Source organism: Phyllostomus discolor, chromosome 12, assembly GCF_004126475.2.
Source record: "Phyllostomus discolor isolate MPI-MPIP mPhyDis1 chromosome 12, mPhyDis1.pri.v3, whole genome shotgun sequence".
NCBI lineage: Eukaryota > Metazoa > Chordata > Mammalia > Chiroptera > Phyllostomidae > Phyllostomus > Phyllostomus discolor.
In genome coordinates, this window is record NC_040914.2 from 61,127,301 (window position 1) to 61,198,898 (window position 71,598).

The 71,598-nt window shown below is 44.6% G+C and overlaps 2 protein-coding genes and 1 non-coding gene across 8 annotated transcripts; all 3 read left to right on the forward strand.

The window, feature by feature from the left end:
• The first annotated feature begins 19,357 nt into the window (after nucleotides 1-19,357).
• On the forward strand, nucleotides 19,358-38,506 carry ZFP90 (ZFP90 zinc finger protein). Of its 6 annotated transcripts, none has more exons than XM_036012071.1 (5): nucleotides 19,358-19,659; nucleotides 19,826-19,887; nucleotides 30,511-30,637; nucleotides 30,991-31,086; nucleotides 34,041-34,417. In XM_036012071.1, exons 2-5 carry the CDS (start codon nucleotides 19,861-19,863, stop codon nucleotides 34,190-34,192), a joined length of 402 nt encoding a protein of 133 aa, XP_035867964.1. In that variant the 5' UTR covers nucleotides 19,358-19,659; nucleotides 19,826-19,860; the 3' UTR covers nucleotides 34,193-34,417. The 6 variants fall into 6 exon arrangements, with proteins under 6 accessions (XP_035867964.1, XP_035867965.1, XP_028357584.1 ...); XM_036012072.1 differs by lacking the exon at nucleotides 34,041-34,417 and adding an exon at nucleotides 38,439-38,506 and having other exon boundaries at nucleotides 19,359-19,659; XM_028501783.2 differs by having other exon boundaries at nucleotides 19,362-19,659; nucleotides 34,275-38,407.
• On the forward strand, nucleotides 24,519-24,581 carry LOC114488475. Its single transcript, XR_003683791.1, has one exon. It is a non-coding gene; the product is annotated as a U7 small nuclear RNA (small nuclear RNA).
• LOC114488380 (60S ribosomal protein L28-like) lies at nucleotides 36,387-54,397 on the forward strand. The gene is given in 4 exon segments (XM_036012073.1): nucleotides 36,387-36,546; nucleotides 38,439-38,506; nucleotides 53,933-54,096; nucleotides 54,099-54,397. Coding segments are annotated over 4 exon segments (498 nt in total). The 5' UTR covers nucleotides 36,387-36,420; the 3' UTR covers nucleotides 54,239-54,397.
• Nucleotides 54,398-71,598: the final 17,201 nt, after the last annotated feature.

Sequence of the window (71,598 nt, forward strand, 5' to 3'; positions counted from 1 at the left end):
ATTTTCTCTATGGGTTAGGAAAGCAATTACCATCAAACAACCTACTTGTGCCTCTATTCTGATAGAATGTTCCCTCTAATGGGGCCGACATGCCAAGCAGTGGGCCTTTTAAAGCACTTAATGCTTCCGCAAGCGTTCTCACGTGTGGGACTCCTCCGCGTGCACTGAGCGCCCCGACTGGCTCTCTCTCTGAGGCCCTGTCACGGCACAGGGCATTCTTAACAGGAGATGGGTCCCTGGAAGCAGCGGCCGAGTGAGGTCTCTACTGCCCTTGGGGCCTGTCCAGCCTTCCACCCTCATACCCTGTCCTTGGTCACCCCATCCTGTCCTTCCATCCTGTCCTTCCATCCTCTGAAGTCTCCTAGCATGCCCCCTCCCCATCTGCAGTCCTCCTCCTGGTAAAACAGGCCATCTTCCATCAACACCTGTGCAGCCTCTCCTTCCATCCCCTGCTTTGAACCTGACCCCTCCCACCACAGCTTCTCTCTAGCCACTGGGTCCCCCCTGCTCCTTCTCCAGACCCTGACCCAGTGCCCCTGAGACCAGGGCTCCTGTGCCCCCTGAACACACACCCTCAGGCTCTGAGACTCCTGCATGCTGTCCTTCCCAGCCCTTGCTCTGGGACCCGGCTCACTGCTTCTCACCTCAAAGACCTTCATCTTGGGAAACATTTACAGGGTATGAATGACCCATCCCACCATTTCAGGTCACAAGCTTCCTTAACGCCCCTCCAGTTCCTGCCATTCCCAGCCCCGACCCTGCAGTCTTGGCCATCTCGATCAAGGCTGAGCACCCTCAGCTTTGTATCTTCCCCACCCTCTGCCCGGTGGAGACCTCTGGCCCACAGACCAGAGGATTTTGTGCTCCTTCATACCGGGCCGCGACGCTGTGGCCATCCCTCTGTCCCTGTCTTGGGCCCAAGTCCCATTGTCCCTCTCCCTGGGGTGCCCCTTCCTGGGTGGGGAGCTGCTGCCTAGTGACGGTACTAGCCAACTGCAGCGGGAATCCCGACCTGAGGTCTCCCTCTCCCCCACCCGACCTGGGCTTCTGTCCCCAGTTCCTAGGGTCAGAGCGAAACGCTGGTGAAGACGTGTTAATGTGCAAAGTTCTTCTAAGTACAATAAGCAGGACTTTGTTCTCCATCCCCCACCCCCTGCGAATTGTGGGCAGCCGGCAGGGGGCGTCCTCCGAGACTCTCCGGTTAGCAGCCTGGCTTACTTCCGCGGGGTCGCCGTGGGCGTGGCGGGCGGTGGCACCATCCAACCGCGGTTCTGAAGCTCCGGGTGGAAGGAAGGTGCAGTCCTTAGACGACGTGTCCAGCCACCCGCACTGGACCCCTCACCATCCTTGAGTGGGGAACAGAGATAGGATCTGGACAAGTGGGACAAACGGGACAAACGGGACAAACGCAGGTGGACCCGGGTCCTGGCTCAGGTCGGAGTTCCCTGTCCGGAAGCCCACGAGCCGCTGGTCCTGGCAGCGCGGGCCCCGGGCGCCCCCTGGAGGCCGTGCGGGCTGTGTTCGCGCAGCACGGGAGCTCCCGTCAACTTCCTGCCCATCAACTAGAAAAATAACCTATAAAAATGGGCAAAGGATAGGTACAAACATTTGAAATGAAATACAAATGCCAGTGAAACGTAAAGCTGATGTTTACATGAGCAGGATCTGTTGCAAGCCTCTCGACTTTAAATCTCTTCACAATGCTACTCACGGGGGAGCAAAGCATTGGCATTCTACTGGTGAGTTAACTGAGGCCCAGGGGGCTGAGGGACCTGCTCAGGCCCACACAGGAATGGCAGAGGAATGGCCTGGCTCACCACACTAGACTGATGCTCAACATATGAAAAATGTACACTCTGGCTAAATACCAAAGTACAAATTAAAAGAATTCGTTCAATAATTTACTCCACAAGTACTTATCAGATGCTACTTACTGTGAGCCAGGTCCTATTCTAGGTGCAGGGGAACAAATACTGATACACAAAGCTTACAGTCCAGTGGAGAGAGGCAGACAATAAACACATAACCATATTCCATGACAGGTGGTAAAGGGCAGTTGAAGGTGTCATTTGAGTGGGGACCTAAAGAATGAGGGATGGGGCCTTGTGGTTAGTTGCAGGAAGAGCATTCCAGGCAAAGGGTGAAGTCCCTGAGGCCAGTACAGGAGGTGGTGGGCTCTTGTCCAGCTACTAATGATCCTTTGCCTGTGCCCAGGGCCATGCCAAGTATTCGGGAAGGACAGATTTGTCTGCTAACCATTAAGTGGTGATCACACTTGCCTTTGCCCTGGGCATTCGCTCACTTCCCTGCAACTTGCCCCAGGTGACAACTGTCCCCACGAGTCTCAGGAGAGGATGGGATGATCTGGGGAAGTGGAAAGGAAAGCCCCACTGATATTTGGGTTAGGATAACTGATCCAGATTCCTGGCCTCTGGGCTGAGACAACAGCAAAATTAGCCCTATCAAATGCACTGAGAGAGGTTTCATTATTGGGGAAACCATCGTAAACCTACATCCTCGTCTCTGAAAGGGCAGCCTGCACAGACGCCCGAGGGAGTTCTGGGTGAGAGCATTTGCAGCCACTGATGGGGCCTGGGGATCCTGGGTCTCCAGGTCTCTGCGGTCTCTCTGCATGGTGAGATCTGAAAGGCACCTAGAATTCATAGTGAACTTCCCTTCAGTGATTTCCCTGACTGCTGACCTGGGGTCGGAGGGCCAGGCCATGACTGTGGTCTGCACAGCCTCCTTTTCCCCAGAGACAGAAGCCCAGAGTAAGGGCAGAGGGATATCAGGTGGCCAGAGAGGAGGCGAACCCGACTCTTTCCCAGTGCCTACCACCTTCTTGCTGTAACCAGAAAGCCACTGCCTTCCCCCACTGTTTTGATCTCATTGCATCCGTTTGAAATTGGATGAATCACTCTCTAAAACCTGCTTATGCTTCATGGTAAACTGCCCTTTTGTTCAGTACTGAAAAACTTTTATTGATTTTTGTGTCCTCTGGGGCTCTTCTGAGTCCTGCTTAGACCCCCTTAAGAAGGGGTGAACTTGTTTTCAAGATGAGCGAAAAACCAGGACAGCACCTGGAACAAAAGGCAGGTGGGAGTCAGGGCCACCCTGGGGGCCAGCCGGCATCTCTCTCTCTCTCTCTCTCTCTCTCTCTCTCTCTCTCTGTCTCTCCCCGGGTCACAGGGTCTGTCTCCCAGCTTGCTCTCTTCTTTGTTCCCCCTTCACTCTGAACTTCCTTTCCCTTTCTCCTACCTTCTGTTTCCTGACAATTTCCGCCTCCTCACCTCTGAATGTACTGCTGATTAGAACATCTCTTGACCCTCCCTTTCCTCCTTTCATTGTCTGCCCCACTGCTCACTGCCTCATTGCTGCAGTTCTTCATTCATGTCCCCAACCCGGCTCATCTCACTTATGGTGGGGCCCATCATATATCTCTGGATTGGCTGCTCTGGGTTAGGGTTAGGGTTAGGGTCCAATCAGCGGGAACAAGAATGGAGGCGACTAAGGTGGCCTGTACAAAAGGTTGTCCCTTCCCCTGGGGCCCTGGGTGATGCAGGTACTACCATTAGACTATCTGCTACCATCCCAGATTCATTTTTTTCCCATTTCCTTGTCTGGAGTTTCATTCGTTGACCTTTATTATTGTAGCCTAGAGGTCTTTTCAGGATCCTTAAAAATTCCTCAGGCACCCAGCCTGGTTCACTGTGGAGGCTCCTACCCAGAGGCCTGGCAGAGGGAGAGACATTCATATGAAACAAACAGCCATTTCCTCCTCCACCTTTAGTCTCCCCTTTCATCGAAAAAGGGAGGGGCAACCATGTTTAATAAATGCCATCCATTAGATTAGATCAATGGTCTCTGAATATTGTTTTCCTTCTAGAAACGGTGTCTCTCCTGCCTTCACAGAACATGTAATCAAGAGGAAATTGAATAAAGTCCTTTAATCAGCCACCGTAGTATTTGAATCATTTAATTTAGGATCTGACAACCACAAATTACTTTCTTTTTAGGCCAATTTTAGCCGACCAGGAGAGCTGGCCTAGTTGGACTCATGTTTAATAAATCACCCTCTTGCTTGATGGTGGAAAGTTTGGGAGAGATTTTGCTGGGGCTTTTCAAACGTAATCAAAACCAATCTCCCTTCACCCAGCTCCATGGCTGGAGAGTCAACACTTGGGCTAGAGGGAGTCGGAGGCGTGAGGCAGGGAGCTGTCACCTCCACAGCCGGCGCTTTTAATTCCTGGCTCCAAGTCCTCATGGCCAGGAAAACAAGTCAAATCAAATTAGATGCCAGACACATGCTGCTTGTTGTAGCTCCCCCTCTGCTGCCTTAGACCTCTCGACACCTGCTGAAACCCTGCCCCTGGCAGAAATGAAGGAGGAGTTTCTGATTTGAAATAACACCCACTAGACATCCCCGATGCGGCCGCTTCCAGACTTCGGCTAAATCACCTGCAAGGTCCCAGCGGTGGGTAATGCAAGACCCGCCCCTTCAGAACCAGTCTGATGCCAGCCTGCCCATTTTCTCCATCTAGTCCAAGGAAATAAAATGACAGAAAGGAAGCCTGGGGGACGAGGACCCATGGCCTTCTTTGGGGCATGTTGCCTTCTTAGAAGTATAATACCTATACATAAGTGGCACTAAGAAAGGAAGAATCTGGTGTTGGCTAGTGCATACAGGGAATTGTAAATTTTCATGAAAGCCAGTTATTTAGTTTCTTTCTTAGAGAGGTGATGATGTGAGAATAGAACTGCCAACAGCCAAGACTATAAGGGGCTGCATGTTCCTGCAGGGACCCAGGAAAACCTGGGATGGAGTTTAATGTGAGAGCCCTCCAAGCCTCCTGGGAACTGTCTAGTGTCAGGTAGCATCTCCCTGGTACCGGGCCTGGGCCTCCTCACCAATCTCCCGGCCCTGGGCAACCCCACTTTGTGCAGAGGGACACTTGGGTCTTGCTCCCTGCAAAACTTGAACTAACACGAACATGGCTGTGGATTCATCTAGTCGTAACCCTGGGCCTAGCAGTTCAAAAGCCGCTGTAATCCAAGGACGCTGCCTGCCAGTGCATCTGCAATGGTCTGCTGGGAGCAGAGCGCCTTGTGCCTGCTGTGTATTTTGTCCTTGTCAAAGTCCTGGGCAGCTTCAGAGCCACTGTCCTGTAGGGGTTTGTCAGGAGGCCCCGCCGGGAACCAGTCTAAACAATAGCTGGCAATACTTAAGAACGGGGGTGGGGGTGGAGACTTGGGGGGAAGGCTGCTGAAGCCCCTCCTTACCCCCCTAATGGCACTACCAGTGCCTGCACCCCCAACTAATCTGCTGCCCAAATTAAATCTGACTCTGCCATTTCCTCCTGTGCGTCCTTGAGCCCCTTTGTCAGTTTCTGATCCTTAAAAGTGGACCAGGGATGGCAACAGCCCTTCCCTTCCAGGGCCGTTGTGAAAATTAAGTGACATCTGAGTTTGAGACCAAACTATTTGGGAAATAATAAAGATCATAGATCTTTTTGACCTAGATGCAACTAGAAATCATAAAAAATGCAGATGAGTGTAGGCTGGAGATACGATCTTGCTCTAGAAATATGAGTATGTTTTGAATTGACACAAGAATGAAGTACATCTCATTAAAGAAAAAAAAAATTAAATAAGATAATTTATGTGTAGCCTAATGGCTCATAAAGTAGAACTATAAAACAATTTGTCTTTGTCTCCCTTTGTCCTTTAAATGTGTTCTGTGGAGCTAATTTTTGTCTTGCCTCTGGATGACATTTAAGCTAAGTCCCCCATAGAACCCCTTCTTTACCCTTTGCCCTGGCACTGACTTTTGGCTTTCTTTCTCCAGGAGACTGTCTTACTCAGGCAGTAAAATGACCCCATGCTGGCTCTCTCATATTGGCGGCCACCTCTCACCCACCAGAAATATCTGCTCATCCTTTGCTCTCGTGATCTCCGGACAGGCAAGTGAGTCCCACCACGGCTACTTCCCTAGCTGCCTGGCAAAAACCATCGACTCTCCTGTCTCCTGCCATTGAGGCTCCTCTGGCATGAGTCAACCCAGTTCCCTGCACCCCTGAAGCTCCAGAGGACACATATTGAGTGTCTTACAGAAGCCCTTTTCCCCAGGCTTGAGGTGAAGAGCAAGTATCCTTCAATATCATGCTAGGGACAGAGAGTCACAGCCCCAAGTCCCCAGATATGCCCATGAGTTCAGCCCGCTGCAAATGGCCAATCCACGGCAGCCATCTTGGGCTTCTGATCCTGCCTCCCACTGCCCCTGTCCCGAGAACCTCCCAGACCTGAGTCCCAAGGTAATCCCTAAGTGACACAGTTGTTGAGAGCCAAACCGAGATTCTACTCCAGGCCTTTATGGTCTTTGTGAACTCTCTCCAGGGAGAAGAATTATTTCCACCCCTGCATTATCAGGATGGGTGGACAGGTAAGAGGGAGGAAGGTGTCCCAGCCTGCCACAGAAACTTGATGAATCGTAGCAGTGTCCCCCACACTGGCTGCCCTGCTATATATGTTGCCCTGTTAAGGACTTTACTCAGAGAACTCACTGAGAGAAGAATTATAAGACCCTTTGCTCACTGTGACCAAAGGGGTTTCAGGAAGTGCCAAGCCTGGAGGCGGAATGAAAACCATGACCCAGGAAACAGAACAGGAAAAGGCTGAAGAGAGGACGGCAATGGATATGGGGGAGGGAGGACCTGAGTCAGAGTTTCATTAGGGAGAAATCTAGGGTCCAAAGGTCAGGCCAGCACCCCTGGGGGTGGGGTCTCGGTCCTGTTCTCGGAGTGGCTCAGGAGACAGATGGTCTAGAAGGCCAGGCAGTACCCAGGAATGTCCACACGGCAAGGCCTATCTCCGTTGATTACATGACAGCAGATAAATTTAACTAAATGTGAGTAATGAGAACACAAAGGGGAAGTGAAGAGAAAGAGAATATTTTAGCAACATAAGGAAATGAGAAGAAAATGACTTTGCAATGAAATGTCAAACTTCTGTGCCTGGAGATGTAATGTGGTCATTGCGGGCTCAGGGAAGGGGGGGTGTCTGTGGTTATTTCAAGCAGATTTTAACTCACTTTAATTTAATAATGTATGGCCAAATTCTTTTGGGACAGTGTAGGGGACAGCAATGGGAATCAGAAGGTGCCAGCCCTATTAATTTGGGTGTTTCTTGTTTGTTTTACAAGGACAAGTTGTAGTTCCTTCCTTCCATCCATCCATCCATCCATCCATCCATTTAGGGAGTGAATGTTAAAGCCTGAGGATTAAGAAAACAAAACACACAGCCCTGCCTGTGTCTGTGCCCAGGAGATCCTGATCAGTTGGGGAGACAGTCAAGTGAATGGAAAGGTAAACTCAGGGCCACATTCTGGAGCTAACACTCGGTGCTCAGAGATTTGCGGAATGGAAGTGTCCGGTTGAAAGGGTGGTTCTGAGAAGGCACCAGAAGGGAGTGGACATCCAGCTGGGTTTTGAAGGGTGAACAGCAGTTCACTACATAGGCAACTGGGTCAAAAGCAGTCCAGGTGGAAGGGACTGCATGGGACACAGTACACTGGTCACACCAGCAAAGGGGTGCTGGTTACAGTCACAAGGCTAGAGGAGATTGTCCAGGGAGAGGGGATGGGATAAGAAAAGGAAAGGACCAAGAAAGAGGTGCAGGATCCGTGGGCCGCTGATGAGAAATAACACCTTCAGGAAGGCAGACTTTGAAGACAAGACCTCAGCCCATGTAAAGCTTAGCATCACTGAAATCTCTACTCCAGCCCAAATGCCTGTTCATCCTTGGAGCTGCAGGTCAGCATCACTCTCCCCAAGGAGCCACTCTCCCTGGCTGAGGCTGTTGTGGGTCCCTCTTCCCCATGCATGCTCCCAGAACAGCCTGTGCCATTGACGTGTCACTGCGCCTCCCCACCTTCACGGTTAGCTTGTCTGTAGGCTTGCCCGTCTCCCACCTGAGGCTCTTGTCCAGCTCTGGCAATGCCCCCACGCCACTGCCACACTCGTGCCTCCCTGGGTCAGGGGGGCCAGGCTGTCCTGCTGTGGGATCCCACCTCAAGGCTGGCCAAGGTCCCTGTAGAGAAGAGGCTCCAGAAGCTGAGGCCTGAATCTAGGGCTGCTAGGGGGAGTCTGGCCAAGGGAAGGGTGTTTTAGTTTACAACAAGTCAGAATTTTTCTGCTTTTAAAGGGACTACTGAAGTGCCCAGGACAAGACCCTTCTTAAGTCCCCAAGAGCCTGGCTGGAGGGGGTGGGTGGTTAGGGCTATTGTGTCTAGGTGACAAAGCCAGAGAAGCCTGTCCGAAGGGTAGAGAAGCCAGAATGGTTGACGAGGCAGGACAGGGAGCGGACCTGCTGAAACCGAGGCTTAGCACAGGATCTACCAGTAGAGGGGCCAGTTCACAAACCACCGCCTCCCTGGACAGAGCTGCCCAGAGGAACACAGCCCTCAAGGAAAAAGACGGAGCTGCAGGTGCGCAGAATGTCCGCTAGGGGGCAACAGAGACTAAACCAGCTGAAATGTCGCCATGGTAACCATGGAGCCTGAAGCTGTGTTTTCCCTAGAACAAGGCAGGGTAGGTGCTGAGAACCCCCTAGCCGTGGCGTCCCAGATGCTGGCAGGTCAGTGGCCATTAGTTCCAAGCAAAGGCCCAGGCAGGGACAAAGGACCCAGCTGATCTTCGCCTTCATGTTTTCTCACTTCTGCTCAGGTCACACCTTCAATGGTTGAGTCAGACATAGCAGTTGTGGGGAAAAACACAAAATGGGATTTGGAATCAGCCAAAACAGATGCTTCCTTTTATAAACGAAATAGAAGCCCAAAGAAGAAAAGACACTCGCTGCAGGCCACAAAACAGCAGTCCTGGAAATACAGCTGAAGAGAAAATGGAAAAGAAAGGAAGAAAACGATGCAAATGACCAATTTTTTTAAATTAACACTTTTGAATTTAAATTGTTTTAAACTCCAGTTTTTAACCTAAAAACTTCTTTTAAAACCCATAACTCCACAATATAACTTGAGTCTCCTTCAGCTGATCACATGCATCTTTCTCTTCTCATACCATTTCCTTCTTATCCAAGTCTTGTCTTTTTTCCTCTCTGGACTTCTATTCCTTCCATCAAACAAAGAAACTGGCTTAGCTGATCTCAAAGCCCATTGCTCTTTATAATAAAGCATAGCCTTCATTTCATAAACTCAGCCCAGTTAACTGTGTACCCAATTACTGGGCCCAGGGACAGGAGACCCCTGGGTATACTGGGTATACAAATGGGTAAGGTCCTTTTGGGGCTAGAACCCACTTGGCAGTCATATATCTCTGTAACTGGGCCCCTGGCTGGCGCAGCTTAACAGCAACCTAGTCCAGGTCCCTTGGGTTCATGTATCTGGTTGCAGTGTTTGAGAACATTAGCCATGAACAAAAATTACCTCAATGAGAATAGTTGCAAGTTAATTAACTTGTAAGTTTATTTAAAAATTCAAATACATTAAGAAATAGCCTCTAGATGTTCATCATTAAAGCAATAATGGGGGGAACTCGAGGGCAAAATAGGTAATTTAATAAATATGATGTGAGAATAATCTTAATTTCTAGTCTCTCACTCTTTCTTTATACTCCTTCCCTGCCTTGTCCTTGGCTTATTTCGTCCACTTTCTTGTCTTGAAGCAGAATCCTGTGTTTGGCAGCAAAAGCCCTCAGATGCCATTTTAATCTTAGTGGACATGGTGGGATGAATCTCTCCACGCAACCAAGTTCCAGGGTCACTGAACACCCCTGTCTCAGGAGGCACAGAGGTGTCTGTGGGGAAAGCCTTCCTTGTGTAGATATTGTTCATAACTCCATGAGGAGAGCCTGGGGTCGGACAGACCAGGTCACCGGGTCAGGGCAGAGACGGGACGCTAGGGTGCTCCTGGGGCGCATCCCACCCATTGACAAACAAGGAGACTTGATAAACAAGGGGACAAGTGACTGGCTTGAGGAGGGCCTGTCTGGAAGAGCTAGGTGGCTGAGTTAGAAGTCAAAGCAAGGTCTCCTGTCCCCTGGCCCTTGTTATGTGCAGGGACTACATTGCCCCTGAGGTGTCACCACTGGCTTCAGTCTGAGTCATCACACCTGGGATGGAGCAAAAGTCTGATTCCCTTCAGGCTGGCCCGGGGTGGCAGACCACCTCCACGGAGATTTGTGATGCAGCACAGAATGGCAGAGGCTCAGAAAGCTTGGGCTGCTTGGGTGGTCAGTGAGATTTTGTTGAATCATAAAACATTTTCTGGGGCTTGTGGATGATTCAAGAACTTTACTTGAGGGTGGGCTGGCAGGGTCAGTAATGATTAGAAAACTGACCAAGATCAGACCTTATCCGATGTCACCCTGGTGTGTCTGGGATAAGGTCCCAGGAGTTCATAGCTCAATGTGTGTGCCTGAGGGGACTGAGTGTTCTTTTTTTTTTCCTTATGTACATTTTATACCACTATATCTGAGTAAAGAACTTTCATTAGATTGAACTAGTGACAAACTGCTACATCCATACAATAGAATAGTACTCAGCAGTAAAAAGGAGTCAACTATTAATACACACAGTGACTTGGATGGACTTCAAGGGCATTATTCTGAGTTTTATAAAAAAGGCAGTCTCGAAAGTTCACATACTGTGTGATTCCATTTATATAACATTCTAGAAATAACAAAAGTATAGAGATGGGGACCAGACCAGTGGTGGTGATGGGTGAGAAAAGGGTATCGCTATGACATCAAGGGAGTTCCTTTGTGGTGACAGGGGTTTGGTGTCTTGAGTCACATGAATCTAAACATGTGATAAAGCACCGTAGAATTATACACAGGGGCATTTTTTTAAAAGTATGTGCAAAAGAGGGAAAATCCAAGTAAGGTGTGTAGGCTAGTTAACTAGTGTGCCAATATCAATTTCCCGGTAAAGTGCCACTCTGGGGGAAGCTGGCTGATGAGCACATGGGACCTTTCTTACTACTTTTTCACCTTCTTGTGAAAAAGAAGTGAGTCTATAATTAACTCACAATAAACTGTCCAAGGGAGCTGGCTTTATTCTGTTTTGAATATTTTGAGTTTGGAAGTGGTTAGTGTAGTGTGAATATTATCTAGGACTCTGATTGCAAGAGTCCGAGAAGCCATTTTAAACTTGCATAAGACTAAAAGGAGGAAATTATCCCGGCATGTAATAAAGCTATGAAACAGCAGGCTAGCGCTGCACACAGGGGCAGCTAAAGCAGGTCTGACACAGACAAGCCTCTCTCTCTTGTTTCCTCTCTCATCCCCTTTCTCCAACCCTCTCCCCCATCTCCTATCCTTCTCCCAGTCCCTCTTCCTCCTCCCTCCCTCTCTCCCAGACTACAGTCTGGGCTCCTGTCCGTGTGTTGGCCTTGGACTCACACAGCCATGCTACAATCCAGGGGAAAGGGCTTCCTTCTACTAGTAGCGGCAGGAAACACCCAGGGGAATGTAAGTGCCCTGATTTGGGCCACACGGGGAGCAGTGGCTGGTCGCTTCTATGAAGATAGAAAGGGAGACCTTCCCCTAAAGAAAGGGAGGTGCTGTTACTAAGACATAAAGGAAAGGATATTGGGCAGGCAAAAAAATATGCCTCTTACAACATAGAAAATATGTAAATGTATGTGTTAATTAATGAAAAATTAACCCCCCAATCTACTGGAAATAAGGAAACCATTTGGTGGTACAGCTTACAGAGCCAGTTCGGTGGCCCGCATGCACGGTGTTGGTCATCAGACCCGGGTCAGTGCCGCCGGCTGGGCTCTGGCCTGAGGACTAATGGGGTGGGTGATCCGCAGGGGCCTTCAAGAGCCCTGTAGAAAAACTGTGCTAAGCATACAGGGTCAGAGGCAGGGCGTAAGGGCCCACTGGAGGGCCCTTCAGGTCAGGATCACCAGGGGCTCAGCTGTAACATGGGGAGGTACCAACATGCACAGAGGTCAAGAGCATGCCTGAGAGAGAGGCCACTGGAATCCAGGACCTGACACTTGGTAGCTGAGTGACCTTGACAAGTTTCTTAAATTCTCTATTTCCCCATATGGTTATACCTGAAAGGTTGCTAAATTCAGTTGATGTAAGTGCCTAGCCTGGCCCAGTCAGATAGAAACTGCCAAATTAAAAGCTTGTATTATTATTATGCATGTGACTCTACAATAGTAGAAAAATATAGTGACAACATGTGACGCTCAAGCCCAGAGCTCTGTGGCCTGCCCCCCCCCCCACTCCCCGGGAGCTCCAAATTGAAGTAGGTCTTGTTTGATTGAGCAAGGGAGGTGCGGGCTGAGCCTCCATTCCCCTGCATCCAACTCGAAGCTCCGCCTCAGATCTCCGAAATGGAGGGCTGAAGCTGCACAGCCCCACTCAGCGCCCCAGTCCTGTTCTCCCAGCCCAGAAGTGCACGGAAGACAGAGGACCCGGATTCCAGGAACTGCTGGATCTTAGTATTGGATCTGGACGGGCTACCTTCGCCAGGTCCCATCTCTTACGAGTTTTCGTGGAAACCAGAAGGTGGAACATTTTTATAAACGTTTTTAAGTGACTGAAACTTGAATATATAGTCTTGTGTTATGCGGAAGCCCCCAGCCAGAAGGCCGGACCAATGAGGGCAGAGGGAGGTCAAATCCACGCGGACATTAAAGACAGGGTAGGTGACCTGTAAGGCATTTGGCATTAACTACGGTTCCCTTTGCCTCTGCCCTGGCTGACTGCCGAGTCATCTGCTCCTTAAGCAGAGGGGTGGCCTCCTGCACACCCTTCTGGCGTTTGAAGAGGTTTGGGGGCACCGCACGGACACCTGGAGGCCGCCCCACCGATCTCCCTGGCCCTGCTGGGGTGCCTTGATCCTCGACTGGACCTGCGAAGTGGTCTTTTAAGATGCAGAACTCCGAGCATGGAGCTGACTCCAGAGCAGTTGTCATGGAGAAAGGAAGTCGCGGATAATGTGGCTCTTGATTGGCTGGAGAGCCGGTTTGCACAACGCCCCACCCCCCACCACCCTCACCACCCCCGCCCGCATCACAGTCAACCAAAAAGCGCAGCCTGCTGGGAGGAGACTGGTCACTCCACTGTCTGAGCCTTGCAGCGGGACTCTAACGGTGAACTCCTCGAACTCTGACCCCTGACCTTCAGTGGCAGACCCCAGCGGTGTAGGGCCGTGCTTCCCTGCAAGGAGCCTACCATTCGCCTCTAAGTGCTCCCGACCCTCCAATCCAAAGCAAGGACCTGGAATGGAAAGAAGGGGACTGAGCCTGGGATCCAGGAGCAGCCATTGAGAGCCGCGCGTGGCAGACTCCACGAGGACCATTCCCCCATTCCACAGGGGCACTCGGCTTCCTCCCCAGGGCCCAGAAACAAGTGGGGCTTCCAAAGTGGCCATCGGTGGACACGCAGCTGTGGCATCGGCACCTCCTGGTGCACCCGGACCTTGGGGCTGCTGGCTTGCCGGCTTGGGGGCAGGTCTGGTTCGTGGCTATGAGGAGGTGCTGTTGAATTCCCCCCAGTGTGTGCATCAGTATGTGATTCCCTCCTAGCAGAAATCCGAGCCGACCCCTGGAGCGCTATAAATGGAGGGGCTTCACCCTCTAACATCTCCACTTGGTCCCCTCTCCCATAACAACCCCAGGTTTTATAAATATTCCTTGAAATGGACACTTGGAAATGTTTTATGATTATGTAAAAAATGAATTAAAGTATCTTTGCACCATTCTGTTAATGTACCGCTCTTGAGTGCCATGCCAAACACTAGTGCACACTCACATCCAGCCCAAGTCTGGTCACACTCCTGTCCCTCCAGATCCTTTATGAGCCCTGGGCCTTGTGATGAGTGACATCTCTCTGTACACACCTCGTTCTTCCGAAGGCAGTCTCTCTGTCCCTACACACACACACACACATACACACACACACACTAAAGATATTCTGTGGTGTTTCTCACTTTCACTATGAAGGGCCTCAGGATACATTTCTTGTCAGTTATCTGACTTGGGGTGTTGGTGCTCCAGGTTTTGTAAGTTTGCATTTTCCATCAGTTCTGGAAACTCTCAGCCTTTATCTTTCCAAACACGACCTCAGTCCCCTCCTTCTCTTCTTGTAGAACCCAGCTAGATATATTATTATAGCTCTCTGCTTTTTTTTTTTTCATTTTCATCTCTTTGGCCTTTTGTTGATAAATTTGTCAGATCTATGGTTCTCTGATTTTTTTTCCCAGCTATGTCTAATCTGTTACCTGTGTGTGTGAAGTTTTTAATTTAACTTACTATAATTTTCATTTTTTTAAAGATTTTATTTATTTATTTTTAGAGAGGGAAGGAAAGGAGAAAGAGAGAGAGAGAGAAACATCAATGTGCGGTTGCTGGGAGCCATGGCCTGCAACCCAGGCATGTGCCCTGACTGGGAATCGAACCTCCGATGCTTTGGTTCTCAGCCTGCGCTCAGTCCACTGAGCTACGCCAGCCAGGACTATAGTTTTCACTTGTAAAAGTTCTATTTGGTTCCTGTTAAATTCTGTTTCATAATATTTTTATTTTTAATATTTCTTTAAATTTGTTTTAAATTTATTGATTTAAAAATATATTTTATTGATTATGCTATTATAGTTGTCCCATCCCCCCCATTCCCCTGTGCTCTGTACATTCCTCCCACCCTCATTCCCACTGCCGCTTAGTTCACGTCCATGGGTCATATGTGTAAGTTCTTTGGCTTCTCTAGTTCCTATACTATTCTTAACCTCCCCCTGTCTATTTTCTACCTACCATTTGTGCTTCTTATTCTCTGTACCTTCCCCCCTTTCTTTCATTTCCCCTCCCTGCTGATAACCCTCCATGTGGTCTCCATTTCTGTAATTCTGTTCCTGTTTTAGTTATTTACTTGGTTTGTTTGTTTTGTTTTGTAGGCTCAGTTGTTGATAGTTGTGAGTTTGTTGTCATTTTACTGTTCATATTTGTTGTCTTCTTTTTCTTAGATAAGTCCCTTTAACATTTCATATAATAAGGGCTTGTAATGATGAACTCCTTCAACTTGATTTTATCTGGGAAGCATTTTATCTGCCCTTCCATTCTAAATGAAAGCTTTGTTGGGTAGAGTAATCTTAGATGTAGGTCCTTGCCTTTCATGACTTGGAATATTTCTTTCCAGCCCCTTCTTGCCTGCAAGGCTTCTTTTGAGAAATCAGCTGACAGTCCTTTGTAGGTAACTGTCTCCTTTTCTCTTGCTGCTCTTATGATTCTCTCCTGATCTTTAATCTTGGGTAATGTAATTATGATGTGCCTTGGTGTGTGCTTCCTTGGGTCCAACTTCTTTGGGGCTCTTTGATCTTCCTGGACATTCTGGAAGTCTATTTCCTTTGCCAGACTGGGAAAGTCCTACTTCATTGTGTTTTCAAATAAGTTTCCAATTTCTTGCTCTTCCTCTTATCCATCCTTCTGGCACCTGTATGATTCAGATGTTGGATCATTTAAAGTTGTCCTGGAGGTTCCTATGCCTCTTATTTTTTTTTTTTTAATTCTTGTTTCTTCATTCTGTTCTGGCTGAATGTTTATTTCTTCCTTCTGCTCCAAACCATTGATCTGAGTCCTGGTTTCCTTCCCGTCACTATTGGTTCCCTGCATATTTTCCTTTATTTCACTTCTCATAGCCTTCACTTTTCCCACTATTTTGTGACTATATTCAACAAATTCTGTGAGCATCCTTATTACCAGTGTTTTGAACTATGCATCTGAAAGTTTGGCTCTCTCTTTGTTGCTTAGTTGTATTTTTTCTGGAACTTTGTTCTTTCATTTGAGTCCTTTCGCCTGTCACATAGCAAGGGGCGGAGCCTTAGGTATTCACAGGGCAGGGCAACCTATGACACTGAGTTGCAGCGCTGTATGTGGGGGAGGGGTCCAAGAGGGAACAATCCTGCTTGTTCAGCTCTCTGTTGGCTTTCAGTCATTTCTGCCTCCTACCCACAAGCAAATTGGGCCCTTCTGGTGCTGATTTGGTGGGGGGAAGGGATTGTGTACATTCTAGGACCCTGTGGGTCTCTGCAATGAACTCTCTTGTGAGGCTGGGAGTTTCTCCTGCTGCCTCAACCCCCACAGGTGTTTTGTTTTCAGTCAGAGGTTTTGAGGTTTTATTTCCCTGCACTGGATCACTGGGTTGCTTGGTTTGTCTGGCTCCCCAGTTGTTCCTCCTGGTTGATCTGCATGCAAATGTGGGACAGCCCTCTCCACCAGCTGCCTCCTTGCCCGCCCCAGTCCTCCAGCTGCCAGCTTCCCACGAGTCTTCTCCACCACAGCTGCCTGTCTCTGCCCCTCCTACCCGTCTGGATGAATGTTTCCTCTTTAACTCCTTGGTTGTTGGACTTCCATACAGTTCTATTTCTGGCAGTTCTGGTTGTTTTTTTTTTTTTTTTTGAAATTTGTTGTGTTTTTTTTTGATTGTGCAAGAAAGACATTGATTTGTTGTTCCATTTATTTATTCATTCATTCATTGGTTGATTTTGTATGTGCCCTAACCAGGGATCAAACCTACAACTTTGGTGTATCAGGATGTTCTAATCAACTAAGCTACCCAGCCAGGGCTGTTTTATATTTTCAGACTCTTGCTTTCTACTCATATGCTCAACTCCTACTTGAGTTTGTTAGAGTAACTTTTGAAACTTATTAGGCCAATTGTAAATTCTTGCCTGAGAACTCCCTATATCTGAGGTTGTTATGAATCTGATTATGCTATTTTTTTCCTACTGTCTGTCATTCATGGGTCCTTGTTTTCTGTGTTTTGTAATTCCAGACTGTGAGCTCATATTTCCTGGGATCATATTTGGGGAAGCCTGGGCTGAAGGCCAGTTTCTCCAGGCAGGATTTCTGTTTGCTTCTGCCAGATTCCTGGAAGCACTGTTAGCCTGGGACCAATATATAAACTAAATTCTCAGCTTGCAGCTTTTTAGAGGACCTAGGGACTGTGAATTCAGACTACAAATCTACATAAGGACCAGCTTGTAGTTACAAATTCTCACAGATGGTTTCTGCCTCTTCCACTCAATGCCAAGTTTTGAAACAGGCAATTTACCTGTGTTCACCCTGGGAGTCCCAGCTCATATTGAGGTATGTGTGTGTGTGGATGGTACTTGAGTTTCATCACCTGGTACCTGTGCCTACAGAACCATGAAAAACAAAGCTCTTTGGCAAATGACTTTCAGGTGAAAACTAGTTTTCAGTGTCCTAGCTACCTCTATAAGTTATCACTTTTACTTCATTTTTGGCCTCAGTGCATTCCTTATGAATTTCCCAGCTCACCAATGCATTTTTTTAAATACTCACCTGAGGACATTGTGTGCCCCCGCTGGGGATTGAACCCACAAGCTGGGTATGTGCCCTGACCAGAAATCGAACCCATGACCTTTTGGTCTATGGGATGGCGCTCCAACTAACTGACCACACTGGCCAAGCCACCAATGCATTTTAAAAGATTTAAAAAATATTGCATCCACCATCAAAAAATTGTGTAGCCACACTGGCAGAAATGGAAGTGCATTTGTGAGTTCCTTAGAGGAAACCTACTGATGCCCAACTTGGGAGACCTGGCTTCACTTCCACCTCCCCCAGTTAGTTCCATAGCCTCTTAATGTTCGGAGCTGCCCCACCCCACCTCGGGGACCAGAGGGTTTAAGCCCAATTATTTGCCAGTTTATCACTTACTACACAAACAATGGAAATTCAAGCTGTTCTTCTACCACTCGGCCTGTTCTCTGGTTCCCCTTAACATTGCCCGGGGAAGCGTTTGGATAGTTTATAAATCCTTTCCTTCTCTGGGTGCTGTCAATGTTTGAGTGGTTTTCTTTCTCACATTCATCTTGGGGGTGAGCAGAACATCGTATTACCCACTAGGTGGAGGCCTTACTGTTCTGAGGAACTCTTCCTTTCCCATCCTAATCTCTTTATAAGGGTATGGGGGTGGCATTGAGGTAATAGTTAATAATAGTAGCAGGGTGCCTTTGTTTGTAAGATCTGAGGGTATCTAGTCCCAAATGTTTTGCCTCTCTTTAGAATGCTGAATAATTAAATCTCAGCGGCGGTCCTGGTGACCAATTCTGGGACAACAGGAAAAGTTTCTCTTATCCCCTCACAGAGCAGTAAGTGACTTGGCAGCTGCTGCTGGCTAGTCCGGTAGCTCCCTTCACACTCCAGGTCCGCACCCCTTATCACAGCCTCCAGGACCTTGCTCCATCACACCACTCACTCTCCTGCAGCTACATTAGACATCTCTTTGTAAAACACATCAAGCTTATTTCCAGCTTGGGGCTTTTGCACCCTCAGTGTTCGTTTCTCTCACATTCCTGTAGTTGCTTCCCTAAGTCTCAGCTACTAAGTCACTCAGAGAGGCCTCCTTAAACCACTCATTCATACTTCCGAATTACGCTTTCTGCTTTTTCCAGAACACTCTATGTATGCAGCAGTGGTAGAAGGCATTAATTTTTTTTTAGACATCTATCCTCTTGATAAAGCAAAAAACAAAAAGAAACATTAAAAGTTGCAATCATTTCCTACCATGTGAATATGTGATACTCCAATGTGAAGTCTAAGTCTAGGAAATGAAGACTGATTATTTGTAATCTATAAAACCAGTTATATAAATCCGATAGTTGTACCTGGCTTTCACCTGTCTTGGGGTTGAAATTTTCCATTGTTTATAACTCGTCCCAAGTACAAAATCCTGAGCAATGAAATACCAAGGAATGAAATAACGTGGTAGTAGCACCGTTTGCTTTCTCATATTGTTTTGTCCACAGACTTATCTGGAGGTTCTTTTTCTCTCTCTCCTGTAATATCTTTAAATATCTCATCAAGTGTCTTAATTGTAGTAGGTGTGGTCTGGTGAGTCAGTGTTCAAACCGGTGTTCGGAAAGATGGCAAAGAAGCAGCAAAGAAATAAGTAACATTTTGTGTTGAAGCTGCAAGATTGCCCCACCTCTTCACTGTCGTTCCCATAGCTGAAATCTGTCCCTAAACTTTTTTGCCGATCTGCTTACGTTTTTATTGTCGCTTTCGTCTATAAGCGGTGTGTGCAAGCCGCTCCTCCAAAGCAGGGTCTTTTCTGTCCTGTATACTGTTGTATCCCGCCACTAGCAAAGTGCCCCTGGCACAGGAGGTGGCACCCAGTGACTTATTGCAAAAAGTGGACCTAAGAGTACTCAAGCACCCCGCCAACTCGCTGGTCCCTCACAACACATTCCACTGCTGCGTCCTGAAAGATGCGCGTTGCCCTCCCGGGGGCCTCTTAGAACCCACGCGCGGAGGTCTCTGGGAAGTGTAGTCTGAGCTCTGGCTGGGAACCGGGGTTGCGGGAGCGAGGCTCCACGTGCGCAGGCGCACTTCCGGCTCTGCTCCGCCGCTGCGGCCATTGTCCAGCCCCGGTGCGGCCGAGGCCGCTTAGGGCCGCGCCTCCACACATTGCAATTGGAGAGGACTGAGCCTGCAGCGGGAGCAGGAGGAGACGTTCCAAACCTTGGGCGGGTCTGAGGCCGCAAAATCTGGAAACTCTTAAGAAGCAGTGATTCCGAGTACGCGGGTCCTAACACCACCTCCACCCTGCCGCGCCCACCCAGCTGGGCAGGGGGGACTGGGCGTGGCTAGAGGAGGGTGTCCTGGACACGGTGAGCCTTTAATTTGGAAGAGGGGGAAGGGCAGGCCCACGCGGGGCTGAGACACTTCTTCGCCCCTCTCCCGGGAGAAGTATCTGAAGGGCGGAGGCAGGCTCGGTGGGATGCGGTGGGGTCGATGGTTGCAGCCGGGTGAGCGGGCCCTCTCTTTTCTCCCCAGCCCCTGTCTGGGAAGCAGGCCCGGGCGAGGCAGGAATGGCCCCAAGGCCTCCAACAGTCCAGGTGAGCAGCAAGGACCTTTCTACTACTGATGTCCCATCCAACGAGGCCCCAGGACGTGTTTGGAGCACTGTACTCATCAAGGAGACTCTCCTTCCTGGCTCAGTCGACCCCTTGGAGCCTCCCAGCCATGTGAAACCCAAGGTGTCCAGAGCTAGGGAGAGGAAGGGACCAGGGTCATGTGGTCTTCTGGGAGGAGTTGAGAATGGATGTTTTGGAGTGTCAAGGTTGAGAATTCTGAGTGCCAAGCCAAGTTCTTGAACTCTTGTCAATAAGGAATGGAGAAGGTGGGCAGGTTAGAAAACTACTGGAGGAAGTGACTGTCAGTGAGTGAAGGAGAGAGGAGCCAAGCTTTAATCCAACAACCATAGACCTTACAGGTCCTAAGAATCCTGGTCAGGATTTGCAGAGTAAGAGGCTGGAGATGGGCTGTCTTGGGAAAGGGCGGGGGGGGGGAACCAAGGAAGACCTGTCACACAGATTTTCACGTCTTTTTCTGCTTTAACAAAGGTATAATAGTGCACATCTCCACATGTTCAGTCTTCGTTGTACTTAGTATGAGGGTGATTTGTGAACCTATTTATTCTTGTGCGGGAGAAGGCATTTTCTAGAAGCATCACAACTCTGAATTTGTCCACTGATTTACATAGAATATATTGGTGAAAATATAACAAGGTCCAGATGGTATTTTAATCCACACTCTCTTTAGAATTAAGGAAAAATCATATTCTATTTGCTATGTATGTGAGACAGAATCAATCTAGATAAAAATACCAATTAGTTATGTCCTTTAAAAGCCGTTTACAGTAAATTACACACCATATAAAATGATATAAAATGCCTTTATATCTTTTACTTCCTGTTATATGTTTTTGTTTTACAGGAGTGAGCCTTAAGGAGTAAGATGAGTAACAATACTAAAGTAAGACAGTTATTTGGTTTGAAGTGAGCCAGAGCAACTCACTGCCATCAGCACCTTTCTGTCTCAGTAGGCTGTGAGAATTAGGATGACTTAACGCCTCACGGGGGTGGTGACCCCTTCCGCAGAGGTGGGTAGCCTTTTTCATGGTGAACATGGATTTGGGTTCTGAGCAGTGAGTTTCAGGGACTGCTTTCAGCTTTACTTCTAAAGTTATGTTCCCTGAGCAGTCTGGTTCACATATGCTATTGTCATGGAATGGCCCTATAGTCCACTGGGGTCACCTAACTCAGGCCGAAGGACAGAATGGAACAGTGAACTTACAACAGGGGCTTTTTAGGCAAAAATTTCCCTTTATCATTGGTTCCCTTTCCCTGAGCATGGCCCTCTAGAATGCAAGAGATGAGTAACTGAGTCTTGTGACTGCTTATCCAGAAAGTTAACTATTGGGGGAAGACAGCCTCATGCAGACCTAGAGCACAAGGAGGATGGTGTCCAGCGCAGCTGCTATGAGTACTGAGAGGGAAGAATTCTGCTTGGGGGAAAGTCAGTGGAGACACCTTGGAATAGGAGCGGAGTCTAAACACGTGACATTGAAGGGTTTGAGGATAGAGCTGATTGGCTGTGTGGGTCAGGGGAGTTGGGAGACCGGAAGGTAAGGGGCGTTTTCGTGAAAACGTCCTGTGTGACAGTGGGTATGGGTGGTAGGCAATAGGTAGTTGAGCATAGAAGGGAGTTTGGACTTCTTTCTTTTGGCCTTAATAACCCATTTATTCCTCCTTCATGTGTTCATTCAGCAGATAATCACAGAAATATGTATTAAAACACTTTTCTAGGTGGCTGGGATACATCAGGGAACCAAATTTATAAAGGTTTCTGCTTTTGTGGAGCTTACATCTTAGAAGGAGTAAACAGAAAAATTATGTGATGTCCTAGAAGGTGACAGTACCTCAGAAAAGTCATTAAAAGTAGAGAAAGGTAGGGAGGATTGAGTGGGGGACAAGGGAGATTGTGGCGCGAGTGCAGTTTTAAATAGGGTGGCTAGGGTGAGCCTTACGCTTACTGGTGACGTATGAGCAGACTTGAAGGAAGTCTGGGAAAGAGTTCTCCGGAAACAGCAGGATGTGTGGTGTGTTCAGGGAGCAGCAGGGAGTCTAGTCTATTGAGCCAATGTTTTTGAGCAGGGAGCTAGGGGCTAGTACAGTTTCTTCTTCGTTCTAAAGATTGTTGTGAATGATGAAGTGTTGGAGCAAGCATTTGAAAGTCGTAGTTCCTTTGGAGAGGTGTTTGGGTGGGTGTGATCTTCCCCCACGGCTTGGCTAACAAGTACCTGTAGTGGCCTACAGTGGGAGGGGGGATACCCTGAAAATCCTTAGAATCTGTAGGATCGTTAGTAGCTATATCTATGTAGATACTATGTATTCTTTTCTAAAGGTGTACTAACTGTTTAGGAATAAAAAAAGGTGTTTACCTTTCTTAAAGTTGAAGCCACAAGAACAGTAAGAAATAGGGAAAATTTAAAAGAAAACATCACGGGGAGACCGGGTTTCTTGGTGTTTTACCTTGGGGAGGAAGTGGAGAGGGACTGGGCCTGGTCTCTGTTGATTCCAGATCCCAAGAGCTCTGTGGTTAGATCACTGGGATGAACAGACACCAGCAAGAGCTGGCTCGGGTCACGGGAACTCAGACAGCATGTTCCTGGGTCAGCGAGGAAGCCCAGCCACTTGCCGAACTAGGTCAGGGTATTCAAAGTCAGGGATGTTGGAGCTCCCTCTGTCCAGAAGTCCCTTTTCTCAGCCTCTTTGTCAGCTGGCTGGAGCTGGTCTCTGAGCCTCAGCTCACACACTGCTCTCCCTGGGTGAGGTCGGGTGGCTCTCCTTGTGCGTTCTCATAGCACTTGAGCACACTTGTCATAAGACTGTGCTTACGTCATATATAGAGTGATGCGGTTACCCATCCATCTCTGTACTGGACTTTCAGTTCCTTTGTGGCAGTGCCATGTAACTCCTTTCATTGCTCGCTCCAAAGTACTTGCATGGTAAATAGGTGTCACATTTAGGTGCTATTATGAGCAAACATAAGCATTTAGCCCCAGGCAGCACTTTTACACTTTTCTGCACTTTCTGTTCCTTACTTGGCAAAAATTACATTTTTCTAGTTATAGTGACCCTAATTATTTGCTAAAATAATTGTATGAAACAACATGACTTTTACAGAACAGTTTGAAGAAATGTTGTCTTTAAGGAAATGTTAAGATGTCAAAACCTATTCCTCTAAGACCTATTTCCAAAATACGATCTTGCCCTGGCCAATGTGGAGTGTTGTCCCATAAACTGAGAGGTTGCAGGTTCAGTTCCTGGTCAGGGCACATGCCTAGGTTGCGGTTTTGGTCCCCAGCCAGAGGCAAGAGGCAACCAATCAGTGTTTCTCACATGGATGTTTCTTCTCCTCCCTTTCTCTGCCTCCATTCCCTTCTCCTTAAGCACATCCTAGGGTGAGGATTAAAAAAATGAGGGGAAAGAACCCCAAAATATAATTCTCTTCCTCACTTTTCTATGTCTGGTACTATTTTATTTTATTAAAATATATCTTATAAAGCATATATACAATACAGACTTTTTCATAAAAGAAAGTCATTTGTTACCCTTCTTTAGCACTTCTGTGGTTTTTTTGATGAATTTCCTTTTTCTACCTATGCGTATTTTTCCCTTAAACAGTTTCAATTATAATATTTTAAATTTCATACAGTTTTTATGAGGATTTTTCTTTATCACTTTCAATGGTTGTATTATATTGCTTTGCATGGACTTACCAAAATTTGTTAACCATTTCTCATAGGACATTTAGGTTGTTTCTAAGATTTTTACTATTATAAATAATACTCAGATAAAATCCCATTGGTTACAGTAAATAATGTTTTGAAAACACAGTTTTAAAACATTCTTTGCATCTGTATCCTTAAGTAAAAAAGCCCTCAGGGAAAGAGATCTTTGACACCTTCTGGTGTCTGCTTATCCTTAATTTGTAGACTTTCAGGTTGCTTTTCATCTTTTTCCATCTTAAAACAATTTATCTATAAAATATTTCATCTAGTATTTTTATACAGAGATGATTTGGGAACAATTTCCTCTGTTTCCTCCCCAGTTACTAAGGTTTCTACTTTTTTGTGTCAACCTTGGTAATTCAGAATTAAAAATTATTCATTAAGATTTTTCATGTTTCTTAACATACTGCTGCTATATTTTATAGTTTGCTTATCCCCTTTAAATTCACTTATTTTTTTCTTCTTTTACTCATTGTGTCAGAGGTTTCTCTGGTTGGCTAGTGTTTAAGAGGAACCAGCTTTCAGATTTGGCTATTAATGTCATTGTTTTCTGTTTGACACTTCTTTTTATAATCCAAGAATTTAACTCACTAATCTGTCATTGTTTTAAAAATCCTCAAAATGACTCCCGTTTTCCTTCAGCAAGTTTCCCAGGCTCTGTCTACTCACTCAGACATTTCTGGAGTGCCTGCTGCTCTATGCCCGGCAGTGGTTCTTAACCAGGGTCCCATTTCAGACCCAGTCCAGGGAAGGGCCCTGCTGCCCTCGGGGTGACAGCAAGGCTTCAGTGAGGAGCTCCAGTGAGAGGGTGCAGATACGTGACTGAGCTCAGCACCTGGCCCGTGGTGTTTAACACACCATATGTTAGCTGGGGCTTTTAAAAGTTGTTTGAAGTGTGTATAGCTTTTTTTGAATTTGTCCTGTAAGTTTTACAATTTTTACTGGAAGACTCCTCTGTCCTCCAGGCATAAAAAAAAGTTGTTTGGCAAGGCCCTCCATGCATGGCCAGGTTTTCTTAAATTGCCCATGTGATTGTGGGCCATTTCAATATGCTTGGTTCTGGAGATGCCAAAATGAAAAGGAGTTTTGTAAATTGTTGAGGGAGAAAACCACGAGTGAACAGCCCGTTCTGAAATGGCGATGTGGACCAAGTATTAAAGGGGGTCGGGAAGGGTGAAGGACCTGGAAAGCTTCAGAAAGAAGGGGACATTGCACTGGTTCTGGAAGGGTGACTAGGAATTTCTCCTGTGGAGCCAGTCAGAGCGGTGTGGACAAGGCCAGGAGACTCCGAGCAGAGTGCGGTCATCAGGGCAGGGGTTCCACACGGTGGGTGGAAGCACGTGGTGTAGGGCAGGAGGCCAAGTCTGGGAGAAAGGTGACTGGGCAGCCTGGAGAGAACGGCCTGAGGCGGAGATGCAGAACAGTGCTGTCTGAAACAAATATAAGCCGCCAGTGTAATTTTAAATTTTCCAATGGCCATAATGGAGAAAGATACAGGTGAAATTCATTTTGTAATATATTATTTAACCCAATATAGCTAAAATATTGTCATTTCTTTGTGAATCAATATTTTTAAATTGTTAATGAGGCTTTTTACTTTTGTGGGTGGGGCGTACTAAGTCTTCGAGATCCAGTGTGCGCTTTACACTTACCGCACATCCGATAGGACTACCCACATTGCAAGGCTCAGTAGCCACATGTGCCTAGTGGTTTACTGTATTAGACAGCGTAGATCTAGAAAGTTATTGCCTGGCTTAATGGCATTTTTGGCATGGGAGAGTTTGAGCTAGTTTGAAAGATGAAGAGAAGGGACTGAGTATAGGAGACATTTTTGAGGCTCTTGGTGATTCCAGGGCATAAGAGAGAAACATAGAGTCCAAATTTCCAGTTGGAATACTGTCGGGCGTGTCCAACCTGCGGCCTGCGGGCTGCGGGCTGCATGCAGCCCAGGATGGCCATGAATGTGGCCCAACACAAAGTCATAAATTTACTTAAAACATTACAAGATGTTTTTGTGATTACATGTTGCAGTGTATTTAATGTGTGGCCCAAGACAGCTCTTCTTCCCCCAGTGTGGCCCAGAGACGCCGAAAGGTTGGACACCCTGCATGGTGATGCCATCAGCCTAATAGGGCATTTGTGTATGTGTGTAAAGGCTAATAGTAATTTTCTCCTTTCTGTACTCAGTTGTTAGGTATGCTATTGACCTAACAGCTTACCAGACTATTATTGGTTTGGTGTCATAGAGCACCGAGAACTTGAGTGGAAATCCCCTACTGTATGCCAGTGAAATTAATGTGTTCTTACTGGGCAAACTAACCTAGTCTTGGAGGAGTAGTATTTGTAAATTAGATTATTTTTACATATTAGTTGCCATTCTCTGGTTTTCAGTTTTGTAAAGTTTCAAAGTTACAGAGTTTCCCGAGTTAGAGTGTGAGCTGATTTCTGCTCTCAGATTGGTATATGTTAGAGTTGAAAGACTGTTTATATTAGCACATTATCCTTTCCACTCATCTGCTCTTAAAACTTTTTTTTTTAAGATTTTATTTATTTACTTTTAGAGACAGGGAAAGGGAGGGAGAAAGAGAGGGAGGGAAACATCAATATGTGAGAGGTACATTTATCAGTTGACTCTCCCATGCCCCTAGCTGGGGACTGGCCTGCAGCCCAGACTGGTGTGCCCTGATGGGGAATCAACCTGAGACCTTTCAGTTCATAGGCCGGCACGCATCCCGTTGAGCCACACCAGCCAGGACAAAAACTCTTCTTTATTTCAGAGAACCCTTTATTTCAGAGTTGTAGATGAGAAAACTGGATCTCCAAGGATATTACACACTTATTAGGTGCAGTGCTTTCTAGGGACCTATGAAATTGAGCCTTATCAGCTCAGTATATCCTGTTTCCAGTTCTTGGCTTTGGGTTTTACTTTCGGCCAGGGTCCTTTTATGTCAACATGAGGAAGGAAAGCATGTGCTACTTTTTTTTTTTACTTTTTTAATTGAATTTATTGGGATGACATTAATAAAATTACAGTTTCAGGTGTACAATTCTATAGTAAATCATCTGCATGTTGTGTTAAAAGGTGTTGATGAAGTCCTTCCCATTATATTCGGAAGAAGGGTGAGTAGTATCTACAAGGTGTTACTAGGTCATTTTATTGCAGTCCGAGGTCTGACTTGCAGTGTTGGGAATGCCCTATAGTTGCTCTAACTCAGAGTGGCTAACTCACACCATGGATCTCAGAGTATATTTTTACCTACTGAATTTTTGAAACTCTTGATTGTTTTTTGTGTTCCAAAATGATTGTGGAGTTTTGAAGGTGCCTAAGACAAGGTCTTGACCCTGTAGGAGCAGAGTGAATGTTAAGTAACAGACACCATGTTACGTGTGCTCCAGCTGTGCTGGAGAGGGGCCCAGGGAGGGGAGCCATGGGCAGGGGGGCGGGTAGAGAGGGCTCTTAGACCCGACCTGGGGACAGGAATGAACCCCTGAAGACAGAATGCATGTTAGTGAGGCAGAGGAAGGAAGGCCTAGCATTTTGAAGCAGTACTTGCAGAGACCAAAGAGCTCCTTTGATTTCAAGGAGCTCTAACTCCTCTGCACGCTGAGTTATGCTGTAGAGGGGAGAAGCCAGAGAGAGCTGAGGCTGTGGAAGTAAGGTGGAGACGAGTTAGTGAAGGGCTCTGAAACTCACACTGAGGAATCCAATTTTGAACATTAGGAAACATATTTATTCAAAGTTTGTGGAGCACCCACTGTGTGCCAGACCTGTTCTCTAGGCGGTGGAGGTTCCACCTTAAAGAAAATAAAATTCCTGCTCTCCTGGAGTTGACATTCTGCTGTGGGATACAGACAGTGAACAAAAACATGATACGTCGTGGTGAGGACTGTGGAAAAGGAAAGTAAGAGTTGACAGTCCACGGTGGGGCTGCTGTTTTATGTAGGGAAGTGTCAGGGAAGATTGCTCTGACGACATGACGTTTGACCAAAAAGCTGAAGGAAGTGAGTGGGGAGCTGCATGCATATCTGCAGGGAGAGGCTTCCACGTAGAGGGACAGCAGAGCAGAGACCCCAAAGCAGAAGCATGTGTGGGGTGTCCAGGAACTGTGGGGAGAGCGGGGCAAGTGAAGTGGGGAGGGCAGTAGGTCAGGGATGAGGTTCAAAATAAAGGCAGGGCGATGGGGGGGGGGCAGATTGGGAAGGCCGATGTAGGCCACTGTAAAGATTTGGTTTTTAATTAGGCTGAATTGAGGTGCCATTAGAGGCTTTAAAGCAAAAAAGTGACTTGATCTGACATGTTTTAATAAGATTAGTTGTTTTATGTCAAAACAGACTTGGGAGGAAGACCTGAGTGGAAAGGGAGGGAGGCAGGTTAGGAGGTTTTAGCAGTTGTCCAGGTAAGAGATGGAGGTGCAGACAGATAAGGTGGTAGGAACAGGGGAAAGTGGGGGGAAATTAAAGGTTTGTAAGGCACGATCAAATTTGTGTTCTGAGAAGTGTCCGATAGTCTGTAAGGAAGAGAGTTCGTGGGACCAAGAGTAGAACAGAGGCTACTTGCTGCCCCTCCATGAGTGGCTGGAGTGGACATTTGCTTACTGGTCAGCATGTTCTTTACCATTAGTGCAGCCTATTTGGGGAAGTAGAATAAAGTCAGGAGACCCTGTGTTAAATATGGGTGGCCAGGTAAGCAAAGGAATCCAGGTTGGCCGCTGACTGTCTCTAACTAAACCAAAGGTGCCGTGTGTGTAGAGGACAAAGTAAGCAATGGGGAGAGGGTGTTATTTCTCACAGCCTAACTCAAAATGTCTGCCTTTGTCCAGATGGACCCTTTTTCTCCTGATGGTCATGTGCATCTCCAGTCTAGCTTCCCTGGATTGGATTCCCACTATTCCTTCTTCCATCCAAATGGTACTTACTTCTTAAAGCCTAGTGTGTATCCTACCTTGAAGCTTCTGTGCCTCTCCCAGTCTTCTCTGCACTGCACGCTTGTAGCTCCTCACTTTACTATGCTTGGTCTCATCCCATGCTCTAATAAATAACATGTTTTAAAATAAACTGAAACCTGTTCAAGGACTGCGGTATTTTTTCATTGGCACTTTCATTCTGCCTCAGTGTGTATGGTAAAGTCAGACACCTAGCAAATATCCCCTGTCATCTTATCTGGCCCTAACCTTGGTCAGAAAAACCTGCTACATTTCAACCCTTCCCTGTTCCTGTGGGGACACAAGCACAGGGACATGATGACACGGAGGGCCCAGTGTTGACTATGAATGCAGTCGTGCATGTCACTCAGTAGATGGGCCCACAGCCATTTCTCTAAAATTCAGATCTCAGCTATCTCCTTAAGGCTCAATTCAGTCAGGAAACACATGTAGTGTGGGTCAGGCACTTGCTGGACACTAGTGGTTTAGAGTTTAAAAACAAATGTATAGTTGCCCTCATTAATGCTCACCGTCTAACTAGGAAAACACTCATTACATAGATTATTAGGTCTATTGGAATAGTTGTGCACATGCCAAGTGCCTTAAAGCTAATAATACAGGGATTAACCCTCCATTGGGGGATCAGAAGGCTTCACCAAAAATCTGCTAACCAACATCTGAAATATGACAGGTATGAAACGGAATTAGCAAGGGAAAGAAAGACTGGTGGGAGGTTGGGGAGAGACCCATACATCCTAGGAAACTGAAAGAAGTCCAGTCCAGCTATACCCAGCCACATGGGGAGAAGGTCATGGACCAAGGCAGAAACCTCCAAGTGACCTTCCCTCACTGCTCCAGCAAACTCGTGGCTCTGCTTTCAACATCTTTTTGTACTGTCTTTGCCATACACTATTGTATCCTTCTTGAGACAGAAATCTAACCAGGACCGAAGGAGAAATTTCAAATAGGACATGGTGGCAAGCTAACAAGTAAGCAATCTCAGATAATGGTTAGAAGTACAAGTATCCTTTTTATCCAAATCCATTTGGTTCCTGAGTTCAGGTGACAGGAGTTTGGACAATGAGATCTGTGTCAGGAGGAAAATGACACATGGTAATATGATGGAGAGCAAATTAGAGGGTGGTGCTGAGACAGCTTTTCTGAGGAAGTGATGCTGGAGCTAAGACCTAAATAACCAGTAATAACTAGTTGTCTCCCCCTACAACTAGTAGGAGGAGAGGGAGAGGGAGTAACCAGCATAAAGGCCTTGGGTGGGGACAAGCTTGATGTGTTCAGGGATCAGCAAGGTCAGCATGGCTAGAGCCCAGTGAGTGAATGGGGGGGGGGGTGGCTCTTGCTCTTAGTACACTGGGTGCTGTTGGTTTTAGGTAATGGGTAAGCTGTGACACACCTGTACTGTGGAGTGCTATGACGTAATTCAAAGGAATAGGGTGAAGTTGTTATGGGAAGATCTCCAACATACATAGCTAAATGTAAAAATAAGTTGTGGAACAATGTTTATGGTATTTCACAAAACGAGACACAGGGTATGTAATAAACATGGAAAAGGAACTCTCAAGTATGTGCACCCAACTGTTACCAGAGGTTATTTCTAGGGAATAAACTAGGGCTGGTGATGGGGTGAAGGAGGGCTGCCACTTTTGGATTTTGTAACAAAGGAAGTACACGGGCAAGGAGGAGTTGGTGATTGTATTAAAAAGGCTTGACTTTGAAGGGAAAGAAAAACTAAGGATTTCAGGATATATTGCTCCACATGACTTTCCGACCCAAATGTTAGATTATACAATTAGGTAAACAATCAGGATATTTAACCCAACATTGCCGCCTCAGGATTTTAAATGTGTGATCATCGTTTGTAAAGACCCTACAGTGTGTTACCAGTATTGCCATGGGAATGTTTGTGGGGTTGATCCTATTTGAGCAACAATGTGATCCTACAGGAATCAGTGACATTCAAGGACGTGGCCGTGGACTTCACCCAGGAAGAATGGCACCACATGGCCCCTGCTCAGAGGCGCTTGTACAGGGATGTGATGCTGGAGAACTACAGCAACCTGGTTTCTCTTGGTAAGGACCACATCTCAGTGTATTGCCCAGTGGTGGGTCTTTCCTTTTTCAGTTGCTAAGGTTGTGGGGCTCTGTGACTATAGCTTGGATGACTGAGAGCAGGGTTAGGTGTTCAGGGTCAGAGCTTACTCATCTCTCTGGGACCTGGCCTTATGGGTTTCCGAGCCTGCTCTTTAGGTAAAAGATCTTTCTTTCACAGAACTGGAAACAGACCATTTGATTGCATGACTCCTCGAGTGCACCTTTTCTTTTCCTTCAGAGTTCCTGAGGATCAAGGACTAGTACTGACTTGTAGGAGGGTTCTTGGGTCACTTGCACAAACAACCAAATCTTGTGTTTTTACCCGTGAGCAGGATATCAAGTTTCCAAGCCAGAGGTGATCTTCAAATTGGAGCAAGGAGAAGAGCCATGGCTATCAGAGGGAGAAATCCAAAGATCTTTCTGTCCAGGTAAATGCGTGAGAATCAGGCCTGTAGGAATCAGTTTACACGACACATGGCTGAGGGAGGGGGAAGGACCTTCAAACTGCTGTCCTGGGAGCTCATAGACTGGCAGAGGAGGCCAAGTCATCTCCTGAATGACACCTATGTATGTCTCCCTTCTCCAGTAGGGGTTCCTGCTGCTGGTAGGTCCCAGGGGAAAAGATACCCCTTGTTCTACCCTCAGTGTGCCATCTCTCCCTACCCTGTAACCCTGTTGGATGGATTATTTTCTCTGGTGTCCTCAGTCTCCCATCCTTAACGACTCCTTTTCTTACTCATTCAGACATAATTGAATTTCCATGTCTCTTCCTTGTTTTGTCTTACTGCTTTCACTGTTGGCTGCCCCAGACTTGTAGGAAATAGCCACAGCTTTGATTCTTCCTCCCTTCATAGTTCATTTTTAAACTTCTGTCCCTGACTACACCTGTCCAGGGAACAACATGGTCTTCCATTTATTCTGTGTTCATGCTGATTTGATTTATTGCCTCCCTCCACAGTTCCTTAAGTATCATCCTCTCTTGGTCACCCTACTTATTAAGTGCTTCTTGGCTTTCCGTGTTTGGTTTTCCTTGCTTTCCCCCCTACACAAGTTTGCCTTAAGGAGGCTCCCCTCCAGCCTCCGCCCCTTCTTTCTCTATTGCCAAAAGGTACCTGCTTTCTTGTACTTGCAGCTCTTTGTTTGTGCTGTAGACTCAGCAATCATCTTTACTTGTATCCTGCTCACTTTTTTCTTTCTACAGGACACCTCCACTTAGAAGTCCCATGCAATCCTTATTAAAGATACAAAATCTAAATTAATCCCCTTTCATCCTTGGCCAGCACATTTTGCCACCTTGCCCATCACCCCTTTCTTCCCTTGCCTGTTAGACCAGACACCATAGTCAGTTTAGTCTTTTTCTTTCAACCCAGGTTATTTTCCTCCTTTGAGAATTAGCTTAGATTTTCCTGCCTTTTAACTTCACTGGTGACATCTTAAACCAAGCCCCAGGCTTAGATTACTGTTATCTACCACCCACCCGTGCATTCATTGGTTGACTCCTGCATGTGCCCTCACTCTCTAACCAACTGAGCTCCCCAGCCAGAGCCATATTGGATTTTTTAAAATCATAGCTTTATTGAAATATGATTCACAAAACATAAAATTCACCCTTTTAAGGTGTACAATTCAGTGGTTTCTGGATATATACAGAGTGGTGTTAAAATCACCATTACCTAATTACAGAACATGTTTAACACCCCAAAAAGAATCCTTATACCCATTAGCAGTCACTTTCTGTTTCCCATCACCCCCAGCCCCTGACAACCGTTAATCTACTTTTTCTCTCTGTGGATTTGCCTACTCTAGGTATGTTCTATAAATGGAATCAGAATATATAACCCTTTGTGCCTAGTTTCTTTCATTTAGCATAATGTTTTCAAGGTTCATGTTGTAGCATGTATTACTTCATTTTCTTGGTATTCATTCCTTTGTATTTATTCCACTGTATACATATACCAAATTTTGTTTATCTAGTCATTATTTGGTGTACCATATTGGATTTTAAGGCTTTATCTTCATAAACCACCTACCTCTGAAGAAACCTTGTTATTCCTTCCTATACATCATTATAAGAAGCAAACTCCCTTGATTTAAATGTCTGCATCAGCCTTTCAGTTCTGTCTTTCTGTTCCTTCATTTAGGTTTAGCTTCTTTTTAATGTTCTTTGTAGGTAGCATATACTTTCCCTCATTAGATAATAGTTTCTGTCTATCCAAAGCCATCTATTCTTTAAGTTCAAGGTCTAATTCATGAAACCTAATATATGCTAATATATTTATTTCTTACTTCCCTGATCTCAAATACCATTTGTATCATCTCTACCACACAAATTCAGATTTAATAATATACCATCTGATGATTTTTCCTTTTTCTTGTTTTTTATTTGTCAAAAGATTGAGTCTTGTTTCTCTTCTTGGATTTCAGGCTCCTAAAGAGTCTACTTTGTTTCTATGTATTTTGTCTGTGGTGTAAAGCACGTACGTAGAAGGCAGTCAAATTATCGATTGAATGTCACAGAATCTGACTTGGAAGAAAACTTAATTACGCATTTATTTCAACAAACATTTCTTGAATGTCCCACTAAGAAGTGTTCTAAGAGAAATACTAAGCATTCCCTGTTCTCGGGAATTTAGACTCAAGTCTTGTTACAGGGTAAGGGGGTTAGGATCCCTTAGTTGCTGGGTTATTCCCTCCAAATGTTTCATTATGAAAGTTTTCAAATATATGAGAAGTTGAGAAAATTATATAGTGAACATCATATACCTACCACCAAAATTTATAGTTAACATTTTATTATATTTGCTTTATCACATATCTCATCATCCATCCATCTGCTGATTTATCTTTTTGATGCATTTTCAAGTAAGTTGCAGAATGAGTATATTTTATCCCTACATTTTCCCATGCATATATCATTAACTAGAGATCAATATTTATTAATGGGTTTTAGAGGTCAATTTATTAGGCATATTAAAATCTTTTTTCTAGTTGTTGTTGTTAAGAGAGGTGGCTAGTGTAGAACCAGAATGTAAATAGACTAAAACCACAGCCCTAGTTGTAAGGGCAAGGATGATTTGCCTGCTGAAATATTCCTCTCAGCCTGTGCCATCTAGCCCTTGATCTCCAAAAATATCGAAGAAACGTTTCTGTTAGATCACTAGCTGCAGGTTTACTCTGCGTGGCTTGAATATCTGGAGCCTCAGAGGTGACTTGAAAGAAATTACGAAATAGAAGTATTAGGAATATAGAGAGTTTGGTGGTTTGTAAAATGGACAGGAGTCATGGAGAGCAGACAGGATCCTAAGGATGGACTGTGATGCTATTCTCTTTGTATCTATGCCTGACGGTCTCATAATCACTTATTTCCTTACTCCCTAACCAGCCCTCCTAGGTGGGCTTCCCAGTTCTGGACTTACCATTCACTCTGGATCTGCAGTCTGCACTATCATATCTCTTCACTCTTCCTTTCCTCCATTTTGGGTATTCTCCCCGAGCTACAGGACTAATCTCAAAACAGAGTCATATATAATTTGAATCTTTCATTTCTTCATTCCTGCTGTAGCAGTTTGTCTCAACAGAGGGAATAGGGGACTTTTGCACTTTGGATTTCTTTCAGACTGGAAGACCATGCCTGAAGCCAAACCATCAAATCTGCAGCAGAGCATATCCGAAGTATCCCCTCGCACAGATGATCTCTCACGTGCCACATTAGAAGATGCCTGGGATGTGAGTAGTCATTTAGAGAAGCACCAAGAAAACTGGAAGAGATATCTGGTGCCAGATGTATCCACCCAGAAGAAAACCACACCGGAGGAAACTTTTGAGCATAATAAATTTGGTGAAAACTCTAGATTGAACACAGACCTGGTCACACAACTGAACATTCCTTCAAGGTCTAATGAATGTGCTACACTGGGAATCAGTTTGGAACATAATTCAGACTTACTTAATGAGAATAATATCCTTGCAAAAAAGAAACCTTATAAATGTAACAAATGTAGAAAAGCTTTTATTCATAGATCATCACTTAACAAACATGAGAAAACTCATAAAGGAGAGGGAGCTTTCCCCAATGGTACAGATCAGGGAATTTATGCTGGAAAGAAACACCATGAATGTACTGACTGTGGAAAAACTTTCCTCTGGAAGACACAGCTTACAGAGCATCAGAGAATTCACACAGGGGAAAAACCCTTTGAATGTAATGTATGTGGGAAGGCCTTCAGGCATAGCTCATCCCTTGGTCAGCATGAAAATGCGCATACTGGAGAGAAACCCTATCAGTGTAGTCTCTGTGGGAAAGCCTTCCAGCGTAGCTCCTCCCTCGTTCAACACCAGAGAATTCACACTGGAGAAAAGCCCTATCGATGCAACTTATGTGGAAGGTCTTTTAGGCATGGCACGTCCCTCACTCAGCATGAAGTCACACATAGTGGAGAGAAACCCTTTCAATGTAAGGAATGTGGGAAAGCCTTTAGTCGATGTTCTTCCCTTGTCCAGCATGAGAGGACTCATACAGGAGAAAAACCTTTTGAATGTAGCATATGTGGGAGGGCTTTTGGTCAGAGCCCATCCCTCTATAAACATATGAGGATTCATAAGAGAGGGAAGCCTTACCAAAGCAATAGCTGCAGCATAGATTTCAAGCACAGCTCATCTCTTACTCAAGATGAAAGCACTCTGTCTGAAGTGAAATCCTATCATTGTAATGACTGTGGGGAAGACTTCAGTCACTTTACAGACTTTTCTGATCATCAGAGGATCCATACTGGAGAGAGCCCCTATGATTGTGAGCAGACTTTTAGTCAACAACCTATTTCTCATCCTGGAGAGAAACCCTATCAATGTAATGTATGTGGGAAAGCTTTCAAAAGGAGTACAAGCTTCATAGAGCATCACAGAATTCATACTGGAGAAAAACCCTATGAATGTAATGAATGTGGAGAAGCCTTTAGTCGACGCTCGTCACTTACTCAACATGAAAGAACCCACACAGGAGAGAAACCCTATGAATGTATTGACTGTGGGAAAGCCTTCAGTCAGAGTTCATCCCTCATTCAACATGAGAGAACTCATACTGGAGAAAAACCCTATGAATGTAATGAATGTGGGCGAGCCTTCCGAAAGAAAACCAATCTGCATGATCATCAGAGAATTCATACTGGAGAAAAACCCTATGCTTGTAAGGAATGTGGGAAAAACTTCAGTCGAAGCTCAGCTCTCACTAAACACCAGAGAATTCATATGCGAAATAAACTTTAAGAACCCTGAAATTAAAGAATGTGCAGAAAGCTTTAGCTAAAATATTATTGCTTGGTATCAAAAGATTCATACTGGAGAGAAAGCTTGAAAATGTAATGAATTATGTGTGTTTGTATGTTGTGTGCAGAGAAAACTCTGCTGGTAGACTTTTTTTAATCCAATTTAAAAAGCCACATTCTCAGATCTGGTTACAAATTTGTAGAAACAACTGCAAGCATCATGTATAACCTGTTGGAAATTATATGCCTATTGGGCTTTACAAAGCTTTTTAACATATATATGGAGGAGATTACCATAACATTTTAACTATTACTGTTTACAGCATTTTTTATAGAAAAAAAAAATTCCTGCAGTAATGACCAAAACTCATTTTTAAAATTGCTTGACAACTGCATTCAATTGCAGATTTTACATTAAATTCACCATGGAAACCAGTTTCACCTCCAAAAATTCACCATTTAAAGGATTAGATCAACTGGTCCAACTACTTCATTGTATAGATGAAGAAACTGAAAACCAAAGATGTGAAATGGTTTGCACAGTCTTATACAACTTATAATGGCAAAGCTGAGTGGAGGATGCAGGTCTCCTGGATCTTTGGCCCCAGGGTTTTGACACTGAAAAAGGTATCTTGGAATTCAGAGGGCTTTTATGTGTTTTTTTTTTCACATATTGAAACTTCAATTTAATAGAATATTAAAATGCTTGAAATAAAATATACATTGCATGTAAGCCAGATTAGATGTGGGAACTGACCTACTTGGCCACAAGATACAACTGATATTGCCATATTATACTACTTCTATGGAAATACTAGGTAAGGTTTAAATAATACTTTACTATAGAGAAAGAAAAGTAGTAAAGTACTAAAGAGAAAGCGGACCTTCAGAGGGCTTTTAAATAAATTTTAGATCAGACGCACAAACATTTAATGAGCACTCATGAGTTGGACACATTGGGAATTCATAAAAGCATAAGGCAGCAAGACATGGAGATTTGTCACAAACTTATTTAAAGCAGCTTGTTAGAAGCTTACAAACCAAAATGTTAACAGAAACTGTAAATGGTTGAACTATTGGTGACTTTTTTCCATTTTCCAAATATAATTATTCTTTCAACTAACATGTCAGTTTTATAGAACTATTAAGTTCTCTCACTCTGCACTGCCCCACACTTCTATATTGGATCAGTGGGGGAAATAACACAAAATTAAGATAAGAATTTTCCCCAAAATTAGTTTTTACTGTAGAGAAGTATAAATTCAATTACCTCTTGCCATAAAATTTGTCTTTAAATCAGCATGTGTGCCAAAGAAATATTTCACCATAAAAAAAATTAACTTTTAATTTCTATGGTGCCTGAGAGCTATGATTAAGTAGCCCACTCTAATCCTTAATGTCCCCTAATGGAATTTCATAGGCTACCCTAAAGGAATTTCAAGGACCTTTGTTGATTCATTGGTATCAACAGTGCAGATAAATTTAGAAGCAACTGAATATTGACCCCTTTAATAACAAGAACATCTCCTCCCTAAGATAAGAAAATTTCCTACATTGATGAGTCATTGGGAGGAGTGAGATGCGTGATATTGATGGTGAACCTTTGTTACTGGCTTTCTTGCATGCCAGGTAGCAGGATCCATGATCCTTATCCTGAACATGAGGCAGCTCCCAAACATTCTTCATAATTTTTCTTTTTTACTCCTCACCTGATATGTTTATTGATTTGAGAGAAACATCAATTGGTTGCCTCCCATCATGCCCCAACTGGAGATTGATCCCACACTGTAGATAAATGCCCTGATGGAATCGAACCCACAACCTTCTGGTGCATAGGATGGCTCTCCAACCAAGTGAGCTACCCAACCAGGGCTCTTCATAATTTTTGCAGAAAAAAATGTTCTTAGGGACTGAAATATGGGATGTGTAGCTCAATGTCATGTGTGGAGCAAGTATCCCACCTGCCCTTCCAAGGTATTAGCCATTCAAAAACTACATTTATTATGTTTCATGCTTAATGTGCACATGATGCCAAGGCCAAGTTTGTGTTGTCTGATACATAGTTTGGCAATGGGTGATTATACCCAAACCCTCCCCTGTTGATTAGCCAAGATGCCTATCAGGAACTCATTTTGCTACTGATTGTTTGGGGACCCTCATAGTGGGCTCTTTGTAAGAATGGCATGAATTGTAACCAGTTGAGTGCTACCCTACTGCTATGGAAGTTTGTAAAGATAGTTCTGAAAGACCCAAAGGAGACCACTGCTTTGTGTGTGGAGCCTGGCCTAGATCCAACCAATCTCTGAATCTCAGCATCTTCACTGAGAGAGAGGGAGCCCAGGATATATGTGTGGCTGACTGAGCAGAGGATTCTGTAGTCCTAGCACTCATACACCATGCACTTACGAACACCTAGCTTTCTAGGCCACATGAAATGCATCCTTGTAACATCATTGTATTACTTCAATAAATAGCCTTTTTAGTTGAATGGGAGTGAGTTTGTCTTTTTCAACTTTCAGAACATGGCTAAGATTAAAGAGTGGCACATCAAGGAGGAGGGATTAACTGCTAAACTCATCACAGCCAGGTAAGTTAATAACAGCTACCATTTATTGAATGCTTACTACTTGAAAGAAATCGTGCTAAGTATTTTATAGCCACCATTTCAGTTAATCCTGGCAACTCCCACTCCACGTTTTTGTGGTGGCTATTACCTTTGTCTACCCAGCTTCTTTTCTCCCTTGTAACTATTCCTGGCATACTGGCCACAGGAATACAAGTCAGGATGTCCCTGAGGCTCAGTGATAGTTTTAGGGGAGAGCATGTGACCTAGCCGAGCCAGTATCAGAGTTCTTTGCCAGGATGTTTCCAGGATAGAGTTAGGAGGGAAACTTTACTCTGGGGTTACTGGGCCAGAAAGGTGAAGGCCTAGAGCTGCCTGGAGCCTGACTCCTTACCAGAGAGGAAAGCGCTCTTATGGTAGGAGAGGGTGCCCCTGACAAGACGGTGTTCTCATTTCTAACCCCTGAGGTCCTTGGAACCGGCTCAATTTCTGAAGCCCTTTCTGGGACTCAGTGGGTTCCCCACTATCAGTCCAGTGATTCATCCTTTTTGGCTAAGCTGATCTGTCATATTTCTGTTTCTTACATTAAAGAAACATATGTATTATATCCTTGTTTTACAATGGGGGAAACAGGTAAAGTAACGCCCCAGGTAGCACTGTCCATGGCAGACTCAGGCTTCTGACCCAGGACTCTGGCAGCAAAGCAGGTCTTAACCATTAACTGATGTCTTCAGGGCCATGTTGGGTGGTAGGTTAGAGACCAAGCAGAGACAAAATGATGAAGGACATCGGAATGTTTTTCTTGACTCAGTCAATTACCCACATTCACTCAAGACCTTAACACCTTAATGTATCATTATTTACATCAGCCCATATTGTAGATAAAATCTTGTATCACACTTCAAGAACTTTTTCACGTTTTCCATGGTGCTACATAGTCTCATAATCCCCCTCAACAAGTTCCCTACTACTGTGGCATTTTTATAATAATGACATTGAACACTTTTATCTTTTTAAGTACTTTCACCTTAAAAAAATTTTTTTTCAGTGAAGATACTTTTTTCATCACTTTTAGAGAGAAACATTGATCAGTTCCCTCCCATATGTGCCCAGACTGGGGCTCAAACCCACAACCCAGGCATGTGCCCTGACCGAGAATCAAATCCGCAACCCTTCAGTTATGGGCCAATGTTCAAACCAACTGAGCCACTCCTACCTTTTTCACTACGGAATCTTTTTCTTAGCATATCCAGAATGCAGTAAAATATCCAAAATGGGATTAGTAGGTCAGCATGTGTATGTTAGTATAACCAGATGATGTGAGACTCACACAACAGTAAATTACATACAATAGCCCAGGAGTGATCGTCTCACAATTGCAAAAGGGATCCTAGAGAAGACCAGCCTTCCACCTCTGAGGAAGGACCCATGGCAGGCATCCTGTCCTCCAGGACATTAGCCCACCTCTGCCCACATGGGAAGATACGAAAAAACTGCAGTTTGTGGGCATATTGATGGTGGTCATGCTCAGTTCTCTATAGCTGCTAAACTAGTTAATTCTTACTCATCTGTTAAAAATGCAAATGTCACTGACTGCCCTATTTCAACTAAATTGGTCTCCCTCTTAAATTCCCAAAGGTTACTATTGTCCTTCATGTTACCACAATTTGTATTTGTGATTATTTGGTGTTCTCTGGGTCCACATTTGTTTTGTTAACTTGTTTCGCTACTTATCACAGTGCTACAAACATAGCAGGTACTTAATACATACAGTCTTGTTACATGAGCAGTGGAGTGGAGGTTTGTTGGTAGACAAAACTGGCTTATGAATGAAAAGATGTTTGCTCTTGAAATCAGAATATTACAAAAGACAGCATTGAGATATTTCATTCCCATTAGGCTGGCAAAAACTTAGAAGTCTGGCAGGGGGGAAATGGAGCTTTTATATACTGCTGGTGGGACGGTAAACTGGTATAAACATTTTGAGACTGATTTGGCAACTTCCAATAAGGCTGAAGCTAAGCATATCTCACGACCCAGCATAAATACCCTAGACTAGAAATTCTCCCATGTGAGCACAAAGACATGCACAAGGATACTCATTGCAGCAATGTCTGAAATAGTAAACATGGGCACAACACAGTACTTAAATGAAGGAACCACGGCATCTGGCAAAACAGCATTCTAGCTCTGCCTATTCTACTCCTGTGCCCATGCAGCTAAATGTAGCTGGAGAAAAAACAATAGTTGTGAGTCCCACTTTAAACTCCTGTTGACCTCAAGCATTTGTTTGCTAGTCCAGTCATTGTCCCAGTCTCCTAAGGTACTATTTTATAGCTTCTCACTTCTCAACCTCCAGCACTTGACCCCAGTAGCCTCACTCAGCTGGTGACTGTTTCCTAGTTAACAAAGAAAAGTAAAAGTAATCAGAAGACTACTCACCTACATGCTTCTTATCCATGAGTTCTTGCTTTCCCTCCTGTTACTATGGTTGACTGAGCTCTCTTATCTAAGACCAACTTCTCTGGTGTATTAGATCCCATTCTTAATCTAGGATGCTGTCCCCACAATTGCCCTCTTTCCTGCATCTCCTGTCTAGGTAATCAGACAGGATTTTTCATCAGCATAATAACATAATTGTTCTCATCTTGTGTATATTTATAAATATGCTGCACCCCCTTTCTCCTGCCACTCCATTTCTTACTTCACTTAATAGAAATATTCCCCAGTAGAGATGTCTCATACTCATTTATCTCCAATTCCTCCTCTTCCATTGTCCCTTATACCCACTTCAGTCAGGTTCTGCTCCTGTCAAAGGTCACTGATGGACATCACGTGGCTAAATCCAATCTTTTTGCAATCCTTTTATTTGACTTTTTAGCATTATTTGGTACCACTGATCACTTCCTTGTCCTTGACACATTTTTTTCATTTGGCTTCCAAGTTATCACACTTACCTACGTTTCCATATACTTCATTGACAGCTGCTTCTCTCAGGTTTTTTTCCCTTTTTCCTTTACTAGACATAGGAATTCTCCTACAGTTCAGTCTTCGGACCTCTTTTTTTCTTTTTTTCTACAGGCACCCTTATCCTCTCCCATGGCTTTAAATATCTACTTTGAAATTTACATCTCCAGCCCAGGATTTCATACTCATATATATAACCAACTATCTATGTGACATCTCTACTTGGATGTCCATTAAGACATCTCAGACTTAATGTCTCCAAAGATAAATTAACTCATGATCTCTTCCCAGCCCTATCATAAGCATGTTCCTCAGTCTTCCCACCTGGGAAAAAGCAAGATTATCTTCCAGTCGCTCAGGGCCCAAACTGGGGAACCATTCTTGATTCGTTTCTTTCACAGCCCACACCCAAGCTGTAATAAGTCCTGTCTGCTAATGTGTAGGATATATTGATATAAAGATGACCATTTCTTGTTGCTTCCACCACCCTAGCCCCCAAGTCACCATCATCATCTACGGCCCAGATTATTTGCAATAGCCTAATTGGCTTCCCTGCCTCCATCCTTGTCTCTCTCTATATTTGCAGTTCAGTAACCAGAGTGACACTAAAAATCTAAGACCATGTCACTCATCTGCTCAAAGCCCTCTAACGGCTCTCCATGTCACTGGATAAAAGCTAAAGTAAAAGCCCTACATAGTATTGTGACCACCTGCCACCCTGTCCTGACTCACCACTCGTCTTCCTTCTTGATCCCTCTACTCCAGGCCCTGGCCTCCCTGCAGTAACACACACACACAGCAGGCTTCCACTGCAGAGCCCTTACATTTGTTTTTCCCTCTTGCCTGAGCCCTCTTTCCCTCACCTCCTTCAGATCTTTGCTTTAGATTTTCTTACCAGAGAACTCTTCCTTGACCACCCTATGAAAATAGCAGTCCCCCTCCATGGCACATTCCATCTCCCTACCCAACTTCATTTTGTCCTCCATAATACCTCCCCCCACCTGACATTCTAAATATTTTGTTTTATTGTATGTCCTACTCTGGAAGATAGCCCCACGAGAGTAGAGATTGGGGGTGGGGGTACATGTTATCGAAGCATAATATATTATACGTACAGAAAAGTATAAAATACTAAGTGAACAGCTTGATGGTTGAGGGCAGCTACTTTTGTATCTTTTGTTTAGTGCTCTGTCCCCAGCACAAGAGATCCTCAAGTATTTAACAAAGGGTTGAACTGAATGTACATGTATTAACATGCCTAATATACTGAAGACAATTGAAAATAAAGTTGCAGACAGATATATATATAGTGTATATCACACTATATATGTTATAACTAAATGTTATGTTATAACTAAAAAAGCCATACCTATTCTTCTAATCAACTTACGTAAAGTAAAAGTAGGAAGGTATTAAAATTCCAGCCTAAAGTGGTGGTTCCCTTTAGAGCTAATAGGGAGGGGGTAAGAAGGAATAAAAGAAGGCTTAAACTGTCATATTTTACATCTTTTTTACAAATATGGCAAGATATTTACATTTGTTAAGAGTATGATGCACAGGAATTTATTGTATGTGCTTCTCTAAAGGTTTAATCTTTTTTAAGATTTTTATTTATTTATTTATTTATTTTTAGAGAGGGAAGGGAGGGAGATAGAGAAAGAGAGAGAAACATCAATGTGCGGTTGCTGGGGGTTATGGCCTGCAACCCAGGAATGTACCCTGGCTGGGAATTGAACCTGGGACACTTTGGTTCCCAGCCCGCACTCAATCCACTGAGCTACGCCAGCCAGGGCGGTTTAATCTCTTTAACAGTTGAAATTACCCTCCTTGCTATTATCTGGTCTCCCCTCCCATAAAGCCACCTGCTTGGTTCCCCTCAGTGTATGAGCCTCTTTGGCCTGCACAACTACTGTGCCTAAAGGATTTAGGAGAAGGAAATATAGGCACTAATGCTCCCAAGGGTGAGAAACTGATCCAGGTCCGAGAAAGGGGAGAGAGGTCTTGGCACCATCGAGATCGAGCTGAGTCATTATTATTCTCTAGAAATACCATCTGAGGGGTCAATTTTTAAAAAGGGAAGAGCATGGGAGCAAAAGGACATAAGCGATTATTTGATTATTTAAATGTAAATAAGAACATAAGTGATTATTTGTAGGAATTGGTGGAAGGAGAGAACTAATTTTTGCTAATAAATGTCAGTGAAAGCCCTATAACCTTGGAAAAGCACTTTTTTGGACAAACACATTTTAATGGATAAAGGAACTAAGAAATTTTGACTTGAAGTACAGATAATATTTTATCATGCTATGACCAGATAAGTATTAGCTGTAATAACTAATGAGGTTTTATTTTACTATGTACATTAAGAAACTAGCAATTACTAATTGTTCTTGAATTATAATGCTCATTTTCAAAAGTTAAGAGTTGTCACAGGATTTTGGCTTGGAGTTGCTGATCAAGCCCCAAAGATGAAAACAAGATGTCATGTTACCTACTTTCTAAAGGGTGCCACAACGGCCTGGCACACTGTCCCACTGGACTCACTAGGAGGTGGGAGCCTTGCACAACCTCTCACTCCTGGGCCCCCACTGACATGTAACCATGGAACAAGGTCAGGTCCAGAGGAGAGGGGCCTTATGTTCCTGGGATGAGGCCTCTGCATCTCCCCACAGGGCTATGGGACTCAGGCACCAAGAGAATGACTAGAGCCCCAACCAGTATTGCTCAATTGGTTGGGCATTGTCCTGCAAAGCAAAAGGTCACCTGTTCGATTCCGTCAGGGCACATGCCTGAGTTGCAGGTTCAGTCCCTGGTGGGGGCATGTGCGAGAGGCAACCAACTGATGTTTTTCTCTCTCTCCCTTCCTTCTCTTTGCTAAATACATACATAAATAAATAAATGAAATCATTCTTTTAAAAAGAGAGAGAGAGCCCTGACTGGTGTGGCTCAGTGGGTCAGATGTCATTCCACAAGCTGAAATATCGCTGGTTTGATTCCCATTCAGGGCACATGCCTGGGTTGTAGGCCAGGTCCCAGGTTAGGGGTATGCAAGAGACAACTGATATTTCTTTCTTTTTCCATCCCTTCCTCTCTCTCTAAAAATAAATAAAATCTTTTAAAAAGAGAGAGAGAGAGAATGACTGGATGAGATATTGTAGACATCCGAAATCACTGGAGCTGCTGTCTCCGTCTGCAATAAAACCACAGGCCCACTCTGGGCTGCCACCTGGAGTTCTTGGGAGATCTTGCTGTCTATCCCTGAAGAGTGTATATGCGATGGTAAAGGGGTGGGGAGGGATCGAACACAGGTTCTCAAGGGAGGGGAGTGCTGCTGGAGTAGCCCCTAGCGGCAGAGCAGGGAAGCCCTCCAAGCTCCGTGTTTGTGCCTAGGAAGAAAAGGATAGAAAAACTCCATCGATTTTCTTTGCTACCAGAGATCACAAGACAGAATTTCAATGGATCCTGGATATGGCTACCATGTAATTGATCATCTAAACTGGGATCCTTAAGAATGAGGGGGAATCTAACCAGGCAGGAAACTGGGGCTGTGCTGGAAAACCGCGACAAATGTTTTACCCTGAGCTTGGAGCTCTCAGGAGGAGGAAGGAAGATGGGGTGGCTGGAGCCGAAGAGCCAAGTCCCAGTGGTTGCCTAACTAAATTAGGGGATGGCCCGCCTGGAGAAGGATTGGAAACAGGGACTGCCGTGGTGCCAAAGGGGAAACTCATCTGCCCTGCTATGAATGAACACAGGGGACTGAGGTGAAACTGAATGTAGTGCCCAGACAGCCTCACATCTCCCTATGAGGGGACCACCCCATTGGGGCAGGCCACCGACCCCAGGCCAAACAGGACTAACCCATGAGACCCATGCCTTCCTTCTCCTTCCCCCTTGGCCCACCAACGCTCAGAGAAGTGGGCCAGGCAAGTGGGAATCTAAAAATGAGGTATGAGTTTGGACTTTTGAAATGGGCTAAATTTTAGCACAAATTTGCTTTCTCCAGGGTTAAAGGATCAATCCTATAGGGGGATTTGACAGTGTGGCGGGGATGAGAAGGCCTGTTAATAGCTTATCAGTTGTAAAGGTTTGAACCACCAAACTTAGAATTTATAACAGGAAGAGCTGGAAGTGCCCTTTAAAGAGGTGTCAAAGGAAGCCCACTTGCCTCCCCTGGCATTTTACCCCCGGTAAGGAAGACGTGCCATCCGCCAGGGGTGTCCCCACGCGCGAAAAGAACTACCGACAAGCGACGAGCAATGAGCGGGGTGGTTGCAGACTACGTTCCCGGAAGCCTCGGCGAGACACACGCCCACTTCCGGCTCGACGTTTTCCTCCGTCGACTTGGGGGTTCGAGAACCAGCACGCAGGCCCGGCGCCTGGCACGCCGAGCCCTGTGCGTGTAGGCGTGAGTGTGTGTTGTACTCGGTGTTCGCTTTCGCCAGGGTGAGCGCGTTCTCTGCCCGGGTGCCATGCTGCCGCTGCCAGGCTGTGCGGCGGACACCAGCCGCCACTCGTGCCCCCTTGTCTCACTCTCTGCCTTGTGGCTGGACAGGGCCATCTCCTAGCACGTGACCTGCTGGACAAAATGGGGATAAGTTGAACATATGAAATTAGGTAAGTGGAGAAACTCCAGGTAACAACCAAATGTCCTCACTCTGAAAAAAATGTAGCGTTTCTGAGGAAGTATAAGTTCCTACTCCCTGAGAACAAGGTCGCAAAAACAGACACAGTCTCTCATTTGTCCCTCTTCCCTCACGCTCCCTTCCTCGGGACCGGGACCGGAAGCGGCGTGTGCGGCCGGCTGCGCTGGAGGGAGGATAATGAGGCCTTAAGTGAGGCGGTCTAGGTAATTAGGACCAACTCTACCAGAGAAAATAATTTACGCTGGATGAAATGTTGGGAGAAAAGAAAAGCATGCCACAGCGCTAACAAGAGTGAAGGACTAGGGGTCAGACTGAGAAGAAGCAAGACAAGAGACAGTTCACAAGGCTGCCTTTGTCCGAAGGCGTTTGTTGGTGGGAAGACACCTGCGAATCTCAGCTGTAAGGTTGGTGGGCTTGCGGTGTAGGGGTACAAATGTAAAACTGCTGAAAGCCAGAAGTCTAAATAATCACCCCACATTTGAACTGGAACCCCAAGTGAAAACACCCTCAAGAAAATGTTGACCTGGAGATGAGTGTGTCTCTCAAATTCAGCTTGACTTGGAGATGTAGGGAACCTCGGCCTTCAGAATCTACAGCATTGTCCAGACTGGTGGTGGGCCCAGATGACTGACAGAAACAAATAAATATAATCTTTAGAGAAAGGTATTATCTCTGATATCATAGTATTATTATACACACCCTTTTTTAATAACTTCCAGCACATTCTCAAAGATAAGCAGGTATACAAGGAGACATCATCGAAGAGACCATGGAGAAATAACAGACAAGAAATACACAAAAAACTTCAGGTATTTGAATTACCAGAGAAAGAGTATATAAAATAGCAGTTCTTAGTATTTTTTTAAAGAGATAACAGACAAGTTTGAAAATATCTGCAAAAACAAGAAAGCTTAAAAATTGACACAGCAGATTTTAAAAAATAACCAAATAGAATTTTTTGTATTGTGAAGGAATTTCTAAAGGCCGTATTTCATACAAAATTATCCCAAATGAATGGTGAGAGACACAAGAAAGAATAAAGCCCAAAGAAAGTGGTAAAATGTGGATAAGTTAAATGAGTAACTGTATAAAGCAACATTATTTGTAAGTCTTTAAACATACAGAATTAAAACCCAAGACAGGGATACTTCCATTATTAGCTGTAACAGTAGCTTCTGGTAAACTAACACTCCCACTGGAAATAGCTTGAAGAGTTGGATTTTTAATATATATACACACACATACATATATATGTACATGTACATACATATACATGTACATATATATGTATGTATATATTTGAAGGTGCTAAGAGCTGCCAAGACAGCCAGGAATTGAGGATCCAGGATACTAGAGAGAAGGGAAGCTCATTGAGTTAAGCCCAAATTCTGGGTCCCTCTTATTCCAAAAGGCCACTTGACTGTACCTAGGGACATCATTGTAAAATGATTGAAAACAACTAGAAAACATTAAAAGCAACTAAAGAAAAAAGATATTTTACCTTCAAAGATTAAACACTGGAAGAATGATAAAAACAAAACAAAATATATGGTCAGTAATATGCATGGTAACTTTGTATGGTAACATGGTTACTAGATTTATTGTGATCACATTATAAGGTATATAAATGTACATTTGAATATTGTATGTCAACTATAATAAAAAAACCCTCAGGTATCTAACAAAATGAATAGCTTGCTAAATAGAATAAAAAGGGTTTTTTTAAAAGATTTTATTTATTTATTTTTACAGAAGGAAGGGAGGGAGATAGAGAGAGAGAAACACATCAATGTGCGGTTGCTGGGGGTCATGGCCTGCAACCCAGGCATGTACCTTGACTGGGAGTTGAACCTGCAACACTTCGGTTCGCAGCCCGAGCTCAATCCACTGAGCTACTCCAGCCAGGGCAGAATAAAAAGTTTTAAATCAAAAGCTGAGAAAAAAAATATGTGAGGGACTCCCTCAGCACTCACAGATGTGGCTGGATTTGAGAGAGCTGCCTTGGAGTTCTCCCATGTAGTTGAGGAATCAGAGTGGTCATTGGACTCTACTTGAGGGGTCAGTAAACTGGAGCATAATAAATGCAGATGCCAGCTCTGGGCCCAGAGAAATTCCAGGACTCTATAGCCACAGACACCCTGCCTCACCATCCCCAACCTGATCCAAAAGTATCTCTGTACCTTCTGGAAAGGGATCAGTCTGACCTACGACACCCCTGCCCAAAATAACCCCTATACCTACAAGGGTTCGAGTAATGGCAATGGGACAGAAACCCAGAAGGGAAACAACCAGAGGCAGGGAGAAAAAAGGGACATTCATTTGCCTCTCTTCTTAGTGTGTGACACTCCCAAGAGGTTGCCAGGTCAGTGGTACTTCATGGCCCATGGATCTGATTCAGGGTGGGGGCAACTCTACTGACCCAAAGACTCAGTAACCATTAGAACAACAGTGGCAAGCCTCCCAAGAAGGTTGGGGCCCCAGGGCCTTTCCATGGGACAGAATGTCCTCCATATTGGGGAGCTTTATGGACCACCCCGACATCCAGGCCTAGCAAAATTCCTCACACCCTCCTCCACCCGCAAGGCCCATACCCTCTGCTAATGAGATCCTTCAAGGGGTCAGTAGGGAACCAGACACCCCATAGGGCCTGCAAGGAGGTGTCAACTTATGTGTCCTGCATGCTGGTGAGTTGTAGCTGGAGACCTGGGTGCTGGTGGATTATGGAGGAGAGGAGTTAAAAAGCTGGAGTTGGAGGAGGGTCAGAGGGAGGGAAGCCAAGAGGAGAGCAGAAAAGTTTGAGGAGAAGAAGGAGGGATGGGAGCTAGAAAAACACCCCCAGGCACCCTGTCCAGGAGCTCAAGCTTGCTCAGTTAAAGGGGGTCCTGCACATGCTACAGGAACCTTCTCTTCCATGCACACCCATTTCCACTCCCAGTCAAACCGAATCAGCTGCCAGGAAGGACTCCTTTGGTCCTTTTCGACTTTCGGTTTATTTTCTAACTTCACCACACAGACACTTTGGGGGTGAGGAGTAGATGGTGGATGATTAAGGAACTCCACCGCACACATTGCCCAACCCATCTGGATGCCTCTAGCTCTTACAAGACTGTTAACTCAAGGAGAGATACTGTGTAGGAAAATTCCTCCCCCACACCAGGCATTATCTAGGCTCCTCTTGCTGTTACTTCTTTAGTACAAGTTGCTATTAAGATTAAGGAAATACAAATTTACTTCTTAAATAATCACTGAATTAGTAGGAGGTTTGGTCATTGTGTAATAGTAATGCAGTGGTTTTCAAATTTGAACACCTACCAGAAACTCTTGAAGTGCTGGTTAAAACAGATTTCTGGGCCACAGCCTTCTGTTTTCTGATTTAGCAGGTGTGATCCAGAGCATTTGCAGTTTGAGAAAGTTCCCAAATGAGGCTGACACTGCTGGTACAGGTACCACACTTTGAGAACCTCTGATTTAGGTTTAAAAACAAAACTACTTTCAAGGGATGGTGTGTGTGTTTTGTTTTTCAATCAACACTCCTCTAGCATATTCACACTCTTAGCCAATTTTTCCAGCTATATCCTTTTCTTAACTTTGCCCTGACATTTCATGGAACATGTAGACCAAAATAGTAACAAGGATGGTAAGAATGAAAACAATATTCAAACTTAAGTTGTATACATTATGTACACATTTTGTATGTCAATCATACCTTAATAAAGTGGATTTTAAAAAGAATGAAAGCTTGTGTTCTTCACTTTTCTACAACATTTCAGCAAGTATTTTAACTGTATGCTGAAAAGCAAAGTGTGTGCTGGTGAGGAGTGGTGCTCAGCTGGTCCTGGAGCTCCAAATTGCAGCTACAGTGCAGCAGGAATGCTTCAGATCAGGTCTCCTGGGGGGGGGGGGGGGGTTGCCTGGCCCTGGGGGACCTTGCTAGGTAAGGAAGGAGTGTGTCTCTGATAGCAGCCCAGCAGGACTAAGTCCGGAGACTTCTAAGAAATCCTAAGTAATCTGATGCTATCTGAGCCTGAGAAGCAGCAGAGGGAAGGAAAGGAGAGGCAACACTGCCGGATTCCCCTAGATCCCGGGAGGCTACTGGGAGGAGGAGTTGGTTGCAGGTGGAGTGCTATGGTTAAATACATCTCTGAAAGTCGAATTGAATCATCAGATTCTGTTTATTAGGAGCAGGAATTTTTAAAAAATACATGTGCCTAAAAACCCCTCTTCTGAATTTCTCTGGAGATTGGCAGCACCCTAATTCACTTTTCTTTGAGGTAAATATTTAGCCAACTTTTAAATTAGGGCTTGTCAGTGTGTTCACTGGCAGGTTACAGTGAAAATGTTTATGTTCACTTACACATTCCCTTTTCCCAGAAATCATTTACTTTTATTTCTGACTGATTGTAAGACTGTTTCATTCTTCTTGTTGAGCATCTTTCAGGAATGCATTTTTGTAAATAACTTTATTGATTTGGATATTTTGAGTATTGTAGCTATCTCCCACATGGTATAATGTTTATTGTTCTTAATTAATATCTCGATTTGATTGCTATCAGCTTCAACTGGTCTACCCCACAGTGGAGCATTGTCCGAGAAATCTCCAACACAAAACCTCACAAGCCACTTTTGACATGTTCCATCAGTGTACTTTCTCCATACACTGCACAAATCATTTTTGCGTTTCAGTGCGTTTTCATCTTTCTGGAAATAATAAAGTATATATAGTATGCCAAAATGTCCCTTATTCCATTTTCAGTATTAAATGGCTACACAAAAATTTACCAATTTTGATTAAGTTTTTTTAATGCATGCTGATATGACATCTGTTACAATGCAATCTAGCAAAATTACTGGAGCCATCTTATAGAAAAAATCAAATTTTTTGGCCAACCCAATAGGTTAGATTTTCTCTTTGAATATTTTTTTAGTTATTGATTTTAGAGGAATGGAGAGGGAGAAGGACATTAATTTGTTCTATTTACTTATGCACTCGTTGGTTGCTTTTGTATGTGCCCTGACTGGAGATCAAACCTGCAACGTTGGTGTGTTGGGGTGATGCTCTAACCAAGCTACCTGGCCAGGGCTCTTTGCCTTTTTTTTTTTTTTTTCATTTAGTAGCATTGTTTTGTTGTCTTCTGGCTGCACATTCATGTCTTAGTTCAAGGTCCTGTACCTAGTAGGTAGTAGTGAACATTATGAACTGAACAAATGGACATTTCCTATGCTCCTCAATGTTTGTTTTTTCCAGTCAATATTCTCTCTGAGTGACCTGGAGCAGATTTCTTAAGTCTCTGTACCTCAGTTTCCTCAACTCTAAATGGGCTTACTAATAGAACCTACCCCCAGGGCTCTTGTGGATTAAATGAGTTCATATGTTGTACATTGCACGGCTCATGGTCACACAACAGTTGTTTTTTGCCATTATATTACTTTATCATGATCATTGCATCATCAAAATTTGAAGCAGCTAGACTGTAGTGGGCATAGCATTGGATCTGGAGTTAGGTGTGATATTAGCTGTGCAATCTTTAGCATGCCACCTCCCCTCTCTGAGTTTCAATTTGTCTTTAATGTGGGGGCTACTATAGCCCCACCTGTTAGGTCTGGTGTGAGGCATGTTGCACCATGATGGACTCTAGTTGGTGTTCTTTTTTTTTTTAAGATTTTATTTATTTATTTTCAGAGAGGGAAGGGAGGGAGAAAGAGAGAGAGAAAGAGAAACATCAATGTGCAGTTGCTGAGGGTCATGGCCTGCAACCCAGACATGTGCCCCGACGGGGAATCGAACCTGCGATGCTTTGGTTTGCAGCCCGCGCTCAATCCACTGAGCTACGCCAGCCAGGGGCTAGTTGATGTTCTTTAAATGGCAAAGGGGCTAGGATTGTAGGACTGCTGGCCTGTTGGGGTGCTTGTTTTGGGGTGGGTCCTGGTAGATAGAGGAGGGCAGAAGGACACAGTTCGCCTCCTGGCAGAGACACCTCATGCATGCTGATGGCCACCAGGGGGCGGTGACTAACCACTGATGGGGCCCTGGAAGCTACAGAGCCAGTACTAGACAAGCAGCCTGTGGGCCTTTCCTTCTCTTTTCCTTCGTCCTTTAAGTGATGCTGGAACTTTATTTACATCAAAGTGATGAGATACAGGATTTCTGGGCCTCCATCCACAGCTTCTGCACCCAAGGGGAATAAATCTGGAGCACATGGTAGGCAATGGGAGATGAGAGTCAGCAATGGTGAGATCCACAAATTGGAGGTGCCCAGCAGCTGTATAAGCAAAGCATTCTTTTTCTACAACTTTTTATTTTAAAAACTACACACACCTGACAGGCGTGGCTCAATTGGGTGTCATCCCACAAAGTGAAAAGTTGCCAGTTTGGTTCCAGGTCAGAGCACATTGCCTGCGTTGCATGTTTGGTCCCTGAGTGATGTGCATAAAAGAGGCAACCAATCAGTGTTTCTCTATCACATTGATGCTTTTCTCCCTCCCTTCCCCTCCTAATAAATAAAATAAAATCTTTTTTAAAAGATATTTAATTTAAAAATTAAAATTTTTATTTTATTTTTTAGAGAGGGGGGAAGGGAGGGAGAAAGAGGGAGAGAAACATTGATGTGTGAGACAGCAATCAGTTGCCTCTCACATGCCCCCAACTGGAGGTTGGCCCGCAACCCAGTCATGTGCCCAGACAGGGAATTGAACCTGTGAATTTTTGGTTCACAGGCTGGCTCTCCGTCCACTGAGCCACACCTGCCAGGGCTAAAGAAAATCTTAGACAACACAAAAACAACTTGTACAATCAACAGACACCCTTATACCTTCCATCTTAATTCACTAATTGTCAGTACGCTTTGTCAGATTACATTATTTATACACATACTTTTATTTTAATTTTTTGGCTGAATCACTTGAGAGTTACTTGTAGGCATTTTGATACTTCACTCCTAAATTTTTCAGCCTGCATATCCTAAGAGCAAGGACATTCTCTCACACAGCCACAGTGCCTAAGAAACTCAACACGATAGTATCTTATATACAGTTTTGTATTCAAATTTCTCCAATTCACCCAGTTTTATCCAGTATAGCTACAGTTTTGTTTGTGATCCAGCATCCAATCAGTGTTCATCTGATTTTTTCTCTCATGACACTTTTTTTTTTAAAGATTTTATTTTTTTTAATTTTTTTTTTGTGGGGGGGGAGAGAGAGAGAGAGAGACAGAGAGAGAGAGAGAGAGAAACATCAATGTGGGGTTGCTGGGGGTTATGGCCTGCAACCCAGGAATGTACCCTGGCTGGGAATCGAACCTGGGACACTTTGGTTCCCAGCCCGCGCTCAATCCATTGAGCTATGCCAGCCAGGTCATGACACTTTTGAAGAGTCCAGGCAAGTTATCTTGTAGAAGATCCCACCATCTGAATTTGTCCTCTTTATCCTTTCATGATTAGATACGTCGCTTTTAGTAAAATATTGCAGAGTCCATGTTACCTATTTCCCATTATATCAGGAGACCTACAGTGTAGGTTTGTACCATACTGGTGACACCAAGTTTGATCACTGGGCTACATGTGAGTTTCCTGTCCTTTCTCTCCCCACTAAAAAACTGAATTCAATCATGACACTATAAAAAGCAACCAGCTGAATACAGGATGTGAGACAAATAGCCCAGTGTCTCCAACAATTCTATGGTATGGGGGTAAAAAGAAGAAAAGACTGTTTTGAATAAAAAGAGACAAAATATAATAAACTAATTGTAAAAAGACATCTTTGAGATAATTGGGAAATTTTTAATATGGACTGGGTATTAAATAATATTAAGAAATTACTCTTTTTCTGTCTCTGATTGCCACAGTGGTAGGAGCTGCCCCCTGTCCACCCACCTGCAATGGATGGCCCTACAGAACTACTCCAGCTTGTTGATCAAGAAGAACAAGCAGACCTATAGCACCAAACCCAATAATCTGAAGGCCCACAACTTTTTTCAGTACAACAGGCTGATTCACTGCAAAACAGTTGGCTGGAGCCAGTGGCCCAAGGGAGAGGTGTGGTATTCATCATGGAGCAGAAATCTGGCCAGCAAAAGCCAGTGGCCTCCTATGTGCAGACCACCATCAACAAGAATGCCCACCCTGGGCAGCATCTGGCACATGATCTGTAGCAGCCAGGATAGCTGGGATCTGGGTATGGCTGCCAACATAGGACCAGGCCATCTCTCGCAGCCAGAAGCCCACGATGGTGACAAGGAAGGGAGCCCGTGCCCACTAAGAGCTCCTCAGCACCTTTCTCCCCGCAAAACAATAAAGGTATCAGCCAACTTGGAAGGGAGGCAGGGAGGGAGAGAGGGATTACTGGTAATTTGATTGGGATGATTATTTTTCAACATTATATTAATAAATTATGCTATATTCATGCAGTGGGATATACAGCAGTGAAAGAATGAAGTAGAGCTTCATAGATCACACTAGATAAGTCTCAGAAATAACAATTGAATGAAAAACAAATTATAGACTGATAAAATTGCTATACCAATGATGCCATGATATATATATTTATTTATATATGATATATTATGACATAAATAATGCTTATGTGTTAGATTTGCTTTTTGCATATATATTTTATATATGTATTTAAAATCTGAAAAACAGTGCTAGAAATTGTTTATGGATACACACATATGATTAACACTATATTCAATGAGTGATGTTTATGGCAGAAAACAGTGTTGGAATAGGGAAAGGTACATAGGAGGCTGCAACTATAGCTGTTAGAGTTTTATTAGGGTAGGTTGCAGTTAAATGAGTGTTCATTATGTTACTATCTTTCCTTTCCTATACCTGAGATAATTTCACAAAAATATTTTACATGTAGTTTCTTAAAGGAAAAAAGAGCTTTAATTTATTGGGCAACTACTAGATTAAAAAAGCATAATATATATTATCTACTTTAATCTTCACCTCACTGTTTTCCTTTTTTTGTCTTTTTATCTTTTTTTCTCACCTCGCTTTTTAAAAAGATTTTTGGTTATTTTTTAGAGAGAGGGGAAGGGAGGGAGAGAGAGTGAAAAATATCAATGTGTGAGAGACATCGATCAGTTGCCTCTCGCAAGTCCCCAACCAGGGATCTAGCTGTCAACCCAGGCATGTGCATTGACCCAGAATCAAAATGGTCCGCTTTTGATTCCTAGGCTGGTGCTCAGTCCACTGAGCCACACTAGCCAGGGCTCACCTCACTTCTTAATCATATGCCACCAGTCTGCCTATTGTATACTCCCCTCTAGTCACACTAATCTCCCTGCTGCCTTTTTAAAAAGCTGGGCAGAGTCCTGCCACAGGACCTTTGCACTTGCTGTTCTCTCCACCTGGAATATTCTTCCCCATGAAGAATATAATTTGCTCATTCACATCCTTCAAGTCCTTGCTCAAATATCACCTTTTCTGCAAAGCCTTTCTTGACTAATCTGTCTTCCTTCCCTTGCTCTACTTTTCACCAAGGCACTTGTCAACTTCTGACATATCATATAGGTTACTGACTTACTATTTTGTGGTCTGTCTCCCCTGGTTGTATGTAAACTCCATAAGAGCAGAGGTTTTTCTCTGCTTTATTCACTGTTGTATTCCCAACACCTCAAAATTTTGTACATAGCATAGGCACTCAATGCATATTTGTGGAATGAATTAGTGATTCCATTACTGTATTACAAATTACCCCAAAATTTAGAAGCTTAAAACATAAACTATTCTCACCCTGGCTGGGTGGCTCAGCTGGTTGGTGCATCATCCCATAAACCAAAGTCTCAGATTTGATCCCCAGTCACGGCACATACCTAGGTTGTGTGTTTAATCCCCAGTTGGGTGTGTATGGGAGGCAACTGATTGCTGTCACTCTCACATCTGTGTTTCTGTCTCTCAGATCAATAAACATATCCTCAGGCGATGATTTAAAACAAACATAAAATGTTCTCTCACATGGTTTACAAGGGTCGTGAATCTAGATGCTTAGCTTAGTGTCTCAAACTCAGTCTCCGCATGAGGCTGAAGTCAAGCTGTTGGCCTGAGCTATAGCCACCTCAAGGCTGGGCGGGGACTGCAGAACCCACTTCCAAGCTCACAAATATGGTCATTGGTGAAAGAATGATTGGGGGGGTAGGGTAGAAGAAAGTATGGGGGGGTAAAGGGGACAACTGTAATTGAACAACAATAAAGAAAAGGAAGGAAGGAAGGAGGAAAGAAAAGAAAAGAAAAAATAAAAGATCTGTACTGGCTGTTGTCCAGGAGCCTCAGTTCCTGGCCACATGGGCCGCTCTCCACAGGGCTGCCTCATGGCAGCTGGCTTCCCCCAAAGTGATCACAGAGAGAGAGGGGGAAAAACCCAAAAGCACTCAAGACAAAAGCCACAGTCTTGTCTTACCTAATCACAAAAATGTCACACCATCTGTGGCAGATAGAATGAGGATGGCCCCTCAAAGATGTTGGTGTCCTAATCCCTAGCCTGTGAATAGGATACCTTACATGGTAAAGGGACTTTGGAGATGTGGTTAAATTAAGGATTTTGAAGTGATAGAGATTGTCTTGGATTGTCCACATGGGCCAAATTTAATTACAAAAGTCCTTATAAAGGAAAGAAGAAGGAAGGATATTCAGTGGCCAAAAAAAAGAGGTGACAGTGGAAACAGGTTGGAGTGATGCACTTTGAGCATGGAGGAAGGGACCATGAGCTGAGGAATGCAGGTGGTCTCTACAGTCTGGAAAAAAAACAAGGCAACATTCTCCCCTGGAGTCTCCAGAAGGAGCTCCAGAAGGAACATGGCCCTGTCAGCACCTTGATTTTGGCCCAGTGAGACCCATTTAGATGTCTGACCTCCAGAGCTGCAAGAGAATAGATTTGTGCTGTTTTAAGCCACTAAGTTTGTGATGATTTGTTACAGCAGGTATAGGAAATGGTTACACCATCACTTCTGCCATGTGTTATATTGGGGAGAAGTGAATCAGCCCACGTTCACAGGGTGTGAATACCAGGCTGCACAGTTATTGGGAAGCACTTTAGAGGCTGCCTACCACAATGAATAAGTTATTAACTCCATGTGATAGATAAACTGAGACTCAGAGGAGTAAAGTAACTTGCTTGAGGTCATACAGCTAATAATGGTGGAATCAGTTCCATCTGACAAAGTAGATTCCAAACTCTCTTGACAAATAGCTACAGGTCCTATCTGATCTGGGGCCTGCCTCTCTATAATCCCAAACATCAAGCTTTTCCCCAACTCAGGGTTTTTATACCATTCCAAAACTGCTCTTCTCTGGGCTGGCTCCTCCTCACCCAGCAGGTCTCAGTTCAAGTACAAATACTCCCTGATAACACAGTGACTTTTATCTCTTTATCCCATTTTAGTTTTTATATCTTATTTATTGTTCCTTTACGGTCCATCCATTTCCACTGCTCCCACCCCTCACTCATGAGGGCAGGAGTTTGGCCTGCTCTGTTTATTGTTGTATCACCACTACTGGCACATAGTAGGTGCACAGCCTTTGCTGAGTGAATGAATGAATTCACAGGGAGGTAAAATAGTTGAAAACAATCTCTTTAATTCACTTCTATGGGCATCTTGAAATAAGAGATCTTACTTGGCAGAACTTATGAAGATTAAAAGAAAGAAGTCACAAGGCCTAGAGCCACGGATATAATTTTAAAGAAATGAGAGTTTCGATTCTCCCACCATGACCAGGCTGGGCCTGGGGGTATTCACAGGACTCTGCACTCTTAGAGAGCCCTTTGTCTCCAGAGAGGGAAGAACACTGGCAGGCTGGGTGAGCAATGCACCAGCACCTATACTTGAATAATAACTAATCCTTTTTTCCCAGGCTGGTTCTGCTGGTCCCCACACCCTTTCCTGCAGGCAAAACCCTTTTCTACTTAGCCAGGAACTAGAGCTCTCTGCAGACTCTGCAGGTCAACCTGATATTGAATGAGGGTATATTAGGCAGAGGGAGTAAGACTTGATGAGGGAGTCTGGGTTCTTGTGATCTTGGACAAGGAACCTGTTTTCTCAATCCCTCTCCCTCTTTTTTTGTGTGGGAAGGCAGGAACTTGAGTGCAGAGAGTGGAGTGAATCATCCCAATTCGCAGCCCACTCTAATAGTTGGTTTGTTCAAGGTACCTCTCTAGTTTTATTAGTTCATTCACTCACTCACTTCTTTGTATCCCTGCCCTCCACTCCCATTACTCCCTCCCCCACTTTGTTTAATAAATACCTTTGAATTCGTGTGTAGCTTTGTCAAGTATGCAGTGTTGATTCATGTGAATATGATTTAATTTTTTCAGTGTTTTCTTTTTTTTTTTTTTAAGATTTTATTTATCAACCGAGGCATGTGCCCTGACTGGGAATCGAACCCGCAATGCCTGGCTCACAGCCCGTGCTCAATCCACTGAGCTACGCCAGCCAGGGCTAATTTTTTAATTAAAGTGTACCCTGCTATACAGATCACATTCTGTTGCTTGCTGTGGTAGCCAGCCTCCCAGATGGCCCCCAGTGGGCCTCCTGGTATTCACAGCTTTCAGCAGTCCCTTCATGCCCTGAACAGAGCTGACCCTACCCAACGAATAAGGTATTGCAAGGATAACAGCACACGGTTTCCATGGCTGGGTGATAAAAGACATTGCAAACTCCCTCTCACTCTGTCTTGAATCACCCACTCTGGAGGAAGTCAGCTGCCAGGTTGTGAATGAAACTGAGTAAATGACCCACAAGTCCGGCTGCCTGCTGCCGGGAAAGCCAAACTCGTGAGGCAGGTTCTGGTTGAGAAGGAAAGGGGTTTATTCAGGAGTCAACAGCCTGAGCAGATAGATGGCAGGCTCATGCCTCCAAAACTAGCTTAGCATCTCAGGGGTCCTGGCTGGATTATATAAAGGGACTGTGGGAAAAGGGGGACTAAGGGATTTCTGGTGAAGTGCAGTTTCTCAGCCTCGCTCTCAGGTGGTTTTACTGTTGCTTCCTGCAGGTGTGTCATCATGTAGTTTCATTGCTCTATCCACAGTTTTACTGCTGAGGTTCAGGAGCAGGCAGTGTTCTGCTGGTTCTGACATAAATCTCTGACGTTTGTCCACTTCTTGTGGTCAGAGTCATTCCTTAGTCAAGCAGAAACTATAACTGCTGAAAAATACTCCTAAGAAAATATTTCATGCATGATTAGATCAAGGGAGGGTGTTGAAATGTTCTATAGATGCAGACGAGCATAGTCCATTCCAGTAAGGCAAGTGCTGGTCCAGCGTGCATTCTCCTGGTATAGTCATCCTGGCTTTACGTTTGGAGGTCAGCTAATCTCCTGGAGCTGGGATGTCTGAAGGTCAGGGTCTGTATCTTTTGAAGTTTGTTCCTAGGATTCTTATACAAACATGCTGTTTATCTACAAGCTACCTATTAGAGTCAGCACTTACAGAAACAACGTCAAAGGAATGGTGGGGTGTGTTACAACTCCCCACTGTTAACATGTGGGCACTGAAGCAGCCCTAAGGAGAGGTCTGTGAGGGACAGAGGCCTGCTACCAACAGTTAGCACCAAGTTGCTAGCCGTGTAAGTGAGCCATCTTTTTTTTTAATTTTTACTTTTTTAATTTATTGATTTTTACAGAGGGAACAAGGGTGGGGGGAGGAAACAGACACATTAATTTTGTTGTTCCATTTATTTATGTATTTATATATTTACTGGTTGTTTCTTGTATGTGGTCTGACTGGGGATTGAACCCGCCACCTTGGCTATGGGGACAGTGCTCTAACCATCTGAGCTACCTGGCCAGGGCTGTAAGTGAAATGAACCATCTTGAATGATTCTCCTGCCCCAGTCAAACCTTCAGATAATTGCAGCCCCAGTGACATCTTAACTGCAACCTCATGACAGATTTCAAACCAGAACCACTCAGTCAAGCCATTCCCAAATTTCTGACCCCTAGAAACTATGTGAGAAAATGAATGTCCATCTTTGTTTTAAGTCATTAACTTTTGGGGTAATTTGTTACACAGAAGCAAATAATTGATACTTACTTTTCATTTAGCTGTATAGTTGGTAGATCTATCCAAGTTTATTTGCATTTGCCCAGTTCAAGAGTCAGCAAAGTTTCACTGTGAAGAGCTAGACAGAATATATTTTATTTTTAAACAAGATTGTATTTATTTATTTTTAGAGAAATGGAAAAGGAGGGAGAAAGAGAGGAAGAAAAAAACATTGATGTGTGAGAGAAACATGAATCAGTTGCCTCTTGCACACCCCCAACCGGGGACCTGGCCCACAACCTAGGCAGGTGACCTGACAGGGAATCAAACTGGCGACCTTTCACTTTACAGACTGGTGCTCAATCCACTGAGCTGCGCCAGCCAGGGCTAGATACTAAATACTTCAGGTTTTACACGGGTATGGTCTCTGTTGCAGCAACTCAACTCTGCTGTTCTAGGACAAAAATAGACATAGACAATACATAAATGAATGAGCATGGCTGTGCTCTAATAAAACTTTGTGGATGCTGAAATTTGAATTTTTCATGTAATTTTCATATGTCACAAAATATTCTTTTGATTATTTTCCCAACCATTTAAAAATGTAAAAACCATTCTCAGTTCAAGAACTAAGCTGTGCTCTGGCTGGTGTGGCTCAGTGAATTGAGTGCTGGCCTGAGAACTGAAAGGTCATGGGTTTGGTCCCTGATCAGGGCACATGCCTGGGTTGTAGGCCAGGTCCCCAGTTGGGGGTGTGCAACAGGCAATCTTTCTGTGACATATCGATGTTTCTCTCTCTCTTTTTCTCCTTCCCTTCTCCTCTCTGTAAAAATAAATAAATAAAATCTAAAAAAAAAAAAAAAAGAGCTAACCTGCTAACCTGCACCAAAGCTGGCACCAAGTCAAATTTGGCCCACAGGTTTTTTGACCCCTGATCTATTTCATGGTTTTGAACTCCTATATAGTTATTCCATAATGTGGGTTCATGTTTTACATATTTATTCCCCACTGAGGGGCATTCAGTTTACCTACTACTCCCAGATACCACAAACAGCAGCTGCAATGGATACCCTCGGCCATGTGGAAAGGTCCCTGGGACATTTGCCCAGGAATGGAGTTGCTGGGTCTCAGGATATTAGTGTGCACTTACCAGTGGGGCATGAGAGCCCCATTTCCTCCTCACCCTGCCAACACTTGGCATCATCCAGCTTCCTAATTTTGCCAGTCTGTGAGTTGGTGGCTCCTTTTTGTTCTGGCTAGCCTTTCCCTGCTAATGCATTTGAGTATCTCTTTGCATACTGACATACATTTCCTCTCTCCATTGCCTGTTCATGTTCTTCATCTATTTTTCTATTAGATGTTTTTTACTTTTTCTTATTGGGGATACTTCCACTTCCTGGGCCTCAGTTTCCCCATGTGCATCACAGTTGCCTACAGAACTTTTCTTGAGATGCTATCCCTGTTTCTGAAATCCCTACAGCCATGTTTCAATAATGGGAAGTTGGCCAGCAGTGGGTTTTTTTAACCTATATTACCTCATTTAGAAGTCCTGGTTTTACTCGGGCATTATAGCTGAGCCTTCTGAGTTTAGGGAAGTTGATTACCACTAGTCCAGGGCCACCGTGGGAGATCATGGGATTGAGCAGATGTCCAAACTGGGTTCTATTAGGAAGAGCTTGGCCTACGAATCAGAAAATGACAGAAAACAACACTTTACCTGGGTGAAATTGGAAATGATATGTCTAAGTGAGAAGACAAGTAAGGCACTGGAGAGACTGGGGCCTTCTCTTCCTAGCTGGTGGAAGTGAAACTAGTTCTAAACTTTTTTGAAGGGCAGTTTGGCAATTATGTGCCAAATGCTTTTAGCACCTGCATACCTTTTGACTCAGCAAAATTCCTAGAAATTTGTCCTGAAGTGGTCAAAGACAAGGAGAAAAGTGTTGGGGGGGGGCAGAAATCACACCTAACTATCCCCCTGCAGAGATGGAATATGACTATATGTGTGTCTTAAGAGAAATATTCTTTAGAAGGGTTTTTATGGAATGCTATGGGAAAATGTTATAATACAGGTAACATGCCCATGCTATAAAATGGTGGTTTCAGAATGATCTCATGTTTGTAAGGAAAAAATATTTGAATAAAAAACACAGGGAAAATGTGAGTGCTTAGTATGTGCCATGCATTCTTTTTTGTGCTTTACAGCCTCATTTAATTGTCACACAATTCTATGAGTAGGTGCTATTATAATTCTCATTTTACAGGTGAAGAAACAAGGTCAGAGGGGTGAAATGAGCTGCTCAAGGTCACAGATGGTAAGTGATAGAGCTGGGATTTGAACTCGGGCAGCTGGCTCCAGAGCCACCCCAAAATATTCCCCATGGTCAACTCCATATTTATATTTAAGGAGTGAGACTAACAGTGGCTCTATTTCCTTTATCTGTATTTTCTGATTTTTCTACAATTAATTAATTTTTATTTATTTTACTTTAATTTTTTTAAAGGGGAAGGGAGGGAGATAGAGAGGGGAGAAAAACGATGTGAGAGAAAACCATCGATCAGTTGCCTCTTGTATATGACCTGACCAGGGACTGAACCGCAACCTAGGCACATGCTCTGACCAGGAATCGAAGCCATGTCCTTTTGGCTTACAGGACAACACTTCAACCAACTGAGCCACACTGGCCAGGGCAATGATTAATTATTTTTAAAGAGCATCATTCATTCCCCCAGCCCCATTGTAGTAGTTTTTGCCTTTGGAAATATGACAGTGGGAAGAAGCTGTGGACGGGGCTGCTCCGGGGAGAGAAAAATCAGGAATGAGATGTAGCTTTGCTCACCTCACACCCTGCCTCAGGTCTAAGCCCTCTCTCTTTTCATTCTCCAATATATTAAGGAAATCAAAGGTCAGATATTAGTTGTATGATTTTAGACTGGTTCCTCGCCATTTCTGAACCCTTTTCCAGATATGTGCTGTGGACTGAATTTCTGGAGAAACCTCCCCATCCTTCTCTTCCCACCCCTCCCATTTCCCATGACCCTGAGTGAGGCATGGGGAGTGAAAACCTGGCTCAGTGGTGCCAGGAAGGAAATGAGGTAGGAGCAGGGTGGAGGGGTAAGCTGGCACTGGGAAAGGAGTGGGGAGTGGTAGAGGAGTCCAGGGAGGTGTTCTCTCCTGTCTTTCCTCCCGCCCCAGGGCTTTGTGGAGTGATTACCCAATCTTCTGTTGTAACTCTGGGAAGGTCTGTGCTGTGGTGAGCACTGGGCAGGAAATGCAAAGACATGGGTTTAGCTCACACCTCACAACCAGTTACCTGTGCCCTACAGCAAGTCAGTCTGTTCCTGAACCTTGGCTTTCTCAGTTGTTTAGAAGTGAATGCAGCCCTGGCTGGTGTAGCTCAGTGGATTGAGCGTGGGCTGGGAACCAAAGTGTCCCAGGTTCGATTCCCAGCCAGGGTACATTTCTGGGTTGCAGGCCATAACCCCCAGCAACCACACATTGATGTTTCTCTCTCTCTCTCCTTCTCTCTCTCTCTGTATCTATCTCTCTCCCTTCCCTCCCTAAAAATAAATAAATAAATAAAAATAAAATCTTAAAAAAAAAATCAGTTTAAAAAAAAAAAAAAAAGAAGTGAATGCCTGGCTGGTTGTGAGGCAGCATGAGCAAAGGTGTTTTGTGAAAAGCTAAGCAACTATGTGTTATGTCAGTTTACTACAATACACCTCCTATTGTTTCTTTTTAATAGCTTTTTTGACATATAATTCACATACCTATTTAAAGTTTACTCTTCAGCAAATTTTAGTATATAAGAGGTGTGCAACTATCACCATAATTTTAGAACATTTTCATCACATCCCAGAAACCCCATACCCTTTATCTGTTGCTATCACCGACTTCCCTGTGCCCCAGTCCTCTCAGCTCCTCAGCCCTAGGCAGCAACTCCTCTACTTTCTGTCCCTATAGACTTGTTTATTCTGAACATTTTATAGCAGTGGAATCATACAATATGCCGTCTTTTGTCTGGCTTCCTTCACCAAGCATAGAGTGTTTAAGGCTTATCCATGCTATAGCATATGTAATATTTTCGTACCTTTTTAATAACTGAACAATATTCCATTGAACGGATATACCATGTCCATTCATTCATCAGTTGATAGGCATTTGTGTTTGTCTTCTACTTTGGGGCTATTATGAATAGTGCGGCTATCAAGTTTGATGTACACATTTCATTTGGACATATATTTTCATTTCTTTTGGATATATACTTAGCAGTGGAATTGCTGGGTCAACTAGTAATTATGTTTAACGTTTTGAGTTAATACCTATTTTTATACAGTCCAGGAGCAAGAAATGGTTTTTATGTGTTTAAGTGGTTAAGGAAAAAAATCAAAAGGAGAATAATATTCTGTGCCTTGGCCAGGTAGCTTAGTTGGTTAGTGCGTCATTCCAATACACCAAAGTTGTGGGTCCAATCCCAGGTCAGGGCACATACTAGAAGCAACCAATGAATGCATAAATAAGTGGAACAACAAATTGATGTTTCTTTCTCTCTCTCTCAAATCAGTAAAAACAAAAAGAGTATTTTGCCATGTGAAAATTACGTAAGTTATATTTCAGTATCCACAAATAAAGTTTCATTGGACAGCTGCATTTATTTTTTTATGTAATGTCTATGGTGCTTTTGCACTACAATGGCAGTCTTGAATAGTTGGGACAGAGACCATAAGGCCTTGCAAAGCCAAAAATACTTACTATCTGGCCTTTTAAGAAAATGTTTGTCACCCCAACTGGTGCGGCTCAGTTGATTGGGCATCATCCCACAAAGTGAAACGTTGCTGGTTCAATTCCTGCATGGTCAGGGCACATGCCTGGGTTGTGGGTTTGGTCCCTGGTTGTGATGTGTACGAGAGGCAACTGATCAATGTTTCTCTCCCTAACTTTCTTCCTTTCTTTCCCTCTAAAAATAAATAAATAGAATCTTTTTTAAAAAATATTTTATTTATTTATTTTTAGAGAGGGAAGGGAGAGAGAGAGAGAGAGAGAGAGAGAGAGAGAGACATATCAATGTGTGGTTGCTGGGGGTTATGGCCTGCAACCCAGGAATGTACCCTGGCTGGGAATCGAACCTGGGACACTTTGGTTCCCAGCCCGCGCTCAATCCACTGAGCTACGCCAGCCAGGGCTAGAATCTTTTTTTAAAAAAAAGAAAGAGCCCTGGCTGGTGTGGCTCAGTTGGTTGAACACCGGCCTGCAAACTGAAAGGTCACCAGTTGGACTCTTGGCTAGGGCACATGCCCAGGTTGCAGGCCAGTTCCCTGGTTGGGGGCATGTGAGAGGCAACCAGTCTGTGTTTTATCTTGCACAATAACGTTTCTCTCCCTTTCTTTCTCCCTTCCTTCCCCTCTCTCTAAAAATAAATAGCCCTGACTGGTGTAGCTCAGTGGACTGAGCGTGGGCTATGAACCAAAGGGCCACTGGTTCAATTCCCAGTCAGGGTACATGCCTGGGTTGTCGGCCAGGTCCCCCGAGTGGGGTGCATGTGAGAGGCAACCACACATTGATGTTTCTTTCCCTCTCTTTCTCCTTCCCTTCCCCTCTGTCTAAAAATAAATAAAATCTTAAAAAGAACAAATAAAAATAAAAATAAATCAATAAAATCCTTTAAAAAAAAAAGAAAATGTTTGCCAACCCCTGAACTATGTCTTGGTATTATTATTAGTAACTGTTGTTTGGTGGGGGTGGCTTGGATATGCATTGCTTCTGGGTTTGATGGGAGCAGGATTCAGGTCACCAGTGTTTTCTGCTAGGTCCTGACCTGGCAGCATAAAGGAACGAGAGCTCACTTCTGGCTCCATTTGCTGGATGGAGAAACTGAGTCCTGCAGGAGGTTTCAAGCTCATGCAAACTGAGGGGGAGGTGAGGGCCTAGCTTTCCTCTGCTCCTGGGCAGCCCCCTCTCCCTACTTCAGGTCCCCTGCCCCCAGCTGAGAAGACCCGGTTGTGAATAATTCATGCCTAGCTTTTGCGGAGCACTCTGTCTTGTCAGAGCACTTTGAGCATCATTAATTAGTCAGAACCTGGCTCCAGCTGTCGCCTAATAAAACTAAAACAGAAGTGGCTCTGATGTCTCTGCCCCTAAAATTGGAAGCTTCCATCTTCATTCCAAGGCTTTGTACCCATATATTTCTTTCCTCTTCCCATCGCCCCATCAAACCATCACCTCTCAGAGGTCTAAAACCTACTGTTTTGGCTGAAATCAGGCTTCCTGAAAGAAGGAAGGCAGTCTTGAAGTTGGAGCCCCAGCCCTCATAGCTGGTGTCTTCTTTTTTTCTTATCTTCACCTGAGGACATGCTTATTGATTTTAGAGAGGGCGGGGGTGGGTGGGTGGAGAAAGAGAAAGAGAGAAACGCATGATATGAGAGAGAAGAAACATTAATCAGTTGCCTCTCATATGCGCCACCCCTATTAAGGACCAAATCCACAACCTAGGCGTGTGTCCTGACCAAGAATCAGACTCCTGACCTTTCATTTTGCAGGATGACACTCTAACCAACTGAGCCACACTGGCCAGGCCCTAATTCTCGTTCTATATGTATATTCAGTTCTGTTTCTCTGGAGAACCTTCACTAATATAGCATCTAACTTTGCACCCCCTGGTCTCCTCCAGATTAGCTGGCCTCTGAGGAGACTCTTATATATTAATAAATATAAATAGATTTAATAAATAGCCCTGGCTGATGTGGCTCAGTGGATTGAGCAACATCCTGCAAATTGAGAGGTCACTGGTTTGATTCCTAGTCAGGGCACATGCTTGTGTTGCGAGCCAGGTCCCCAGTAGGGGGTGCATGAGAGACAACCACACATTGATGTTTCTCTTCCTCTCTTCCTCCCTTCCCACTCTCTAAAAATAAATAAATAAAATCTTTTTAAAAAATAAAATGAAATGAAAGATTTAATAAACCAATACTTGTATATTAAATTATTATTATTCTGTCTACTTAAAGAACCCATTTCCCCCAAGTACCACCTTCCTACTGACTACTCAGTAGGAAAGAGTCTTCATCAGGTTTCTGAATGCCTCTCTTCTCCCTGAGTGGATTCACAAGGTAGCCTTCTGGACTCCATTTTCTACTTCTCACATGTTGACCTGTTAACTGGCTGTTTTTAATAGCTTTGTGATCCTGAGCAAATTATTTACCACTCTGCCTCAGTTTCCTCACCTGTAAAATGGGGACAACAGAAGTACCTACCTCATAAGGTTGTTGTGAGGATTAAATTAAAATGCTTAGCACACAGTAAGCATCAAATAGATGTTTGCTAAGTTAGTGTTCTTTCCTCTAGAACACTAGGGTCATCCCAACAGCCTCTCGCCTTGTCTCCTCTCTAAAGGGCAGTATTAGTTAGCTATTATTGAATAATAAGCCTTCCCAAAACTCAGTGGCTTGAAACAATTGCTTATGAGTATGTGGGTCCAGCTGGGTGATTCTGCTAACCTGAGCAGGCTTGGCTAATCTCTCCTGGGCTTATTCATGTATCCTTAGTCAGCCAGCAAGTCAGTTGGTAGCTCGCAGGTCTAGGATGGCCTCATTTACGTGTCGGGCAGTTGGCTGGCTTTTGGGTGACTGGGCCATGATGCTCCAGCAGTGTAGCTGGGCGTGTTTTCATGGCACAGGCAGTGTGTCTAGAGAAAGAGAAGAAGTATGCAAGGTTTCTCGGGGCCTTGGTATGGTAGGTATGCCATTATTTCTGCTGCATCCTATCTGCCAAAGCAAGGCTGGTTCAGATCCAGGGGCTGTGGAAGTAAACTTTTTAGATGGTAGAGCTGCAAAGCCACATTATAAGAGATGAGTGAGGATACAGGGAGGGGTGAAGATACCAGTTTTGATGTCAAACTACTACCACAGCACTGCTGCCTGGTGTGGGGAGTTCAGAACATACTTGTCAGTTGAGGAAGTAGGAGTGACCTCCCAGTTTTGAGATCAACCTGGATTCAAGTGCCAGCTCTACCAACTAACTGTGAGGGCTTTGGGTGACTTACCCTAACTCCCCCAGATTGAGAAGGAGATGGAAACCAGGCCAAATACTGAGGCAGAGTGACCAGGAGGTTCAGAGCCAGATTCAGAGCCTGGGTCCCAGGTCTAGGCCTCCATCAGCCCAACCTTCTGGGATCCCATTTCCTCAGCCCTCCGGTCTCAGAATCACTCCATCACTCCCCTTGGCTCTCTTATTTTTTCCTGGATTGAGCTCCCCCCCTTTCCCCAGGACTCAGCAGCTCAGTCTGGGATGTGTCTGAGAGGACCCATGTGGATGTCCACATGACAGCACAGTGAGTGTGACTGGGTTTGTGAGCAGCGCTCAACAATTCTTTCTCAAACTTCTCCCTTTATCATTTGTCAACAAAAATGCATTTGACTTTGCTGTGAGGCCAACCAGTAAAGGGTCTGAACGGAAGTATCCTGTAGCCGAAAGGGGAAGGTTACATTGATAAAGATGATAACCTTTCTGAATACTTGACCAGGAATGACATTGCACTTGTCCTCAGCAATGAGCAGGAACACTGTGGGTCTCTGAGGAGCCCCAGGCCACTGGTATTACATAGAGCTAGGATGGTTCTCAGGTGTGATGGACAAGCCTAAAAGGATCATGTGGCGGCCAGGTGAGGTTGAGTGTGCACCAGTGCCTCCTGTGCAGATACCCAGTCTAGGCCAACCTGCTGTGCTGCACTCCCAGGGGACAGAGGACAAGTTACATTGAATGTACGAGATCTGGTCAACCATCTCTCTCAGGCAACCAAACAGATTGGTGTCCTGTAGAGAACTGGTAGGGAGGGTTCCCATGGAGCACCACGTTTCCATAATCACTCTGTCATGGATAAGACATAAGGTGATCACTATCCAGTGAGGTCACATACAGAGTCATGACTTGAGGCTCCTGAGGTCTGTGGAGAGCAGGTTGTGCCCTGCCTGTGCCCTCACACCTGGCCCTCTCCACCCAAGCCCTAGTCAAGTAGCCACACCCTGTGGAGCATACCTGTGGACTGACACAGCCCTAGGGACCACAGGAAGGCAAGAGAAACTCCCTCTGAGAATAGCGTGAGAAGCAAAATCAACCTAAGACAGCTAGGTTTATGGCACTGACCCTCAGTATCCAACAGCTAGAGAGGCAGAGATTTGTGTGGACTGGGGAATCAAGGAAGGCTCTCTGGTGGTGGGCCTGAAAGACAAGTGAGGTTTGGACCCATGGGGAGGAAATGGAAGACATTTCAGTTGGGAAGAGTAAAAGCAAAGACAAGTCTCTTGACCTTGTCCTGCCTCAAATGTCAGTTCATAGAACCCTCACATTTTTAGAACCAAGGACTCAAAAAACCAACAGGTTCAGGGGCCTCCCCAAGGTTACACAGGTGGTGGAGAGGTGTTCTGCCCAACAGTGGGGCTTCATGTCGGGGCTCTGATTTACAGCTGACAGGAACATCATGTCATCACATTTCAACGTGTCACTGGGAGAGGTGTTAGAGGTACTCCAAGGCAAAGTGAGGGCCCTGAATGACTTCACAGCATGGGAATGATGGGCCTATTTTAATTTGAAATTGAAAGCTAATTCATGACAAAATGGCAAAATACAAAATGACAGTCCAATCAACACAGTCCTCTCCCCCTCCAAAAGGAAAATGACAGTGCCACCACCATGAAAGGATAAGGTGTGGCCCAGGTGAAAAGCATGGTCAGCACTGTGAGGAGGTGTCATCAGAATATGATTTGGAGGCACTCAGAGGAGGAAATAGACAACTCTGCCCTTAGCGTGACGAGGCCCACAGAGAGAAGTCATATTTGGGGCACCCTTTGGTACAGTGTGTCCAGAACTTCCTAGCAGTGAGAGACAACCTTCCTTAAGAGGAATATCCCTGTTGCTGACCTTTAATAAATGAAGATGGGACATTTGTTTGCCAGGGCTGTTATGGAGGGGATAGGCCCAGGAGGTAAATTGCCTAGGCTGCCATTTTTTGTATTCTCATCGAGGACATGGTCTTTGACCTTAGGAGGAGGGGAAGGGAGAGAGAGAAAGGGAAAGAAATATCAATGTGAAGGAGAAACATCAATTGGTTGCCTCCTGTTACAGGCCCCAACTGGGGACCGAACCCATAACCTAGGTATGAGGGTGATCAGGGATGGAACCTGCAACTTTTTGGTTTATGTAACAACGCTCCAACTAACTGAGTCACGCTGGCCAGAGCCCTAGACTACCATTTCAGATGTTGGGTAAACCTGGCGGAGAACTAGAGCACCTTCTTTCAGTCCCGAGTTGCTTGAACAAGCATGGTGTGTGTTAGAGCAAAGTCAGGACTACTCAGAGATGACTACCTTCAGGGAGTTGTAGGAGGTGAAGTGTGAAGGAGAGGGCTCGGCAGGAGGTCCGTGCTGGCAGGCGTGCCGGTGTGAGAGTGCTCAGACTCTCCCAGGCTTCAGAGAGATTGCTCCTCCAGCAGCATCCCTCTGATCTGGGGGTGGGAGGGTACCAACACCTTCTCAGGACCTGGTCAGGCCTCTGGGGAAGGCAGAATAGCACAGACAAATGACTTACCAACTTCAGAGGGCTTGAGAATCACCTGGGGATTCCACAAAACAATTTAAAACACCTGTAAGTGAATTCTTGGGCCAACACTCAGCATTCAGATCTGGAGTGGGACTCAAACATCTGTACTTTTAAAGAGTTTCCTGGGTAGTTCTGACAGAGTGGTCCATGGGTACTGACCAAATTATTGTCTAAACTGGGTGGCTTTTGACTTCTGGTCAAGATGGAGGCATAGGTGGATACACTTTGCCTCCTCGTACAACCACAAGGACAACAACAAATTTAAAAACAAAAACTAACCAGAACTGCCAGAAAATCATATGGAAGTCCAACAACCAAGGAGTTAAAGAAGAATCGTTCATTCAGATAGGGAGGAGGGGCAGAGATGGGCAGCAGGGGTGGAGGGACACATGGCAAGGCAGCAGCTGGAGGAGCCGGCGGTCCCACATTTGCATGCACATAAACCCAGAGGGACAACTGGGGAGCGAGACAGATCATACAACCCAGGGTTCCAGCGCAGGAAAAGAAAGCCTCAAAGCCTCTGGCTGTAAAAATCTGTGAAGGTTGCAGCAGCAGGAGAAACTCCCAGCCTCATAGGAGAGTTCATTGAAGAGATCCACGGGGTCCTAGAATGTACACAAACCCACCCACCCGGGAATCAGCACAAAAAGGTCCCAGTTTGCTTGTGGGAAGTGGGGGAAGTGACTGAAAGCCAGCAGAGAGCTGAGCAAGTAGTATTGTTCCCTTTTTGACCCCTCCCTCACAGACATCGCCACAACCCTGAGAAGTGGTTTGCCCCACACTGGTGAATACCTCAGCCGAAAGAAATATGGCCCAAATGAAAGGACACATCAAAACTCCAAAATAGCCCTGGCTGGTGTGGCTCAGTGGATTGAGCATGGGCCTGTGAACCAAAGGGTCACCAGTTTGATTCCCAACTGGTGCACATACATGGGTTGTGGTCC

Coding starts and splice junctions, on each gene's coding strand:
- ZFP90 (XM_028501783.2), top strand. CDS start 19,861: ATGGCCCCAAGGCCTCCAACAGTCCAG. Junction 30,638..30,990: donor CAGCAACCTGGTTTCTCTTG/GTAAGGACCACA, acceptor ACCCGTGAGCAG/GATATCAAGTTTCCAAGCCA. Junction 31,087..34,274: donor CCAAAGATCTTTCTGTCCAG/GTAAATGCGTGA, acceptor GATTTCTTTCAG/ACTGGAAGACCATGCCTGAA.